This window comes from Muscardinus avellanarius (genome assembly GCF_963383645.1).
Source record: "Muscardinus avellanarius genome assembly, chromosome: 3".
In the NCBI taxonomy this organism is placed as follows: Eukaryota; Metazoa; Chordata; class Mammalia; order Rodentia; family Gliridae; genus Muscardinus; species Muscardinus avellanarius.
In genome coordinates this window covers 86,332,044-86,404,132 of record NC_137788.1, presented here as the reverse complement: position 1 = coordinate 86,404,132, position 72,089 = coordinate 86,332,044, and positions in this window count along the sequence as shown.

The following is a 72,089-nucleotide window of genomic DNA, read 5'->3' as shown; positions in this document are numbered from 1 at the left end:
CTAGAATTGATGCAACCCTGTGGGATGAGATGAAATGATAGCATATTATTAGGTTAAGGGATCATTGGCTATTCTATAATTTGTCCTTGACACCTGCATGTAGCAAGATCTCACATAACATTTCTAGACATGAAGTTTTTTTCAATATTTTCCTCATGATATATATTGGCAACCTAACCTCTGTCTGAGAGGTTTCAAGCATGTTATATTTTCAAAGCTTAAATATGAGAAATCTAAGTTTCCTTATCTGGCTTTATTGCCATCATATAATCAATCTCAGTTTTTTTAATTAGATTCTAAAGGCCACATAAACCTCATAATCTGATATACTCCATAAAAAACAGTATTTTCCCACAGTTTAGTCTCAACACAGAACCTGCTTATGTATTCCCCCTTCCTTAGTCAAAGTAAATTCTTACCCCCTGAAGCACAAACCTACTAATTTTTGCCCTAATTTGCCTAAGAATATGGAATACAATTCATCAGCACATGAAGGAATTGGGAGTTTATGTATTCAACCAAATATTCACTGATGAGTTAGTATTTCTAACTTCATAAATAAAATGTCCTATGGCTGTGTGTTAAAGCCAAAAGATGTGAGAAAATAAAAGTAATGTTAGGGACAAAGTGATTTTTCAATGCCAACATCACTTAATCACCACTGTCCATCAATAGTCCACACGATAATGCCATGCAACATTTAGCCTGACCCCCTTCTTTAATGTGTAATTACCATCAGGAATGAGACATACCTGTGTGAGTTAACAGTTTTAAGTTACCTCTATGTTATAATTTATGTTAATAGCATAATAGCATAACAATGATGGATAATGTGTACCAACATTTACAATTCAGTTGCATTGCATTTCAATTGCCATTCTCTTCCTATCTCTGATCAGCAGCAAAATCAAATTAGCAGTGCAACCATTAGTTACTGAATTATCCTAACATGTAGAGTCTTAACTTGGATACCTTTTCATTTTCAGAGCTGCTCTGTGATTCTAAGTGGAAGCAAACAGTAAAAAAAAAAAAAAAAAAAAAAAAATCAACCAAATCATGCCTATGTGCTAATAATAGTTTTGGGGTGGAGCAAAAGTAAAAATAATCAGGAGAGACATGGAACTGCAGACCAAGATTAGAGTCAGGAAAAAGAGGATGTTATTGATATGACTGCAGAGTGAAATAGATTGTGTGATATGGAGAGGACTGAAACTCATCTTCCTTTTGTATCCTAGCTACAGACTAAGGTAAGGTCTCAGAGGTGGGGTTTCAGCTGGTCCTCATTTGATTTTATTGTTTGAGGATCTCACTGGCTCAGTAGTAACTTGGATGCTTGCAATATCTCAAAACTTAGAAGAACCTGGGACTCTTTCCATTACTGTGAGGCACGGTTAGGCCTAATAGATACAAATTAAAATATTCTGTTCCAAGACATCCCTTGAAATGTCTGGTTTATTATCAAACCCATCACGCAATGCATTTTTTAAAAGTCTTAAAACTATGTATGAAGGTAAAAAAAATATGATGCACTTGGTGTTTTTGATAGGAAAGCACAGCACGTCTCCCCATTCTAGGTGCATTTCCAAATGCCAGAGTCGTAAAGGACACTATTCCTTTAAGGTAGAACCCTATCATCTTTTAGGGAGGTTGTAAAGCTGTTTCAGTCAGCATTCTCATTGCTGTGACCCAGTAAGCATGACTACAATAACTAAGAAGAAGAAAGACTTATTTGCTCACATTTCTGGAGATTTCAGGGGTTCAATAAATGTCAGGCCAGGTGAAGTCTATGGAGTGCAGGGCATGGTGTGGGGAGCAGAGAGAATGAAATGACTCTGCTCTCACATTATGGAGGCCAGAACAAAGAAGGAGAGCAAGAGGAGGATGAACCATATAAAACCCCCAAGACCAGAGCCCCAGGATCCCTCTTCAGCCAGTAAGCCTCACCTGCAACATGGCTGCCTTGTCTACAGGAAGTCTAGGGGAACATTCTAAATCCAAACTAAACCATAGTAGCATGTTATCAGTTCTGGAAATAACTGTTCTGTCATCACTATAAATGTCATGTCGATAGTCTGTATGCTCAATCCCCTTACATTTGCTAATGTCCTTATGTGCTCCCAGTATGTTACACATTCAGAATATTTTTATTGCAAAGGATAAAATTTAGAGTTACAATAGGCTCAGTATTTCCTTTCAAATTAAGAAATAATAAAGAAATTAAGTAATTATCATTACTAACAGGATGAGGCAACCTTTAAAAAATAAAGAGGTTAATGCATCAAATTAGAGGTTCCTTGCTTCTCTTCTGGATTCTACTGATAATGAATATTTTTCTTGCTGCTACTTCTATGTAAAAGCCATCTCTTCACATCTATGGCCACATTGGTTGTAAGCATTATCCCTGGAGTGGTAGGGCATGTGTCTGTTCCCCTTCCACCACTTATTAACTGTGTGGCACCTAGGAAAAACACTTAGCTTTACTGTGTTTTAATCTTCTCATCTGAAAATTAGGAAATAGTCACAGTACTTCATAGGAGTGCCATGATGATGGGATTGACATGTTAAAGCCCATAGAATATGCTTAGACAGAGTGTTCAACAAACACTAACTCATCTGTCCTTCTAGCAAAGAAATGCACAATATACACAGAGCAAGAATTCCAAACTAGAATTGTACTGAAAAGAGTTTCTGGGCAGCCTTGGGCCAGTCATTGCAGAAAGCCCCATGTCTATGGTAGAAAAGGAGCATCAATCAATCCCTCCTCTCTATTGCTGCACCGTATTCCAGTGTCACTTAGACTACAACCCAGAAACTGCTGGAAACTTTAATCAGAGATTTTTCTTCACATGAGGTAATAGAGTATTCTGAATTATCAAAGCGCCTAATCCAAAGTTACAAGTCTACAAATCCGAACTCTTTCATTCTCTAAAGAAACCTTAAGTCAGTGAGCTGATCTCATCATTGGTGATAAGCACAGTAAGGTATAAAATTAATACAATGTTATGCACGCGTCACACATGTTGAAAGCCCAGCATGTATTTTCATCATGTGCATAATAAACATGATCAGAGATTATGGAGTCCAGAGTAAATCCAAAAGCCAGTGAGGATCAATTTTTATACAGTCTAGGAAGTGCTGTGAGCCCTGCACGCGTTCTCCATTTATTGCTCTAATCAGCAGTCCAATGTGCACAAGACCAGATTCCAAATAAAGAATATTCCTCAGAGTGGGTCTGTGAGGCTACCTGAGAACTTGCTATCAGGAGAGAAGAGAAGTCTCAGGTTTTTAAATGCTTGCCTCTGAACTTCGGTGGTCATCGATTCTCAAACAAGAAAAAATTGGCATTTCTATTAATTCAAGACAAAGATTGTGATAATTGTCAAAAGGAGGCAGGCAACAGAGTGTGTTTTTCACTACGTTGCTCTCTGGGTGTAGAGCACAAGACAGGTTTGTGGAAAACAAACTGCATTTTAAAAAACAAGCATGGAAGCTCGAGGAGGTGCCCCGACCCTCGCCCCGCTGTTGCTGGTGGATCTCCACCAGCAACAAGAAAAATCCTGGGGCTCTGGTCTTGGGGGTTATATATGGTTCATCCTCCTCTTGCTCTCCTTCTTTGTTCTGGCCTCCATAATGTGAGAAAAGTAGCAGCAAGAAAAATATTCATCTCCACTCAGGAGCTGGTACAGGATGCTGCATAAATATGAGCCCTCGTGTTGTTAGGAATCACAGCTACCATGATATAATTAGTAACCCATTCTGAGTCCCATTCCCAGGTGGGAAGAGAAATCAAAGGGACAGGAAAAGAAAAATATTTCAGATTCAGAAACAATGCTTGTCATTGACAGGGTTTTGCTATGAGGAAGCTCTCAACAATCTCATCCTCCTGACACTGGCACGCAGCCAGCTGGCATTTCTGTGGGCTACACTGAGAATCAGTGAGGACTGTGTGGGTGGTTGTCAACATTAGAAACAAGAAAAATGTGGGGGGGGGGATAAGTTGGGAGCTATAACATCAACTTTCAGAGGCTTTTTATTTCTGCCCAGATGGTACAAAGATTCCTAGGTATTGGTACCTACACAATAGGCATCCCAGGATAATAATTATGACTTTTAACACTTACAAATTGCTTTTACATATACAGGCTTGACTGGAAGGTCAGGAATCTGCAGCCCAGAAACGGATGTGGTAGTGGACAGATAGACTAAATGTTTCATGCAACTTCAGGTTTTTATTTTAGTGTTAAATTTATTTAACTGATACAAAATTGCACATATTTATGGAGTACCTTGTGATGTTTTTGTACGCATATACACTGTATAATGTTTAAATCAGGATACACACATCTGTCTCCTCAAACATTTATCATTTCTTTAGGGTCAAACACATACAATCAGCTGGGTGTGGTGGCGCATGCTTGTAATCCCAGCATTCAGGAGGCTGAGACAGGAGGATCATGGTTCGCAGACAGCCTCAGCCACTACTTAGTGAGGCCCTCTGCAACTCAGTGAAACCCTGTTTCAAAATAAAGAATAAAAAAATTAGGGCTGGGGGTGTAGCTCAGAGGTAGAATGCCCCTGAATTCCATTCCCAGTGCCAAAAAAAAAACCACAAAAATACCGCATATAATCCTTTCTTTTAGCTTTTTGAAATGCACAGTACATTATCATTATCTATCACCCTACTGTGTGATAGCACCCATAACCTCTGGCTTTTCTCTAAATGTAATTTAGTGCCCTTGATCAACCTCTCCCATCCCTCTCACCCACAGCATCTTTCTGATATCTCCAGTGCTAAGGATCGATCCTAGGGCTTCGGGTATATTAAGAAGCAGCTATACCAGAGTTACATCTCCAGCCCCTCTGTGCTTTTCTTTTTAGGGCACCATAACATGTACTTTTGTGATATAGCAGATGACATGTTTTCCACTATCTCTTATGAGAATGAAATATACATAAATATCAGAAATATGATGGACTTTTAGCCTCTGAAATATTAAATGATGTATAGCCTTCAACAAACCCAGCTTTCAGTCAAAATACACCATCTATCATTGTGTAATTTACGATTGCTTGTATTGACTTATTTCATTTCTGACAGGTGACAAATGTAATACTGATATTTATAAGGCTGATATTGATGAAGCCACATTAAGTACAAAATTTCTTTTGGAATATTATCAAATTTAATTCATAAAACAACTATATGTAGCAGATACTCTTGCTGTTCTTCACTATTATTGTTCCCATTTTTGAGATTTAAAAAATTGAGGTAAAAGGGACTTTGATCACACAGTAATAAGTGATGCTACAAAATTCCACCCAGACTGTTTGACTTCAGGTCCTAGGCCCTAACACTATATGCATGGCTTCCTCTACCTTGATTCACACACATCTAAAGGCATGCAGAGAAATGAACTTGGTAACCCAGTACATACGAAATATTTTATATTAACAATATTAAATAATATTATCAATACTATTATAATTGATAACATTACTACTATCAATATTATCAACCATTCTCATACTTTGGCTTGGCTTGTAGAAAAGGGACTATATTTGTCTCAAGAACAAGCCAGACTCTGCAGAACCAGCAACTCAAAACAAGTCAGGTATGACAACGGACCTATGACACCTCAGTGGAGTGGGAATTTGTGTCAGGGATGAAGAGACTGGCTCAAATGCACCTGCTTGGAAAGACGGTACTCATCCCCAGTGACAGGAAAGAGCTTTGACTTCCACCATCCTATCTGAACCTGCCCCATGAGGATGGATGCCTGAGGCAGAGGTAAAGGTGGGGAGGACAGATGGAAGGGAAACCAGGTTGTATGCCATAGACGTTTCCTCATCATGAAGCACAAAATGGACACAAGGACAATAAAACCCCAGCAGACAGGTGGACGTTCAGGTCCAGTGTGCAAATATGTTATTTTTTGGATGATACGAAGATAGAGATAGCAAGAAGTAAGTGGCTTTCATAAGTGACTTTTGATCAGAGACAAAGAACCTTTAATGTCTTCTGTTCTTGTGCCTTTGAATTAAACCATGAGGCTAGACAATGATAAGCTTCCCTTTTTTTTTTTTTGTTATTGACTGGGATAACATGCAAGAATGGTATCCCTTTTTCTACTATGAAGCACATGAGACCGTGGATGAGTTTGCCTTGTCCCCCTCCTTATAGGTGACCAGGCATATATCTAGGAATTTTATACCCAGCACCAATACATACCCTCCAGTCATCTCCATCAACTCCAATGTTCCTTTTCACAAGGTTTTCATTAAGAAAGAAGGAGAGTCCGTTTAATTTTTGTCTTCCAGCCCCAGGTATCCATGAAGTGGTTACCACTCCAGCACAATTCTCTTTTCTGAATTTCAGGCTTACATACCTAAGAACATTCCTTCTGTGCACATTCTTTCCTGAGCACAGTGGTATACTCCTGCAATTCCAGTAGTTGAAAGGCTGATACAGGAGGACTGCAGGTTCGAGTCCAGCTTCAGCAACTTAGTGAGACCCTTAGCAACTTAGTGAGTGAGATTCTGTTTCAAAATAAACACAAAATTAATATGGCCTGAGTGGAACTTGATCTTTCTCCTTCAAAAAGTCCTCCTCCCACAATCTCACCATCTTTGTTATACATACAAACGCACATACATATACTTCCAGTTAATAGAATAGAATATAAATTTTAATCCATCTTGATAACTTGGATCCATTAGTTAACTTAATCTCTTTGGGTGGCTTGGTCTTTTTCTGTTCTTTTTCTTTTCTTCAGAAATTCAGGCTTCTCCTCTCCTTGCTACTTGTAAGAAGTGTCAGGGTATGAGGAAGAACATAGATAATATACCCAGTGTTATCCCTGGGAAATCAGAGTTTGCAAACCCATTTGGTGTCCTCTGCTGCAAAAGTTCTGGTCTTGTCTACTCTGTGAACTAGACTTGTAGAGGTAGAATGCTTCTGGCTCACATTTTTCTAAGAGATTTCTGGAGTTCATAATCTCAACTATTTAAATCAATTCCTGATGGGGTGTGTCCATACAGCACCTAAGGAGATTCGGCCTGAGCGACCTACGGCCTAAGGCAAAACTTTAAGTAAAGTGATTCAGCAGAAAAGGGGCAAAGATGGCGCCTGGAGGAAGCTAGGAAGGCGTGGTTTCCCCATTAATTATGGGTGGGGAGACTGAGCGGTTTTTCCCTTTCTACCTTTAAAGGAGCTTTCTGCACACATGAGTGGCTCATGTACTGACCTGGGATTGGCTGTAAACTACATGCTAGTGATCTTTATCCCGGATAGGCTAGGCTATTTCTCATGGAAATTCCCCTCGTGGCTTGGTGCTATACATAGGACTGCTTGGAGAGAAATAAATGAGATCTTGCTTGACTTGACTCCCGGCTCGTGGGTTTGTGTTCGAGTCGTCAGTACTCATCATCTCGCCAAGCCCTGCCAGCTGTTGGGCTGGATTCCCGACAAATTCCCATCGCGCACATTTTAGAATCCAGTGGATTCTATACCCCCTTACCAGAACAATTCCCCTAAGCCTTACCAAGGCCATGAGAAGGAGCAAGCCTCAGAGATGGGCAGACAGAGAAGGTCAATCTTCTTTCAATCTTAAAAGAAATGCTGGGGTTGGAGTGTAGCTCAGCATAGAGTCCCTCAATCCCCAGCACCAGAATAAACAGATAAAAAATAAAATAAAGTAACTTGCTTTAAGTCCTCTAGATTGGTTCTTGAAAATATAAGTGGGAGATGAGAGAACAAAGGCAAAGGAAACAAACAAAAATGTTTTATCTTGTAAGGAGCCTTGATTTCTAAATTAAACACCTCAATGCAAAGATCATATTTAGCTGATTAAAAGCCAAAGGACTCTCCTTTGCATTCATGCCTGACTGGTCTTTAACTCCCATGCCAGCGCCCAGCCTCAAGTGGGTTGTCACCTGGACTGACCACTGCCCAGCCATCCACGGCACTCACCCGAAGGCAGCATTCTCAAAACACATGGTGTACTGCAAGCTTCATCCACCCCTGTCTTCTTCCTCATCCTCAGAGCAGCATGGAAAAGAAAGGAGGGCACTTTCTCACTCACATTTTACAAATAGGGAAACTAAGATTCAAAGAGGTTAAGGAATATTGTTACAGCTACGTAAAAAATGTCCCCTAAAAAGCTCATTTATTAATATTCAGGGTGGATATTGTTGAGTCATGAGGGTTGTAATCCCCAAAAAAGGATAACTCCATTCTAATAGATGTACCTGGGTAGTACCTGGAAGGCTGGTAAGGTGTGGCTGGAGAAGGTGATCTCTGAGGGTGTGGCCTTGGGGGCTATATAAACGGCCCCTCCACCCACCCTGCCTACCTTTGCTTCCAGCCTGGATAATGTGAGCGCAACCCATGTGCTTTTCCTCTCTCCACTTGCTGCCGCCATGCCCCAAGATCTACTGTTCCTGGCCTCACAAGAACTGAATCCGAAGCCATAAGAAAATAAATCTGTTAGATTATAGCACAAGAATGTTGATGGATACAAACTATATAGATAGATAGATAGATAGATAGATATAGATATATAGATATGTATATATATATTCCTATATATTCTTATATTCCAAAGGAACATATTTATATATAACAAATATTTGCATATACATCTATACATTGCAAATATAATAGCCAGAATTCAGACTTAGGTCTGATTTTCTTGTGACCACTGCACTATGGCATAGTTTTTTGTTGTTGTTGTTGTTGTTTTGGGTTTTTTTTTTTTTTTTTTTTGGTGGTACTAGTGTTCCTGGAAGCCCTTATACCTCTGGGCTACACTCCCAGACCTATTTTATATTTTTATTTGGAGACAGGGTCTCTTAAGCCAGCATGGCTGGCTTCGAACCTGCGCAATCCTCCTGTTTCCGCCTCCCAAGCGTGGGGATTACAAGCGTGAGCCACACGCCCGGCTATGGCATAATTTTAAATACACCAATGAGCTATTTGTTTTCATTTTGAAAGTTCAAGGTAGTTCATCCTTCAAATTAGATAACTTGATCACACAACACAAAGTAAATTTAGGAAATATAGAAAAATAAGAGAAGAGTGGAGGGAAGAAAGGAGAGAGAAAGGGAGGGAGGGAAGAAGGCAGACAGGCAGGCAGGCAGGCAGGCAGTACATGATCCATACTACAATTTAAAGTTTTGACTTATACTACACTCAGGTTAAAATGAACGAACTTTACTGGAGATGATATAGAGTATGAGTTAAGGCAGCTCACTGGAGCCATATGGCTGGATTAACACATGCTTGTGCTCAAGAATCGTTAGCTTTGTAATAATTACCATTAATAGCTCTCTTTCAAATATCTGTCTCCATGAACTCACTACTTCCTTTAATAAGAAATAAATTTCATTCCTATTAATAAATGTAGCATAATCCATTTATTTAAAATGCCTTGAGTAACTATTTCTTTTTTAAATAGCCTTTTAGGTTCTACCAAAAAACTAACAATATAGAAAGAGTTAAATGATTATACCTAAACTATGATAATACATAAAACTGAGCAATAAACAAAACAAATAAATGCAAAAAGAGACAGAGAGAGCATAATAATTGCGTGGATAATAGGATCATGGGTAATATTTTTTTAAACTCAGATTTTATTACTCTTAAAGATATAATTACATGACAATTTCAAACATAAATAGTCACAGCAATCTCCACCCCCACCCCATTAAACACACAAACACATGGCAAATGCATGCTTCTTACTTAAATTCTGTCTTTTACTAAGTAATAAATTCCACAATGGTTTATTCATTTTTATGGCTCTAGCACTCAGCCCTGTACCGGGCAAATAGTAAATACTCAATAAACATTTGTTGAGCCTTTCTAAAATATTGACTAGAGTCTTAACCCAACTTTTAATATTTCTCAACACTGAAGAAAGTATACATACGTTCAATCTTTTGATGGTGACACCGATGACCACTAAAAGCTAACATTCATTGTGTACCAATCCCAGGTTAAGTTTCTATGCTAGCATTTAACATGTGCTAACTCGTTCGATCCCTCCAATAACCCCATGAGTTGGTGCTATTTTCTTTATTTTTATTTACTTACCATTTTTATAGTAAAGAAAAGGAGGCACAGAAAATTTGAGTTGCATATTAAGGTCACACAGACAATAATAAGTTGCAGAGTTGGAATTCCATTCTACTTGAACCACAAAATGAAGCTCTGTATAACAAGTTCTTTCACCTCTATGATCGATGCTTCAAGGCCTCAAGTGCCTTACATGTAATTCATACACAGAAGAAAGTAAGTTGTTAAGGATGGCTCTTCTCTGAGTTCTCTAAGATCCTTCTGTCCAGCATGGCAGCCACCCACCATACGTGGTGACTGAAGCTTGAAACATGGCTGGCCTGAATGGACATGCTATAAAAGCAAAATATACACCAGATTTGGAAAGTTTTGGAAAAATATCACAGAATGTGAAATACCTTGTTAACAATTTTTATATTGATCAGATATTAAAATGTCAATATTTTTGATATATTGGGCTATTTTACCAATCCAAAGAAAATACTTAGATTAGTTGACAGTATTGTAACCACATGGTTTCCTTCATTTTGCTAACATTACCATGGTTATGCAAGATGTTACCATTAAAAGAAGCTAGATAAAAGGTGTACTGAAATGTTATACTGCTTTTGTATTTTTATAAGTCTAAATTTATTTCAAGATAGAAAGTTAAAAAATTAGTTTCATTTCTGCTTTTTAAAATGTGGCTTTTAAAAAATTTAGAAGTGCCACAGATGCAGCTTTTGTTATATTTCTATTGGACAGGGCTGTAGGAGAACATCAAACCACAATAAGAATCCCAGTAACATCTATACAACTCAGCACTATCAATTGTAGTCCCATGTTTAGTTTACTTAATAAGCAATTTTATTGTTGAGAGCTAATTGGGCCATCAGTTAATGCAGCCCCATAACACCACTAAAACAAAGTGAGTAATGATTTGGATTCATAGGTCATCTAGTCAATCTATGATTCTAGGCAGAAATACAGTACAACTCTCCCTGGAAGACAGCCCTATTCCTCAAAACTTCCTGTGGATCTTTCCACCATCTCCCTTAGGAAACTGCTCTGATTTTTCACGGCAGTGAAGTCAAAAAAATTTTTCCTCTATTGCTTTAATAAGTAAATATGATGATGTATATGGGCTCTAATTCCTTTTATGCTCCCTGGGAAAGCAAAGTCAGCCAACTACAAAAACAAACCAAAACAAACAAACAAAACTCCAGTCTGAGAACAGAGACTATGCTTTATGTGTCCACTTGAAAATGCTGAGTCCCAGTGCTCACACTCAGAAAATTATGCTAAGCACAGTTAAGTTATAAGGAAATGAGAATGAAACTGCATTTTAAGAAATAACAGTCCCTCATTGACATGCTTGTGGAGACCAGAAAGAATAAAGTGAACAAAATTATTAACTCAGTTTGGATCACTGATCAGTTTCGACCACTGAATTAGGAGACCTGCATTCTAGTTCTGCTCTAACAAGTTGCCCAACATCCTGAATCCTCACCTGTTCAATGAGTAGGTAGGATTATATTTTTGAAATCACAATGATACCCTATTGGTAGGTCATGAAACCAATTTCATGGGTCAAAACCAGTTTACTTTAAAAGGAAACAAGACAAATAAATAACCTTCAGAGTTCAGTGCGTGTGTTAAGAATCAACATTGTTTCATGAATCTTTTGCTTTATAAATGTGTCCATACACATATTATAGAAAGATATATAAATGCAGTAATTCTGCTTTGTGTACTAGATTATGATATAAAATATTTCTAGTATTATAGATATCTCTAAAATTCATTTGAGAGAGACTATTTAAATGTTTAGGGTTCCATATACTTGAATATGTTCAAAATGAAAAATAAACCATACCCAAGCATTGCCTTTTTCTTTTTTTTTTTTTTTTTTGCAGTAATACGGATGGAACCCAGGAGCATTCTACCTCTGAGCTACACCCCAGCCCTATTTTTCATTCTTTATTTTGAAACAGAGTCTTACTGAGTTGCAAAAGGCCTCACTAAGTAGCTGAGGCTGTCCATGAACCACGATTCTCCTGTTTCAGCCTCCCGAATGCTGGGATTACAAGCATGTGCCACCAAAGCATGTTTTGTAATATCCAGTCTTCCTTGATCTCAATCAGAGCAGTTCTGGTGACATCTCTACAGCCTCTAAGGATGGCCACCACCAGTTTTCCTCTTCCCTGTGTATATGCTGTTCCTCCATCTTCTAAGAAGTGAAGTTATTTCACCTCCCTTGAACCATCCTGTTACTTGCTTTAGTCAGTACAATGTGTGGAAAAGGATGAGCGGGACAAGCTCTGGCCTTACTGCAGGAGAACTCTTGACTCCTCTTTCTCAGAAGCCAGGCACTGTGTCCCAGGTCAGATCATTCTGACAGTATGTTGTTAGGAAGCACAAGTTTACCACGTGAAGTGGTCACATGGAGAGAGAAGCCTGACCAACCCAGAGATGTTCCGTACACACCAGCTGAGGCTACTCATGAAAGTCAACAACCCATCTTATATGTTCCAACCCCAGAAGATGCCACATGGAGCAGAAGAACCACATTACTGAGCCCAAACTAGATGGTAGAATGATGAATAAGAACACATTTTGGATCATTTCATAGCAATCAGTTACCTAAACAAAGTCCATGAAGCTGTTGCAAGATTGCTCTTCATCCTGGGGGAGCTAAATGCCTCTTCACTTGCAACAGGACCTTAGTTTATTCTGGAGAGCTCATTTGACAGCACACAGTGTCGGTATTAACCTAGCATCTCTTGAGAACACTGGTGCATCATAGAAAATGCAATGCAAATTGCAACACTCAGGTGACAACATGGGTGCAGAGTAAGGCTGTTAGGATCTGAGAAAGTGTCTTATGTTCATGTAAATAAAGGGTTTCAAACATCTTGAGATTTTCCATGTTGTTAAATTTGCTGAAGTGTGGAAAGGAAGGAATATTCTGGAAGGTAAATGGAGGAGGAAAATCTGTGCTTTTTAGGCTTTCCTTCTGACACACAACTAACTGTATGGACAAAAGTGAAAACGGAAACATCACAAATTACTCGTGAGTGAGAGCCCTTTTATTTGTACCCAGGGCTGCCATTAGAGCCCAACACCACCTCAGCTTGATCCAATTACATCCCTGTGTACCTTATCACATGGCTTCCTCCGGTTCCTTTCCTGTCATAGGATGTGGAGCTCATTAAGGTCAGATCCGACAGGCTCGGTCACTGCTCAGCAAGAGCTGGTGGCTTCTCTTTATTTGGGTACAACCACAAGTTTTCTGGACTTATATTCAGTTGCGCAAAAGAGAAAGTGTCCTTTGCTGGTGAGATTATCATTTACTTTGCTGTTTATCCCACCCTAAAGAGGCATAAACAAAAATAAATGATAATACTGGCTCCTATTGAGAAAATGCAGCCCCTTCCCCATCAGTAAGCTTGATTTTTCTTTCCAAGTGACAAGGACTCAGTTCCTAGCTACCTTAACTCCATCTTTATAAGTTAGATGTGACCTTTGTACTGGCTCAAGGCATAGTCCATGTGGAAATTAAATGCACCCACATTTGAAATGAGGATGCCTTCTTCACTGGTATTTGTTTCCAACATATTTCAGTGACAAGGCCCAGTGGCTAAAGACATAGTCAGACTAGAGTTACACCAGCAGAGAAAGGATTGAAGTGATTCCCGGCTTACTCAGGCAAAAGGAGCAGAAGGAGAAAGGGGGTCCCCAGGGCCTGGTAGGTTCTGCCTGAATTATCCAGGTAATTGCTCAAAGCCCTTACCCTGACAATGGAGACTTGGACTGAACTGACACAAGCTGACAGGAGTTCCTTCAACTTATTTTTCCACATTCCATTATTAATAACAGAAATGAAAGAGTGTGGATTCCTGTCGAGATTTAGACAGAGGCCCCAGTTTCTATTATTGCGAGGTCTGATGAGTTATCTATAAAGTGCTATATAGTTACAATATAAAATGAATGGAAAGGAAAAATTCCCATCTGAGTATCAATTTTTTGGTAAAATTTGGAGAGCTGGAGGGTTCCAGGCTAGTCCTTATCCTTTCTTGTTTTTTTATGGGGTTTTCTTGTGGGGTTTGTTTTTTCTTTGTTTTTTTTTTTTTTGTTTTGTTTTGTTTTGTTTTTGTCTTTTGTTTTGTTTGCAGGCCTGGGCATGGAACCCAGGGGCATTTGACCTCCAAGATATACCTTCTGTCTTATTCTTTCTTCCTTCCTCCCTTCCTCCCTTTCTTTCTTTCTTTCTTTCTTTCTTACTTACTTACTTTCTTTCTTTCTTCTTGCAGGTATGGGGATGAAACCCAGGGACATTTGACCTCCAAGCTACATCCCCTGCCCTATTTTTTTATTCTTTATTTTGAAACAGGGTCTCATTAAGTTGTGGAGGGCCTCACTAAGTAGCTGAGGCTGTCCACGAACCACTATCTCAGCCTCCGGTCTCAGCCTCTGGAATGCTGGGATTACAAGCGTGCACCACCACACCCAGCCTTATCCATCCATCCATCCGTCCATCCATCCATCCTTCCTTCCTTCCTTCCTTTCTTTCTTTTTATTTTTTTATTTTTGGTGGTAATGGGGATGGAACCCAGGGGACTTCTACCTCAGGGCTACATTCCCAGACCTATTTTATATTTTTTAAATTTGGAAATAGGGTATCTTAAGTCAGCGGAGGCTGGCTTCGAACCTGCACAATCCTCCTGTCTCAGCCTCCCAAGCGCGGGGATTACAAACATGTGCCACCACATCCGGCTTTATCCTTTTTTTATTTAAATTGCCTTCCTCTCCTTAGATAATGTCACCCCATCCCTTAAAATTTAAATACTACAGAAAGAGCTGCCTTGTTCTAATCTTTTTTTTTTTTTTTTTTTTTTTTTTTTCGGCTCTGGGGATGGAACCCAGAAGGATTTAACCTCTGAGCTACACCCTCTGCCCTATTTTTTATTCTTTATTTTGAAACAGGGTCTCACTGAGTTGCAGAGGGCCTCACAAAGTAGCTGAGGCTGACTGCGAACCGTGATCCTCGGGTCACAGCCTCCCGAATGCTGGGATTACAAGCATTCGCCACCACGCCCAGCTTTTTTTTTTTTTTCTTTCTAATCTTGTTACTGCTGTTAGTACCCAGAATTAGCAGTTACTGAGTATTTTCTCTGTCAAGCACCATGCTCAAACATTTACAGACATGGTCTCATGAGTTTAAGCAGTACAATTTACGATGATCTCCCTTTCTCAGATTCTCAGATAAATAAACTGAAGCTATGTGAACTATCCAAGTTTTTACTTAGAAAGGACTAGAAACCAGACTCAGGGGCAGATATGTGTCTGGTACTCAAACTTCCAGTTAGGACATCTTGCTTCTCCATTGTGTTTACTGTTTCCTCTGCAGATTTGAAATTTAGCGTATGTTACTTTGAATCACTATTATGATGGCAGTGATGATTCCATTATTAAGTCCTGCTTCTTCCCTCCCTAAAGCCAGCCCTTATGGCTGGGGCCTGTCTTGTGTGGCCACATGCTGGGCTTTCCCAAATCCTTGTATGTTACATTATTACTGTGGCTGAGGGTTCACAGAAAGCCAGCATCACAATTAATATCCTGGCTAGAAGCATAAGTCAAGAGATTTAAAAGAGCATTTTTACTAATCAGGGTGTTAACCTGTTGTCCAGGTCTTTAAAAGGCTATAGAGCATGTTGTCTGTCCATGCCGTACCCAATTTATAGGGGATAATGAGATTCTCTGGCTTTCTCTCTAGAATATACTTTGAAGGGATATAGAGAACCTGAATATTAAATGCAGGTCAGATTCCTTTAACTCTGAAAATTGTACTTTGGAGGTCACCAGGCCAAAATCGAGGAGACCAGCCTAAAAAGCCTTTTGAGAGTAGGGATTTATTATTCGTGGGACAAAAGATAACGATCAAAAAACTTGTCCCTAACACTACTGGGGATCAGTCTCTCATCCTAAGGACTAGGTTTTTTTTTTTTTTTTCTCTTGTTTTTAGCTTTTGTCACATTGTTCTGTCATTTAGTGTCAAGTGGGGCAAGTTCTCTTTCCCTTTGTAACTAATCATCACTGACATGTAGTTAAAAATCTTTTACTCCAGAGAATCTGCCTGTGGTGTTTTAGGTCAACCTCACCCCATGTGAAAATACCATACATGGAGTCTTGAGTCTGGGATCTAAAAATACAAGCGTGTTGTATGCTGACACTTCATAGTGCACAAGGCTGAGTCATCATTCTCTGGCAAATGTGCTCTCCAGCGGGCCTATGGCAGCTCTGCCAATAACTTTGTTCAAAGTGTCCCTAGTTGCAGCAAATTAAAGTGAGTCTCCTGGACCCTCTCCCTCCTGCCCAGTCTTGGGAAGAACTTCAGTGTGGTGACTGGCCTCCCCTTAACCTTTTGAAGTAACTACCCAATGGTTCAAATCAAAGAACTTATGTAGCTTTTTGTTTCCTCCAACGTATTATTATCTTTTCTGTTTATCGTTGTCAAAAAAATGCTATTGATTTTTTTTATTTTTTGGTGGTACTGGGGTTCCTGGAAACCCTTCTACCTCCAGGCTACACTCCCAGACCTATTTTATATTTGTATTTGGAAACAGGGTCTCTTAAGCCAGAGAGGTTGGCTTCAGAGAGGATTTTCCTGTCTCCGCCTCCCAAGCACGGGGATTACAAGTGTGCACTACCACACCCTGCTTCTATTGATTTCTTAAAAGTCAGGTTTATTAAGATATAATTTATATATAGTAAAATGTTCCCTTGGATTTATACTGTTCAGTGAGTTGTGACAATGTTTGCAGCAATGTAACCACCACACCAAGGGACAGTCCCTCCACTGCAGACATTCACCTGTGTCCTCTGCCCTCATTCCTGTCCATAGCCACCGCCCATGGTAACATCTGACCCATTCTTAATTGTTCTTCTATAATCACACAGCATGTGGACTTTGGAGTCTTGCTTTATTCACTTATCACGATACGCTGGAAAGACACCTATGTTAAGGTCTGTATTAGTAGTTTATTCTTTTGTTTTTGTTGCTGGTAAGAATATACCTTTATACTCATTCATCTCTTGAAAGACATTTGGGTTGTTTTGTCAGTTATGAAAAAAGACACTGTAAACATATGTATATACTTTTTTATGACTCTAAAATTTTGCCCTCTTTGGGTAAATATGGGTTGCTAGATATATAGTGAGTACCTACTTATAAAAAAAACTGCCTATTTCCCAAAGAGTCGGTCCCATCTTGTCCTCCTAATCAGCAACATATCACAATCCTTGTCTTCCTGTATCTATCCCTGTATTTGGCACTATCAGTTTCTTGTTTACTTGTTTGCTTGCTTGCTTTTAACTATTGGGTTGGCATGAAGTGTGTTTCAGTCGGCATTCTCTTTCCTATAATCCCAAACACCTCACCACACAATTTAGAGAAAGGAAGATTTGTCTATCACCATTCGGGAGATTTCAGGGGTTTAGTCCATGTCAGGCCGGGTCACATTGGCGGAGCAAGGGCATGACAACCGGAAGCAGAGAGAGAAAGCAAGTGGAGGAGAGATCATATACAATTCCAAAGTCACACCCCCAGGAACCCCTCTTTAGCAACCAACCACCCCCCCCAGTATGGCTGCCTACTGTCTGTAAGGTCTAAAGAAACATTCTAAACTCAAACCATAACAAAGCGATATCTCATTAGGATTTTAATTTGCATTTTTTATAAAAACTAATGATGTTGTGCACCTTGTCATGTGCTTATTCACTATTTTTACCTCTTTTTTAATAGTTTTACTTCAACTCTCTGCACATGTTTTAGCTGAGAAATAGCTTTCCTAATATTGAATTCTGAACATTTTTTATATATTCCATATACAAGTCCTTGACAGTTAAGAGGCATTCAAATGGATAAAGTAACAGCTGGTGTTAATTACTGTAGGGCCAGAAAAATGTGATTTCTTTCCTCACCCATCAGGAGGGTCATGGCTGACATTCTTATAACAAAAGACAGGTTAACAAGAGAAGCATAACAAATTTATTTAATCAAAGTTGTGCACAACATGGGAGCATTCAGAAATGAAGACCCAAAGGCCCAGGGAACCCTGTCTATTTGTCTGCTTAGGTTGGGTGAAGAATGGACAGCTGGGCAGAAGTGTGATTGGAAAAAAGACCACGAAATAATAATATACTAAGGCAAAAAACTCAGCATATCCCGGGCTATTCAGATTTTTCTTGGCCTCTCTGCGTAGACTTCCTTCTTCCAGGGTATGCAGCAGGACCACTCTGCTCTGGGATGAGGGTCCTCAAGGGAAAAGGGAGAGTTTCCTCTCCAGGTTTTATAGCTGGCTTTGAGAGTAAGGGATTCTGGTTTCTATGACTCGCTTGGTAAGAGGAATTTTTATGACTTACTTAAAGTTAAAAATAGGGGTAAAAGACAGCAGGGCAGAAGAAAGTCAGAGACCTTGAAAATTCTGAGGCCCTTCCAGTGTCCTACAGTTTAAAGTAGTCAGCATGATAGATCACCATACTTTGGGGTATCATGCTCTGATTCCTCAAACTAAACCCCCTTTTTTTTTTCAGTAGAAGCCTGACACAAGCAGGGCTTAGACTTCTGAAGCTATGAGGTACAAAAACAATGATATGTAGGTGAGGGCTTGTAAGATACTGCTTCAACTTTAATCTTCAGGAGCTATCCGTTAATGAAAACAAACACATCCAGGCCTCAGAACCTAACGGTCTCCTCTCTCCAACTTATGTCCTGGTGATCTTATCCAGTGTGTGTCTTTAAAGGCTGTTTCTATGCAAACAATTTCCAAACTTACCTCTCCAGCTGATCTTAATTCTCAACTCCAGATTCACCTCTTTAACTACTGACTGGACATCTCTACCTACATCTCTCATACATTTATCACCTATCAACCCAAACCCCTGATCTTCCACCCCAAACCTTCTCATCACAAGTGATGGCAATTTGTTCCTATTAGTGACTCTGACCAAAAGCTGTGAAGTGACTTTTGATTCCTGTCTTTTTCTTGCACCCTATGGTAAATCTACCTGGAAGGTTGTTGACTCTCATTTGAACACATGTGGAGAATTAAATCACTTCTCAAAAGTTTCAGTGCACTGACTCTGATCCAAGACTCCCCCACCTCTTGCTTAGATATCATGATGTCTGCCAGAGAGGTCTCTGTCTTCTCTGCTTCTCTCTTCCCATCTCAAGCACAGGCTGGAGATCAACACAGTGATAAGAATAGCCAATAAAAACCATAAGTCAGGTCATGTTCTCATTGCTGAGAATTTCTTTGGCTATTCTGGGTCTTTTTTTTCTCCATATAAAAATCATGATGGATTTTTCTAGGTCTATGAAGAATGTCGTTGGAATTCTTGCAGTTTCTCCCCATTCAATATGATGCTGGCTTTAGGTTTATTGTATATTGCCTTAATGTTGTTGAGATACATTCCTTCTATTCCAGTTCTCTGCAGTGTTTTTAACATGAATGGGTGTTGGATTTTGTCAAATGCTTTTCCAAAATCTACTGATATGATCATATAGTTTTTGTTCTACATTCTATTTTTGAGGTGAATAACACGTATTGATTTTCATATGTTGAACCAGGCTTGCTTTTCAGGGATGAAACCAACCAACTTGGTCATTGTGTGCAATTCTTTCAATATGATTTTGAATGAATGTAGCTAGTATATTCCTTAGAATATTTGCAGCTATGTTCATCAAAAATATTGGTCCGTAATTTTCTTTTCTTGAGGTATCTTTATTTGGTTTTGGTATTAATATGATACTGGCCTTGTAGGAGTTTGGAAGAATTCCATCTCTTTCAATTTCCTGAAACAAGTTATGGAGAATTAGGATTAGTTCTTCTCTGAAAGTTTTGTAGAATTCTGCTACAAACACATCTGGGCCTGGGATTTTCTTTGATGGCAGAATTTTAATTTCTGTTCCTATTTCTTTGCTTGCTATTGGTTGGTTTAGGCTTGCTATTGGTTCAATTTAGGTAGGTTATATGTGCTTAGAAATCTATCAATTTCTTCCATGTTTTCCAGTCTATTGGAATATAAATTTTCAAAATAGTTTCTGATAATCCTTTGAATTTCCCCACTGTCTGTGGGGGTGTCTCATTTTCATTTCTGATTTTAATCATTTGAGTTGATTCTCTGTCTCTTTTGGTTAGGTTGGCCAGGGGGTTGTCAATCTTATTAATCTTTTCAAGAACCAGCTTTTTGTTTTGTTAATCCTTTGCATTGTTTGTGCATTCTCTATTTCATTTATTTCTGCTTTGATTTTAATTAATTCATTCTCTCTGCTGGCATTGGGATTAGACTATTGCTGTTTTTCTAGGTCCTTGAGATGTGTCATTAGGTTGTTTACTTGACAAATCTGTTTTTTTATGTGGCCACTCAATGCTATAAACTTTCCTCTTAACACTACCTTCAAATTGTCCCATAGATTTTGGTATGTTGTATCTCTATTTTCATTTAATTCCAGGAATTTCTTTATTTCTCTCCTTATCCACTCCTCATTCAGTAGTGTATCATTCAATCTTCATATATTTAAGTAGTTTTTTTTGGTCTTCCTGTTGTTGATTTCTACTTTCATTCCATTGTGATCTGAAAAGATGCAGATAATTATATCACCTCTTTTGAATTTTCTGGTGCTTGCTTTGTGGCTCAAGATGTGATCTGTTTTTGGAGAAGGTTCTATGGACTGCTGAGAAGAATGTGTGTTCTGATCTTCCTGGTTGAAATATTCGGTATATGTCTATTAGGTCCAGTTGGCTTATAGTTTTCTTTAGTTTTGAAGAGTCTTTACTCATCTTTTGCCTTGATTATCGATCTAGTAGCATGAGTGGTATGTTGGAGTATCCAAATATTTTATTTGGGCCTATTTGAGATCTGATGTCCTGAAGGGTTTGTTTTACAAATGTTGGCACACCCAAATTTGGGGCATAAACATTTACTATGATTATATATTTTTGGTGAATTGTTCCTTTTAATAAAAGAAAGTGTCCTGCTTTGTCTCTTCTGATGTGTTTTAGCTTAAAGTCTTTTTTGTTGGATATCAGTGTTGCTAACCCTGCCCGTTTTTTATCTCCATTAGCATGATATATCTTTTTCTATCCTTTCACTTTTAGTTTATGAATATCTTTGGCTGTAAGGTTAGTTTTGTACAAACAGCATATATTTGGTTTATGTTTTTTAATCCACATTGCCAGTCTATGTCTTTTTTTTTTTTTTTTTTTTTTTTTTGGTGGTACTAAAGATGGAATCCAGGGGCATTCTACCTCCAAACTGCAATCCCAGCCCTATTTTTTTTTATTCTTTATTTTGAAACAGTGTCTCGCTGAGTTGCAAAGGGCCTCACTAAGTAGCTGAGGCTGGCCTTTAACCACAATCCTCCTGTCTCAGCCTCCCAAATGCTGGGATTACAAGTGTGTGCCACCACACTAGCTAGTTTATGTCTTTTAATTGGTGAGTTAAGTCCTTTGGTGTGCAGGGCTATTACTGAGATATGATTTTTGTTTCCTGTCATTTTTTGTTCTATCTTCTGTTTGATATTATGTTATTTCTTTTTTGCTTAGCTGCCCCACTGATTGAATTCATCTCTGATTCTAAAATGTACTTCTTTTTTCTTCTTTATAATTTATTTAAGTATTTTCCCTCTTGCTGGTTTAGTATTTATGATTTTTTTGTGTGTGTATATGGTACTGGGGATGGAACCCAGGGGCATTCTACCTCCAAACTACACCCCCAGCCCTATTTTTATTCTTTATTTTGAAACAGGGTCTTACTGAGTTGCAAAGGGCCTCACTAAGTAGTAGCTGAGGCTATCCATGAACCACGATCCTCCTGTCTCATCCTCCCGAATGCTGGGATTACAAGCATGCACCACCATGCCCGGCTTCATGAATATTTTTATATTCTGCTTATCTTGAAACACTTCTGTTTCTTCATCATTTTTTGATAAGAACATTGCTGAATATAGCAGTTTTGGTTGGAAGTTGTTTTCTTCCAAGGTCTGGATTACATCATACCAGTCTCTCCTGGCATTCATGACTTGGGTTGTAAAGTCTGGAGTGATGTTTATTGTTTTTCCCCTGAATTTCACTCATTCTTTGTTCTCAGTGCTTTTCAGATTTTTTCCTTAGCCTCTATGTTGGTAAGAATTTAAGTATAATAAGGTAGTGTCTGATTGAGAATGTGAGATGGTTATATAGTAGGATTCTTGTATTTAATATAGAGTATTGAGATATGGAGATATGAAATAGCCTGAGTATAAAACAAGAAGATATAGTAAGGGGAAAAAAAGTTTTGAGATAGGATAAAAGAAGGAAGCTTGTCAAAGGAATGGGGAGGAAGCAAAGAAACATGCATATAAAAACAAAACAAGCGGCCGGGTGTGGTGGCACACACTTGTGTTCCCAGCATTTGGGAGGCTGAGACAGGAGGATGGGTTCCTCAGCCACTTAGGCCCTTTGGAACTCAGTGAGATCCTGTTTCAACAATTAAGAATAAAAATCCAACTGGGGGTGTAACTTGGAGGTAGAATATGGCTAGATTCAATCCCTAGCACCACTAAATAAATAAATAAATAAATAAATAAATAAATAAATAAACAAGCCAAAAACTAACAATTTTAAGAATAAATCAATGGCAAAAAAAATCAATCAGAAAAAAGTCAGTACTGCTAATTTACATATACAGTGCCTGTTCACTGTAGTAGATTCTGGAGTATGTTCTCTCAATATCACTCATTTTCTCCATAACCTATTGTTAGTTTTTGGACCCATTTTATGAGTTTTTGTGCCCTTGTGCCCTTCAATCACCTCTGACCACTTTTTGTTCAGATGTCAGGTTGGCAGTTTTCACAGTAAATTAGTTCCATATAGGTGCAGGGTTCTGTGCTCTCCAGCCCTAGGCTCCCTGCTCTCTGGCCCTGGGCTCTACACTTCTGGCCCTGGGCTTTGTTCCTTATAGCCCTGGGCTGGGCACTCTTTACTCTGGGCTCCACGTGCTCTCTGCCCTGGGCTCTGTGATTTCCAGCCCTGAGCTCTGTATTCTCTGGCCCTGTGCTCTGAGCTTTCTGGGCCTGGGCTCTGAACTTTCAGGCCCTTGGCTCTGCGCCTTCTGGCTCTGAGCTCTACACCCTCAAGACCCAGGCTCTGCATCTTCCTACCCACTTTGGTGGAGAGTGTCCAGTGTAATCTCGGAGCGATGCCCTGTGACCCTGTTCCAGAAAAGCGCCCTGGGAACTATGGGTTCTTCCTGTGTTTGTAGGTTCTATCCCAACTACCTCAGTGGTGAGCCACCAGGTCTTAGCTCACCAGGGTCCCCAAGGCTGCTCTGGGTGGTTGTCTGCCAAGAAACATAACGCAGTTACCTTGCTGTACCACGGGTGCTGGCTTCTGGTGAGCACATGGGCTTCTGGATCTTTTCCAACATCCCTGAAGCATGGTGCTGCTCACTTAGCATGTTGGAGCTCATGCTGGCTGTTTTAAAGAAAGAATAAAAAGTTTATCTTTGATACTTTTTAAAATAAAAAACCTCGGAGTGTATGACTGATCTGGTGTGGCGGCTGGCACCACCTCTGGAACTTTCTTTAAAATATTCTGTACACGCTTCTTTTTTTATCTTTCTTTGCTTTCTTCTTCTTCTTGGCCCATATCCGAGTAGGTGGCAAAGACCCAATGGCTTTGAGAGAAATACTGCCAGTGAAAATCCTGAAACTGTAAAGAGAATAGTGAATTTATAGGAGATGAATCAAGTTTGTCTGCCCTGGAAACCAGCCAGCATGATCGATATATAGATCTACTTGGCTTTATGCACTAAGTGTTTCTGAAAAGTTGTCTATAAAATAAATATTTGTATACGAAAATCATATATTCTCACTGCCTTCCTTTGTGATTTTAGAGAAGTGTCCACACACACCATGAAAAATGGACCAATATCACAAAACAACCCTGTTGAAGCCAATCCGGCACCTGAAGAGGATTCCGACTTTGTCAACACCACACGCACAAGTTCATCAAACGGACAACTGATCCATACAATCATTGATGCTCCTGTAAAAGCACAACTATGTCAAAATACACAATCAATTCTCTTTCAAATATTTAAACAGCCTTCATAGGCTTCAATGCTGGGTGTTTAATAAAACCCAGTGGAAATGAATGAAAGTACTTTCGGAAAAGTCACTGGGCATCGCCTGCTTGGCAGTTAACAGTTAAATGGCTACTACCCCTTTATCCACACACTCCACTAATCAATAAAAGTTTGCTAACCTTGATGAGTATCTAATTGATAAAAAGAGATTCTATGTCCCTTACCTGATAAGAACAATTACAGGGCCACTTGAGATAAGAGGAATCATCTTGCTCCTTCTATATAGCCCTGAAACTTTAAAGTGAGACATCAGATATATAAATCAGAATGGTGCCTCAGTATTTTAGCCATTTAGATGCCCTTCTGTGCAAATCAGAGGGAATTATTGACTGTCTCTTGTAAGAAAATGTACAAAGTAATACCAATCCAACAGTCACGCACAGAATTAAATATTAATTGACCACAATGTTATCTAATTTAACCTTCATCACTCATGAGCTAAGTATTATTTATACAAACTGACAGATTTAAGAACTTATACTTCAATGTTTTAGGTCACTTACTCAATGTTGAGAAGCTATTAAGATTTGAATTAAGATTTTTTTTAAGACAGTGTCTTTTTTCATGGGAGCAATTAACTTATGGTGGGCCCTCAAATAGATTTATGACTTAATGACAAATATATTGATTTGGAGATGGGTATTTGTCAAGTGAATGAATGAATATAAGTTCACAAATGTGCATGCATGTATATATCATATGTATGCAGATTTATGTCACCATTCGTTTTACTGACACTGTCACCTATTATAGCCAATGGGACAGAATGTGTCTTGAATAGAAAGTTATGACCCATCATCAATTATCAAAACTTTAAAAAATAGGCAAAATGTGATGACACACTCTTGTAATCTGAGTACTTGGAAGGCTAAGACAAGACGATCTCAGGTCATAATTCAGCCTCAGCAACTTAGTGAGGCTCTCAGCAACTAAGAGAGATCCTGTTTTAAAATAAAAAATAAAAAGAGCTGGGGATGTAGCTCAGAGGGATAATGCCTCTGGGTTTAATCCCAACACATACCAAAAAAAAAAAATTAAAGACACACAAACACATAAACACAACTAACTCTAAGATAAATTGAATTCAGAGGCTTCCTAGATATATATATATATATATATATATATATATATATATATATATTTTTTTTTTTTTTTTTTTAGTTTAAATAAGAGCTATTGGTTTTGGGAATTTTTCTTCAAGACAGGCTGTTCAGGCAGAAACACATACATCAGTACTTAACAATCATACTATTTCTGAAAAATAAAGCCATTGTAATTATAAATATGGGCAAACATTGACAAATTTTCTGATATAATGTGAGAAAATACTTACATTGTTACTAAAACATTTGAATTATTAATAGATCCGTTTCTAAGAGTGTTGACATTTGGGTTGATTTTGAATGGCCCTTAATGGAGTGAAAGTTTTTGCATTCTGCCTAGGTTGGCAGGCCAATTTACAGACAGGAGACTTAGACACACAAAAGCCATTATCAGCCAGGGCTGAGAATTCCCAGTGAGGGACCCTTTCCTTGCCACCACTGGTGGCAGCTACTGCTTCCAGTCTTCTCAGCTCAAGGACTCCCTACTGAGGTAAAGACCAAACCAAATGAAAGGAACACAACTCTTGAGACCAGGTATCTTTAGTTCCAATCCAATTTCTTAATTTTGTGTGTGTGTGTATGTGTGTGTGTGTGTGTGTGTGTGTGTGTGTGTGTGTTTTACTGGGGATTGAACCCAGGGGTATTCTATTCCTGAGATACACCCCCAGCCCATTTTATTTTTTATTTTGAAACTAAGTCTCATTAAGTTGCTGAGGGTCTTGTAAGTTGCTGAAGCTGTCTTGGAACCTGTGATCCTCCTGTCTCAGCCTCCCAAGTAGTGGAACTATAGGTGTGTGCTACCATACTGGCTTATTCTTCTATTTAACAAATACTTATTTACCCTAAACAGATTCTAGGCACTTTTTTAGGAGGTCTCAAAACAAAGGCCAAGAATTGTTAGCAGATGAATTAATACGCCCGCAGCCTTTCTCCCTACCCCCAACCTTTCTCAGTGGAGTCGGAGCAGAAAGGGTTTTATTTCAAAAACCACACCAGCAAACTGTGTGGATTAGTTTCTGGCCAAGATGAAGAAGGATTCTCTACATTTGTAGATCACTGACCAGGAAAGTATGAGAATGTGTGTCTACTCAGTCTTTGAATGGGGCAATGACATATTGGGAAGGTGAGCCCTGCCCATTCCCCTAGTCCCCTGGTTCAGACTGTCAAAAAACAGCTAGACACAAGACTCTGGCCCTACGGCTTTCTCTGGTTTCTAGCAGAAGTAACGCTTGTCAGAAATGCTGGAGGAGCTGACCCTCACGGCGTCGCACTCATTAGTAATGAAGGAGAGTAAATACCAACTTTCCCGACCCATGAGGTGGGTTGCTGCTGAGGTCAATTCTTCAGTCTCCCAGGAGGTGACGGGGGACTGAGCCCTTATAATCAGATGCACAAGTCCCGGCTTCCTTCCATTTCCTATCCCACTCATCCCTCCATTAGTATTTTCTAAAATCTACTTCCAAATAAACCAACTATGCTCAAGTCTTCATCTCAAAGGCTATTTCTGGAGGATCTGACCAAATACAAAGGCTCAGTGTCTCTAGCTATTTTTTTCCAAATATACAAGTACATGTGTAAAACTCCACTTTGCATATCCATGGCACACAGTCACATGGCACCCTGTAGCACAACCTCTACTGGCATTCTGAAAAATCGATCTGCAAGACGCCACCTCCCTGCAAGGTTCTATAGCCAGGGAGAAACGTGCAGACTGGGAAGAAGAGATTGAGATTTGGTACTGTCTGTGTTGATTAATATAAAGAAACTTTAGAATATAATCTAGACTTGGAGGGAAAATGTATGTCTTTTAATTTGTAAGGCCAGGATTAATTCTTGAAAAACAAGATTAATGCTATTTAATAAGGAGAAATGTAAACTTGTCTCAAAGATTAGGCAGTGTCTTACAAAGGAAAGCACTATAGACAGAAAGGGAACAGTGAGGGGAGAGGACAGTGCTTTCAGTAGAGACAACAGATTGTAGGGGAGAGGACAGTGTTTTCAGTAGAGCCAACAGATTGTAAGGGAGAGTTCTTCTTGTCAACAGGCAACACCCAACAGGATAGAAGGGGCAAAACCATGACAGGTAGGCAGTACCAAAAAATTTGCTCAACACAAGGAAGGATACAGGGACTCCATTATTATATTGAGTTTGAGGGAGTATTGGTGAAAATAAGAAAGGACAGCGGTGAGTTTGGAACACAGATGGTGTTATGATTTGATCTGGAATGTTCTCCAAATTCTCCTTTTGAAAGAATGGTTTTCAATGCAGTAAGTTTCAGAGGTGGGGCTTTTACACAATGAATGATTGGATCCTGAGGGCGCTGATTGCACCAGTGGGTTAGTTCATTGGTAATTGAGTTGGAGGAAGTAGGTCACTAGGAAGAATATTTCTCTTTCTCTCTCTCTCTCTCTCTCTCTCTCTCTCTCTCTCTCTCTCTCTCTTTCTCACCTCTCACCTCCCTCTCCCTCTCCCCTTTCACTCTTCTCTCTCTTCTTTCTCCTCTCTCTCCATTTATTTCTTCTTTTCTTCTCTCTCTCTCTCTCCCTTCCCCTCCCTCCCTCCTTCTCTCTCTCCTTCGCCAGGAGCAAAACAGCGTCCCTCTCCTCCCACACCCCTCCACCATGATGTCCTGCCTCATCTCAAACCCAGAACAATGGAGTCAGGGAATCATGAACTGAACCTCTGAAACTGAAACAACAACAATAAAAATCCTTTCCTCCTCCAAGTTGTTCTTGTCAGCTATTGGTCACAGCAATGAAAATCTCTAAAGGATGGGAGGAGAGAAGGGAAAATAGCAGCATCACTATTTCACACCCTCATTCCCTGACTCTGTGATTTGAGATTAATTTTATAGGCTCTTTCATAAAGAACCACTGAAAACATTCATTATGTCTGTTCCCCTAGGAGCCAGCAGAAGGAGATATCATAGTCAGCCACTCTGTGGACCAGTAGATAGAGGAGAGTTCACCCTCTGGTGACTACATGGCTTAGAAAACAACCTGCCCACTGGCCAGAGGAACCTGGCCACCCTGGAGGAAGGGAAGAACGTTGCCACCCACTCAGTTGGAGGATTTCAGGATGAGAACTTTTCCATCCACCTTCCTCTCTAACCTTCTCCAAAACATGTATAAACATTTCCATGAGCTGATTTTGAAGTAGGCTTGCATTTTCACTGAAAGAAGCATTTAAAGGTGATGGTGCGCTGTGGTTGTGAGCATGAGATGGGAAAAGAGAACAGACGGATGGCAAGGGATTCTTCTGTTCACTCATCCACACTCCTTCCTCCACCAGTTTGGTGGGCAGCAGTCTTGAACACAAAGAGAAGGAGAAGTGGGAAGCCAAAGGGTTTTATTCATGGGTGATGTGGTGAGTCCTGAGCCCTCATTTATGCAAATAAAAGTTTGCTCTGGATGGAGCCTAACACATTATTATTAGAATAGCCGGAAATCCGGTGACAAAGTACATGACAGATTTGGAGAGAAAATCTTTCCTGTCTCTACAACTGATGTCCAGCTCCAACCCACATTTTAGTGCATCTCAAACCCACTGCGAGGGTCACTATGAGATAGTCACTGTGCTGAGAAGACTTCTCTCACTAAGAAAAAAACATTGCCACCCTGGGAAGGCACCTCGCAGCAGACTTGAGGGATAAAATCCTAACTGAATATTTCGGAGGTTGGGTCTGTACATTTATTTAGAGAATCAAATGAGGAAAAGACTAGGATTCCCAGATGAGCAAGTTGGGGTTCTGCGATGATAAAGTCCAGGGAATAATGTTTATGTGCCATCATTTGCAAGACTTAGAACTTTTAGAGGATTTGAGTTGTGACAACTCCAGAAATGTGGAGCGTAAGTAGATGCAGCACGGCACACTGCTGACTCTACGTTAGTGAAGGTGATTCTGCAGAGCCCTTCTGGGGACAACTAATGTGGATGGAACAGATGCTAGAGTCTTTGAAACATTTTCTGACTCTCGGAGACCGGGAAGAATAAAATGTGTCTGCAAATGAAAAGGAGTCGAAGGATAACATCGGAAATGGGAGTCACATCCGTCTCACGCTTCCGGGTGTTTTGAAACTTACTATTAGCGAGGCGGCTTCACCAACTGTTCACTAGGAAAAATGCATAATTCTAGGAGCAAAGGGAAAGGGGAAAAATTAAATTCACCTTTTCCTGATTTCACCTGTCATTCTGGCTGTCGCTCAAACATCTGCCTAATTCCCAGAGGAAGGCTTTTGAGCTGCTTTACTCTGAACAGGAGTTCCCTGTCCATCTTTTGTTAGGCTCTGTGAAAATACACCAGCAAGGAAAAGTGGATGGAGAAAGTAAAATACTGTGAAAGGAAAAATAATGTGTTATGGTCCATCCAGAGTGAACCTCTGTTTTTTTAAGACAAGACTGATAACCGATCACAATAGTCCATTCTGTAAATCCCCAGGAATGAAAACCATCTCATTCTGTTGAACTGGATGTCCTTCCACCACAACCACCACCTCCATTCTTCCAGAAGACCACTGGAGGGGGGGACACTAGTGAAGTTTTGGTTGTTTTCATTGTTATTGTTGTAGTTGTTTTGTTTTTTGTTTTGTTTTGTCTTGTTTTTTGGTTTTGTTTTGTTGGGATATTTTCCCCAACTGGTGGTATATCCAGAAGGCCCTTGAAATTACCATCCCATCACAAACAACTGGCCCCTTTGCAGGGAGTTTTATGAAGTAGGAAACTTCTTATGGCAAAATTACTTCTTTTTTTTTTCTCTTTTGGTACTGGAGATTGAGCCCAGGGGCATTCTACCTCTAAACTACACCCCCATCTCTGCTTGTTTTTTATTTTGAAATAGGGCCACACTAAGTTGCTGGGGCTGTCCTCAAATCTGCAATTCTTCTGTCTCAACCTTCAAAGGATTACAGGCATATCCCACCATACCAGGCTGCAAAATCACTTTTTTTTTTTTTTTTTTTTTTTTTTTTGGTGGTACTGGGGTTCCTGGAAGCCCTTCTACCTCCGGGCTATACTCCCAGACCTATTTTTTTACATTTTACATTTTTTAATTTGGAAACAAGGTCTCTTAAGCCAGCAAGGCTGGCTTCAAACCAGCATGATCCTCCTGTCTCTGCCTCCCAAGCGTGGGGATTACAAGCATGCGCCACCACCCCGGGCAAAATCACTTCTTAATAAAAGGGAGATCAGAATATGACTCCCTTGGAGCAGCTCTGATGACCATAGTCATGTTCCACTGACATTATCTCCTTCATTCTCACTGATAAATAATGCCTGAAGGCCGTTACCAATATTATCTCCATTTTACAAATGGTAAAGAATCACACCAGGTGTTGGAGCCAGGCCTTAAACCTATTTTGTCTTAAACAGAAGCTGTTATAGGCCTCTCCATCCAATCCTTTAGGACACATTAGCTGCCAAGTAAATTGGGCGTGCCTCTGGAGACACAGGTTCATACAAGTGCTTGGACTGTACACGTCCTCACAAAATCCCTTTCAGTGACATCAGATACCAATCTTAATGGCTCAGCATGGCTCACACTGAGGTGGTCAACAGAAGGCAAGTTTAAGGGAACAATAGAGAATCAAAACTCAACAGACAGCCAGGCATGGTGGTGCACACTTGTAATCCCAGTACTTGGAAGGCTGAATCAGGAGGATTGCAGGTTCGTAGCCAGCCTCAGTGATGCCCTTGGAAATTTAGTGAGACTCTGTTTCAAAATAAAGAATAAAAAATAGGCTGGGGGTGTATCTCAGAGGTAAAATGCCCCTGGGTTTAATCCCCAGCACCACACACACACACACACACACACACACACACACACACACAAAGCTCAACAAGGCATGTCTTTTAGATTGATTCAAAGTCCTGAAACCCCCATTCCTTCCCACCCAGGGAGGATGGAGAGAAGTGTGAAATTGAGCACAGAAAAATACTGAAAAGGAAACATATTAGAAAAAGTAACTGGAAAATGGATGAACCAGAAGCATCCGATCTAGTATCAGCAGACACCTCCTGCACGTATTCTTGGACCCAGTCTTCATCCCAGCCATCTCTTAATTGCACAGGGAGAAATAAGACCTTCCTGCTGGGCCTCACCAGAATGCTGAAGGGTGAATGAAAAATTAGTTCAGGGTGTTCTTTTTATGCATCATTACAAATTATCATTGGTATCCTAAGCAGCAGCCATTCAAAAGAGCTCTACTCTGTCTCCATTCAGAGACTTCTTTCTGCTACTTTCTCAGTGGTTTTGATGAAATTGTTCTTCCATTTGTAAATAATAATAATAATAAATAAATAAATAAATAAATAAAACAGCAACTGGCTATAAAACTATTTGCTTGGGATTGTATTTGAAATGGCATAACTCTAGCAAGTTCCCACTCCCTAACTTACTTTTGAGTTGTTCTGTTCACCTTCCTGATATTCTCATGTCTTTCCTTGGTGTGTGTGTGTGTGTGTGTGTGTGTGTGTGTGTGTGTGTAAGCCACACTCTTAGCGCTATGACAGAACAAGTGGGTGCACCCCAGGGTGAATGCTAAATCAGTGACATGAAGGTGATTTAGAAGTCTAGAGGGTCATCCAGTATTATTAAGCTTAAAGCACAGCCCTGAGTTCCAAGAAAATAGAGCCAGCTGAAACTAGCATCCTCAAATTTAAAAAAAATCAAAAAGAATGTTGTATTTACAACTCCCATGTTAAAATAACTCAAAAAAAAGAGAAAGACATTTCCAGAGAGAAAATAATTTTTTTTTCCAGAGTCATTGCATAGGTGAATTCAGTGCTTTTCTGCAAAGCTCTGTGAAGGATGCTTTTTAACTCAATTTAGTCCCCACTTTAAATTCTGTTTCTTGGGGCAAGAAAGCTTTTTTTAGAGCGGAGCCAGGTAATAGTCAGCCTCCTGGATAGTCTGAAGCTTATGAAAGTCCTATGCTTGCCTTTCATCTCTCCATAAAACTGTACACTCTCTTGATTACCCCAAATTACAATGTTTGCTGCTACTCTCTTTAATCAGATTTGAGCAATTCTATTTAGTTAAAAAAAAAGAATCAAATGGCATTTCCCTTTCATAAGGTTTTTGCTCTTCATAAGAGGAGTGAATTCTGTTATCCTTCATTGCTCCCCATGAGAGATTTTTCTTTTAATGTTTTGAAGCCATGATTGTTGTGTATCAAGAGGCTCAGTTTTGGCCCCATGGTGGTGGATTGGATTACTTTGCTGATTTCTTACCTGCAGTGTAAGACTCCCATGTAGATTAGGACATGGTTTAAGAGGAATTATCTCCTTTTTTTAATAGATCACATACTGAGTCTCAAGCTCCAAATTCAACAGAAAATCAAGCTAATTGTTCATTTCTTTCAGGATATCCCTGAAGGATAATTGACCTCTACAGAGCAACTTCTTAGTAGGAAACTAAATAATTAAGTTGAAGGAAATATACTTCTTGTTCACAATTTCAGTTGTAAAGGGTTTTGTTTCCCTTTGTACGTATGATGAGATCATAATTCTAAATGCATTTATATAAAAGAAAATGCACCTTTTCCCCTTGCCTGTTTTGAATTAGTAATTTTTAGCAGGACAAACACACACACACACACACACACACACACACACACACACTAGTTATAGGTAAAACTTTATGTCTCAAGTTATTAAATGAAATATTCTTAACCAAATCAAATCTCTCCTTATTCAATTCTTCACCCATTGGGTTAATCCTTACACTAAAAGAATGATCCAAAAATATACCATATAGAAAGTTATACCATAAGATGCATTTAGATATTTTTCTCAATAGAGACATTTCTTCTGTATGATTTTAATCTACTGTGCCTAACTGCCTATGCTATAAATTTTCAGCAGTAATGATTCACACTCCTCAAACAATAAAGAGGATAGTGGCCCCAAAGTCCTAATTCAGTAAGAACACAGAGATCAACAGCTCCAGTGAGGTGGTTATCCAGTCTTCTCAAATTATGGACATAACAAAAAAAACTTAATATATGTGTCCCTGATACATTATGAATTGCTCTAGATTACAGAGGCCATAACATTCTCTAGAATAAATTTTAATTCAAATCAATGAAGTTGATGCAATTTTGGCTTCCTCCAAAAGGATCTCTGGCATGAACTATTTCATGGTGCTAGGGAACAGTGGAATACAGTTCCCCAGTGTGGCCAGAGGCACGGGAAAGCTCCCCTCAGAGAGGACAACTTTGCTAGCTCACTGCACATCCCCAAACACCCCCAAAGTCTCTAATTTGTAAATTGCTGAATCAGTTTGTGCACATTTGGAAAATTACTGCTTTCCTGCAATTTTCTGTAAGCTATTGCTAAATTGTTCTGTTGAATGTTAGTGAAAAATTATATTTTTAAACCACCTCTGAATCCTAAAAGCCCATGGCACAGTATTCTGTTTATGTGAGCAATTTAGCTTTATTAAGCAGCATGACACAGACTAAGTGAGCTAAGATAAGCCCGGTACAGTATGTACCCCAGAATCATCAGCCAGAGAAACTAATCAGTCTTCATCCTGATCCCTGTGAGCTGAATGGACACCTGGCAAAGAGGGAAAGGGTCCTCTTCTTGCTTCTCTTTAGATCTGACTCCCTATTTCACCCTAAATGTTATTAGAGGAATTTTTCTAGACAGTGAAAGTTTGGAGAACAACACTTTCCAGAAAGCCCTTATTACCGACCTTCTCTATTCAACCTTTTAACAAACCACCAATTACAGAGTTTGCTTTGTTCATTTAAGGTAATAAGGTTCCAGTCCCCCAAAGAGTTCTGGTCCTCTCTACTCAGAGGGCAGAATTTGTTCATTCAAATGAAATAAGGTAACCAGCCATCACTTCAAAGGTGAGAAAGAATACACACATGTAGAGTCATCTGCTCATATACAGGGGGGTGTTGGGAATCATTACTGAAATCCATTAGTGGTACATGCCTTCCTGACTCAGCCTGACTGAAAATTTTAGAAAGACTGAATTAAAAGAAAACTTGCAGAAATGCAGCGAATCCTCACGCAAGGTGCCACGGTGCTTCTCTGTGAGGAACAATGTTCCCACTGAGCGGTTTGTTTCACTATAAATCTTTAGATGCTCAGCCTTCTCTGAGGTTGTTGTATGAATTCAGACACACCATTCTAGAAACTAAATTAGCCTGCATTTCCTGGGAAGCCGAATGCAGCCAGACTAATGGCAGAGCGAGTGTAATTGGTTCCCAACACGTGTCACTGTGTATACTCCTCAAGCCCTAGAAAAGATGCATTATGGGACTAATTTTTAAATGTTAATGGATATTGGACATTTGCCAGACACCCAGCTGTGCTCAAAACACTGAGATGGTAAATAGCTCTTGATCTGTTTAGAAACAAATGATGATGGTTTTGAGAATTCCACAGGACCGATGGTGTGGCAACCAGCTTAGACTGGGAGACTGACCCCATTAACGGTGTTGAAGGGAAATGTTCTCATTTTTGCCATCAAAATTAAGGAGCCAGGGCATCGTGTTAAGGCTTAAATTATTTTTGATTAATATTAAGGAAAGTCTGGTCCCTCACACCTATTAACCTTACCTGTGGTAGCGCAGCTCTTTGACAAGTGATTGGGGTTTGTCTGTTTTCCCTGAGAGCAGGTCAAAATGAGAATGTCTTCATCAATTAGCTTGGGTGTAAGAGCCGCATCCGGGATGACCTGCTCACCTGTGCTTACAAAGAGAACCTCACTCTCCTGCCACGCACCAGCCACGGGGCGGACGGAACGGCAACAGGTTTCTTTTCGCTTGATCTGCTGTCCTTAGCATCTTAATTAAGAGTCAAGGAAGGAAGCATTCTCTGTAAATTCTTCCTCTAAAAGGTCTTACTAATTGTGTGCACTTGGCCAGTCAAGCCTATGAAAATGGCTGCTTCTTCTCTTCTTTTTAAATATTGGCAATGAGCTGCTTTTGATGAAGATGACATTGTGGAAGAGAGTGTCATTTTTAACATAATTTTTAACATAAACAGGAGAGAGGAATGGAAGCCGGGCACTGTAGCCTACTGTTCCTCTGGCAGGAGACACAACAGGGTGGTGTATTCGGCACCTCACATGCCATCTGAGGCTATCAGCATGGTTTAAATATTTCATCAGCCGAGGAGAATGTGAACACGAGCCGCGCAGGTCTGACATCGTGTCTGGAGCTGTGTGAGAGGCACCCGGGAGCTCTGGTTTGTTGGCAGTTCAACCCCTCGCAATTGGTGTAGGGTGAAAGCAAGAGAAAATGACAAGAGACAGGGAAAAAAAAGTGTTGCTGTTGGAAGCCAGCTACCCAGCTACCGTGAAAGTAAGAAACCTGGGTTGTTGGGCTTTTTTTTTTAAAGACTTTTGGGAATGATGCTGGCCCATTAGAAAAGAACGGGAAGAGCCAGGGGTAGTGGCGCACGCTTGTAATCCCTGCGCTTGGGAGGCGGAGACAGGAAGATCATGCAGGTTCGAAGCCAGATGCGCTGGCTTAAGAGACCCTGTTTCCAAAAATTTAAAAAAGTATAAAATAGGTCTGGGAGTGTACCCCGGAGGTAGAAGTGCTTCCAGGAACCCCAGTACCACCAAAGAAGAAGGAAGAGGAGGAGGAGGAAGAAAAGAACAAGGAGAGATTTCGCCAGGTGACTTCACTTTTGAAAATTTGGTGGAGGGTCCTCCCAGGCAGCCGCCTCCCTTTTCCACCTGATGCTCTGTACACATTAGCCGTAGGGACTTGAGCTCTAGACCTGGGCCACCCTTCACATGCAATTTGGACCCCTCTCCCCCCAAAATTGCCTCCATATCTGAAAAACACACATTCAAATCCTGGCTCTGCATTTTACCAAAACAGTGTGTATTGAGGCAAATCCCAGTCCCTATATTCTGTTTATTTCACTCTAAATTGGATTAAGATTAAGGGCTGTGAAAGTACCTATGGCATAATAGAGTATAAATATATAACAATAAGCAAAGCATCCTTTCATATAACAAGATATTATTTATTACTTAGTAAAATTATAAGAATATACTTACCAGAGGAATATTCATCTTTTAAAGTATGTTCCTTTTAGTTTTTTTCTTATCAAAGTTCTTTAGGGGGTGAAAAGTAGAACACGATTCACAGGTCTCTCCCAGGCCTTTTGATCTTCCTTGTCTCACAATCAGACTGTTACGGGGAGAACTTAGGACAAAGGCCCCAAAAAGCACTTTAAAAAAAGATGAGAATTACCTTTCGGCAATCTCAGTTTTCCTAAATCATCAGAGACTGGATGTTCGATTTCCTTACTTGCTAAAATAGAGATTTAAGAGACTCAAACACATTGTAAAGTGAACTTTCTTCACTTTTCAGGCTGAAGCTAAAATTTGAGATGTCCCGCAACTGGGTCTGAAAAAAAAAAAAATCGATGATCCCATGTGAAACTATTTTTAAACCACAGATTCAAATGTTACTTCTTAAAGAGCTCTACTGAGATGTACTTCACATGTCAAGTACAGAATTCAGTGACTTTCTGTGTATGCATAGATACGTACAACCTTTGACACAGTAAATTTTAGTTTTTGACACAGTAAATTGTTATCACTTGAAAAGAAACTCTGGGTCCTTTGTGTATCACTCTCCAACTCCTAGACCCTCCCTCAAGTCCTAAGCAACCACTAATCTATATTTTCTTATGATTTACCTATTCTGTATTTTCATATGAATAAAATCATACAATATATATGGTCTTCTATGACTGGTTTCTCTCAGTGTGATGTCTTAAAATTCATACATGTTGTAACATGTATCAATACATCATGTTTTTTCCTCAACTAACTGAAATTCCATTTATTTTCTTTACCTGACCACTAGTTGATGTGCATTTGGGTCGTTTCCCCCTTTTGAATATTATGCACAATACTGCTATAAGCAGTTGTATACAAGTGTCTCTGTGAACACAGAGAAAGATTTCTTTTCTCTCGCATATGTGAAAAGAAATGGAATGGCTGGATATATGGTTTTTATAAGTTTATTCATTTGAGGAACCGCTAGACTGTTTTCCAAAGCACATGCACCATTTACATTCCCACCAACAGTTTAAGAAAGTTCTTATTTCCCCACATCTGGGCCAGCACATCTCATTTTCTGATGTTTTGATTATATCCATCCTAACAAATGACAAGTGGTATCTCATCATTTTAATTTGCATTTCTCTGGTAACAATGCTGCACATTTTTTTCTGTGCCTATTGATTATATCTTAACTTTAAACATTATGGTAAGGTGACATCTAAGAGTAGATTTTAGAATCCAACGATTAACTACAATATTGTATAAGTGAATAGCCACAAAATAAAAAGCTTATCAAGACCATTCAAAATTGTAGATACTTAGCTGCAAAACCGAATAGATTGATACAGAAGTAAACGCATGTAAAAACAACAGTATAGGCTAATTCTCTACCAAACCTACTCTCAGCTCTTGCAGTCAGATAAAAGGGGGGGGGGGTCTCACTAGGTTGCTGAGAGTCTCACTAAGTTGGTGAGGCTGGTCTAGAACCTGTGATCCTCTTGTGTTAGCCTCCCAAATATTGATAGTTCAGGCATGCGCAACCAGGCCTGCTTATCATCAGAAAGACTTTAATGACAAGGAAAAAAATCTAGTCCTCTTCTTTTCTCTTCTAAGCACACAATATGAGGTCTAGTTGGGACCTTTGGCAACATATCCTTTCTTTGTAAGAAAACTGAGGCCTGCGAGATTAAGCAACTGTTTTCAGCCATTTGGTCACAAAACCCCTGGAGCCTTGTTACCACCTCTCACTCCTCCCCCACATGCATGCTCGAGTACCACTTGATAGCATCTTGCCAAAACATCTTGAAATCCTCTGATCCACCAGGTCTGATCACAGCCCCCTTCCCTCTCTATATGCTAGCCCTGGGCCCAAAACCCTGAAGCATGATTACTTGAAGCATTTAGAAACATATTTTTGTTTAGTCATACTCTGCTTTTCAAGGAAACTCATGTCCAGGATGATACAAATAAAAATTAATTATCTAAGCACATAAAATCATAGAATCATGGACTGGAGTGGCTCCGTTCAGATCATCTTCAAACTCTCCTCTGAAAGCAGGCAGCCCTGACCATGTTCTCTGCCAGATGGGTATCTTCCTTATTCTGAGTACTTTCTTTATCAAGAGCATGTTACTTGAAGATGCAGGAAAAGTCTATTACTAAGCTCTTTCTTGTACTGAACAAAATATGACCCCAGTCCTTCCTATTGATTCGAGTCTTGTTTCAAGGAACAACCATAAAAACTCAAGTTCCTTTCTGTTTTAAAAATCAGAAATTCAGCCTGAATTTGCAGCCACCAAATTTCATTTCCCCTTCCCCAAGGTTTCCCTAGATATTCTCTGAATTTGCATTCATGCTTCTTTTATATTTTGTTCATCAGAATGCTAGTATCCTCAGGATAGAGACTTTGTCCACCTCGCTTAACACTCCACCATTTCTTGTACTACCTAGAGTTCAAGAAATATTTGTTACATGAATATATGTTGACTGATTGAATCTCAACTCCCTTCCAAAGACATGCAGGAATTTGTAATTTCTTGTATATAAAGTTGTATTATTTGTTCCAGAGAAGGTTCAGTTCGTGTCAAATACAATAACATCATTTCCCCTCTGTAGAAACTTAGAAAACTAATTTCTTCTCCTAATGCCTCTGTGTTTGGAACTCTTTATATTAGGAAGGAGGGGTACCTTGTTTGGAAGGGTTGTAATGAACTCACAGCAAAAGGATTTTATAAATATAAGTATACCCTGATAACAATCTGGTTAACCTTATAGAGGCTATGTTACCAATTCCACATATACTTTTTCAAGTACATTGTCACATAAAAAAGCAAATGTCTGTCTGACTTAAAGAACTTTTAAATGCTCTAGTGATGTCAGGGTATCTAGCTGAAACAGTTATGATCTAGGTCCACATCTCTCTCTGTCTCTGAAAATGGATATTCTAAAGAAGACTTGTGGGAAAGAGGAAGCCCCACTAGTATACAATTGCACTCAAGATTCACCCATATCATAATCAGAAGCATGGGCGATGGATACCATGTTTTTGAAACTGTAATCCTTCATTAGGGAATAGGCTTCTCTGTTCAAATATCAGGGACCTCTGAGAAGGAGTGCTGGTCACCCAGGAGGAGGAAGTATAATAACAGCCCGCCTTGCCAGCACTGAGGAAGGGCAAGACACAAAAGTAAAGGGACCTGTGTGAATTATGTCCACACACCACACCCTCTCCTCTCTCCTGCTGCTCACAGACTCCCTTCCTAAGGGGGATGATAGTTTAAAACACACCATTATAGGGGACTCTGAAACACTAGGTTTAGTGCCAGTGTGCCTCTCCAGGCTACAGTTTCCTTGTACATCCCCAGCCTTTGAGACCAAGCCAAGTCCCCATGGTGCAGGACAGAGGGGCACAGGCACAGCCCTGGGAAGGACCTGATGGATGAGCCAGAAAGGGAAATGAGACTGTGTAAAGGAAAGGGTGCAGATACTTTGTTAACTGCCAATTCTAAGGATCCAAGAGAGGGGAACTTACAAAACTAAACTAAACTAAACTCTCAGATCAACTATAAAACATTACCTTTTCCCAGCATGGCTATGTGTGATTTGAATATGTTTGGGACCCCAGTACTAATCTATCTAATCTACAGGCTTTGGTGGATGGAGAAACCACATCAGAAGAAGTGGGTAAAATCAACCTGTCACCTCAGCTGTCAGCCTTTACCCAGGGAGCTGAGTCCTGAGACTCCCCCAGCTTCTCTGTGACTCCCTACACTGTAAAAGTGTTTTCAGCATCTTGCTGCTCAAGTCTTTCTTCCATATCAGAGTAAATCCAAGAGATCAGACCAGTGGGCTGAACCAGAAAGATCCTGAAGATCTACAGAGTAGAGGTGAGTGAGGCCTGTGGAGACAAAAGGATGCAGGTTTTTTCTGAGTTTGATGTTCAAAGTAGAACAAGAAATGTAGGCAAGAAATATCCTGCAGTGCTCCTTCAGGTCCACCCTAACACCTCACTACTCCTCGGCCCTCAAATGGGAATTCCAGTTCACCAAAACCACGTGACCTAGTTTGGTGTTGGATCTGTGGTTGATTTTGAATGTGAAAGCCTTGAACCAACTGACAAAAGTTTCTATCATTTTCTCCTCCCTTTGCTGAATAAACAGACACAGGGCGGAGTGTCTAAGAGAAAAGTACACACTGTCGCTGTTTGTTTTAGAAAAGTAATTTCCTCTATCGGTTCATTCCCATCAATTTTATCAATTCACTTAAGCCGCCTAATCCAAATGCTATGGTGCATACTGAAGCAGAAATGGTAGGATATTTCAAATCTCTTCTTGTCTTCCCTATGACTGCACTAAAAACCCAGGCAAGGCTGGCTCTAGACGTAACTCCTGTTCATAGCTCTGGGGTTGGGAATCGTGAGTCTATCATGTTACTGAGCTGTATGGAAAGGGATAAGGCCCATGTTCAGCCCTTCTAGCTGTCTGTACTCATTATGTGATGTGATGTCTCGCCCAGAATGTACAGCAATATGTCACACAGGGGTTGCTAACAGGAAAACACATGAAGGTTTCCTATATGCTGCTAGAATTGGTAAATATCCCCAATATTTTTTAAAAAAAAAAGCTAGGTAAACTCAGAAAATATAGGATCTAGTTTCTTGACAGATTGATACCCAAAGCAGGTTTCACGGATATACTAATTTTGACAAATCCATCTTTGGAAATTTTTTTTTTTATTTACAGAACTCATTGCTCCCTCTTCTTAATGTAATGAGATTTCATAATGAAGTCCAAATACAATCTGGTAGAGGAAGAGGGCATGTAACACTGATTCTAATAAGCCTGACTAAAATCAATAATGTTGTTAGTTTCCCTGAAACCAGACTGCATTGGCTCACAAAGCCGTGTTCTGCCTAAAGCACAATATTAGGGGTTTATGTTTTATCAGGCAAATTTCTTCCATAGGGGGAAGAAGATAGAAACTTAAAGAAATTAGGACATGTTGTTAAACGTGTCTTTAGGCGCCAAATGACCACAAATTTGTTTGCTTTTCTCTTTTAATCAGTTCTTGGTTTCTGTGGAAATAGCTTGATGGCAGCGTTGCTACTGCTCATTTCTCTGTGCCTCTTTCTTCCGTGTCCTTATTACTCTCTCCCCTCCTGCTTTCAGGCATCATGTGAGTAGGGAGCTGCTGGCAAGCCTGCTTTGAGGAGGGCACAGGGACAGCGCCATACCCCAGATCATTGCTGATGCCTGAGGTCCCAGAAATATGGGCATTCTCTCCCACAAAGGCATTGTCTGCCTAAAATGCAAACACCTGTGGTAGAACCAGGGAGGCTTAAAATGAAATAGGTAAGTTTTGATTGAGGAAAGTAAAAGGAGAGGCCTGGAGGCCCACACATTGCTCCAAACTAAGTTGGCAGAGAGTCTTAAACATTCACAAAGAACCTGCAGGCAGCAGGGCAGCTGAATGGTCACGGAGAAATACCTAGAGGGCGGAGAGTAGGGAAAGAGGCTGGTGAGAGTTTTATCAGTCCTTATGGCAGCAATAGGGGGCATTTCCTTTCTGTCAAGTGGGGGTCTGATACTTTGTGCCTAGCTCACTAAAACTCTGTAGGGTAGAAACTGTCACCATCCTCACTCCACAAAGACCAGAATCACAACTGTGGTTAAGAACAACCCTAGCTGAGTAGGGTGGCTCAAGCTTGCAATCCCAATACTTGGGAGACTTAGACAGGAGGATGACAGATTAAAGACCAGCCCCAAGAATTCAGCAAGGCACTCAGGTACTTAGTAAGACCCTGTTTCAAAGTAGAAAATAAAATAGGACCAGAGGTTCAACTCAGAGGTAGAATACCTCTGAGTTCAAATTCTGGAACACACACACACACACACACACACACACACACATACACACACACAACCCTGGAAGAAAATCCTCTAGGCTGTATCTCTGGTCTTCCTCCCTGTGTAGAATGTTTAGCCTAGATAGCTCACCTGCTCTTCTGTTAATGGTCACCTCCGTACTATCAACTTCCAAATTCAAACCTCTCTTCCGAACCTAAGCTTCAGAACTTCTGCAGGAAAAAGCAGCAACAAACTGATAATGCTTGCTGTCAAGTCCATGAAGCCTGAATTCCTGGGAAGACTTAAAGACAAGCTAAATCCAGCCTAAATAACAACAATACTGAGTCATAAGGGGGACTGCATAGCTGTGCAGGTCTTTGTTGGCCACATTGAGCACACATATCGGCTGATTCTTTGTTTAGACAGATCCCTCAAACTTTGCACCTTAGATCCGCCTGAATAGATATACCACCCTTTGCCACTCAAGGCTAACTCTCAGAATCACTGTCACACTGCTTAGGGGTCCAGTCCTAAGCAATTGACCCCAAATTTGCAGGGACACTTCATTCTAATCCCACCACATGGCACGGTTGTAGATGTCTGAAAAACTCTATATTGATAAAATTTGAGTAGAACTTCTCCATAAGAGTTATAACTCTTCCCCTTGAGTTTAGCCCACCTTTCAAGGGCCAGCTAGAATCTTGTTGTTTATTTGTTTACAAGACTCCCCATAGACCTTATTTTGTATATGTACCACCAACATCAGTAGCTAACCTTTTACATGTTCTTGACATGTTTCTCCAAATATACTGTAAGAATCTTGACAAAAATCATAGCATCTACCCGGGTGTGGTGGCACACGCTTGTAATCTCACCATCTGGGAGGCTAAGACAGGAGGATCCTGGTTCGAGGACAGCCTCAGCTACTTAGTGAGGCCCTTTGTAACACAGTGAGACCCTGTTTCAAATTAAAGAACAAAAAATAAGGCTGGGGGTGTAGCTCGGATGTAGAATGCCCCCTAGGTTCCATCCCCAGTACTGCAAAAAAAAAAAAAAAATCACAGCATCTTACATATTTTGGAGCAGATAGATGCAGTCTCTGTGGAGGGGCTCAAAAAGTATAGATTAGATGGCTGATTGATTACTGAGTAGGGCCATGATACTGAATCAACAGAATGAGTTCACCAATTACGATTTCCTGTAACTCTGTTGATGTTGTACAGACTTAAACAGATCAGAAAAGCTATCTGAGTCCTGGACATTGTCCTGAACCAGAACAGTTGAGTCTGGTTCAAATTCAATTAAACTTAATGCAGGAAAATGCCAGAAACAGAACAAAGCCAAATAGCCTGAGGGAGCTCCATTTTAATTTCATTTTTAAGTCTAAAATCAAATCAGCTGATGCTGATTGAGTGCCTACTGTGTACAAAAAGGTATGTACAAATAAATAGATACCTGAGAGAGCTCTCTTCTATTAACCCATACATCTTTCAGAGAAGAACACTGGCCTTAGAAAAATGGGCACCATGTTGCACAAATGCCTCAAAGTCCCCCCAAAAAATTATCTAAACTTTCTAAGCCTCAGGAGTTTTTTGATTTATCTGTTTTATGATGCACGTGTACCTAAAAGGCAGGAGCAATAATCATCTTGCTTCCATGTGGAGTCTCAGATGAAACTCACAGGTAAAATAGTTCAATTTTGCTTTTTTGTGTGTGTGCGTGGGTTCTGGGGATTGAATCCAGGTGCATTCTATCTCCACACTACACCCCTATTCATTTCTTATTTTATTTTGAAACCGGGTCTCACTAAGTTTTTGAGGGTCTCGCTGAGTGGTGGCGGTTGGCAGCAATCCTGTCATCCTCCTGTCTCATCTTCCCAAGTACCAGGATTCCAGGCATGTCCCATCATGTCCAGCAAAACAGTTCAGTTTTGATGGACCAGACTTACTTAATTTTTGCTTCTTCCTATGCTGGGTAGATTCTGTGCTGTGGACAATGTGACTTTGACCCCTGGATCTGTGGCAGCCAACTTGTGACCTTGAAGACATCAGCTGAGGACGAGGCCCAAGTGCTGTGAGAACTGCGGGGGATCAGTCCTGAGGACATCATCACCTTTTGTTCCACCCTGCCCCGAAGCTTCCTGTGTGAGATGATAATATCATCCTTTGTGGTTAAGGCATTTTGATCTGCCCCTCGCTGCCTTAATGTCTTCTGCCAAAGAGTAAAAAAGAAAAAAAGAAAATTCTCCGATCTAGAGTATTCATCTTCTCCTGTCTTGACCTAAAAAGTATCATACCAATTAAGTATGCAGAATTTTAAAATGGAAGGTAATAACAATTATAGATTTCTCAGAGGGATGGTGGAGGATCAGAGAAACAAATATGCCAAAACACTAGAGAAGTATTGGTAGCTTGCTTGGTGGCCTTCCTTCTCACAGCCCAGCCTTGCTCCTTTGGCCTCTGGCCAGCTGCATACCCTCCCCCAGGACTGCCTGTCCTCAGAGCCAGGGTATCAGGAAGTCCCTTCAGAGGTAGGCCTGCATGCTGAGAGCTCCTGCTGTCAGTTACACAGGCTAGGGAGGAAACAGCAGCTTAGCTTCTTCACTCACAGTTTTGGAACTCTGGAGCTAGTCACCCTGTTTATGTAACAGATGCTAAAAAGAAAAGAGATGTCAGCTTGGGAAGCAGAAACCCATACTAACCAACTCTGAAGTGAGAACTCTAATGAAAGCCAAAAATAACAAAGTTCTCTTCTCTGTGACAAGAAAGGGGTATTAAAAATGCAAGCAACCAGAAACAGTCCATTCAAAATGGCATAAATCTTCCTGTGACGTTTTCCAAATTCCGGAATGCAACTTTTTCTACACACGTCTGGGCATGATTGTGATGGGAAACAAAATGGACACTATCAACCAGTGGTAAAATAATACCGATGGCATTGCAATTGATTGGCTAATGTTGCATTCTATATTTTCAGCAGAAGTCATACAAGGTATGGTTTCAGGTAAAAGATGCCATTGCAATGCTATGAAATTTATATTCGTGCTTTTATTTATTTTTAATCATCACATATATTTATAAGGTTTAGGTCCCAGAAAAAAAGATCAGAACCCAAAGTTAAATGTGTGTATATGTTTTTACATGGAGATATAGATAAAATTTAAAATGAAGCACCCTGGAAGTTTTTTCCTTTCAATAAGAATTTATTTACCATTTCTATTTAGATAACTATCATTTAATATAATCTTTATAGACTACTAGTATATGAAAATATTACAAGAAACTTTTTCCTGTCAGTGATCTGGAGATATTGCTATTGGTTTTTAATGACAAATTTACTCAGGCAATAGTAAGAATATAGAGAGTTCTATTTTTTCATCTCTTGCACATTCTGGTTCTTCATGATTAAAAAAAGACAACTTTTTTTCAGCTAAATTTTGAAAATGAAATCTTGGCAATATGTCTAAGATATTTGTTATTATCTAAGGAATTGCATTCTAACACACAACAGGCTGCCAAATTAATGTAATTATTTGAATATATATCTGATGGTTACTACATGCATCTAAATGTGTAAAAGACATGGCTACATAAAATTTTCTGAGCTTACTTGTGAAATCAAGATTTTTTTCAACTTTTACTGGGTGTCCTCAGTAAAATGCTCGTATGGGACAGCTGAATCTCTGGTCTTAAACATTCTGAAGCAGCTCTTCTATCCTCCAAAAACGCTAGGTGTTTCGAATTGCTGTCTCTCTGCTTTGGAGTCCTGATTTAATGAGCAGAAATGTCCGAGTGAGAAAATTCAGGAAAGTTCATCTTATTAAGGAGTGTGTAAAGGTCTGTGTGGATTTGTTTTAATAGACCCATTCTGGACATTGAAAGAGTGTTTTGAATTGTATATTCATATTTTCAAGGAAGCTAGAGGAATTGGAAATGTTCACTGGAGTAAAGAAAAAAGATTATGTCATGATAATAGCAACAACAAAAATGAGAACTGGTGCTTCTGATTACTGTGGTTTGTGCTGTACAGTATTGAAAATATGGTTATTCATCATATGGGAAATACCATGATGCGTTGACTGGTGTGCATTAGTTACTAGTGCCCTCTGCTGGACAGAATGAGCATTTCACATCCCAGGAGCTATCTCCCTTATTACCAGGAATATGGATGGATCTCTATTTCTTCTATTTCACATGCTATTGCTATCGAACACACAACACACATCATTTCCCTGAAGAAGAAAGATGTATTTCTGAGCTGAAGACAAGATGCAGAGATTCACCCCTACTGTGTGATTCTACTTTAAACAATGGGTTGTAAATCCTATAACCTCTGATAGAACTCCTTCTTATTCTTCCTGACTTCTTTCTTCTTTCAAAAAACTCTATCATTTAACTCTTTACATTTCCATTTCTGTGGGCTCTCTTCTCTATGCCTTATTCTTTCTCATTTCAGACATATTATCTAAAAAATTTCTTCCCCAAATCACATAGTTTATATATGTTTCCGTCATAAAATGCACCAAGTTAGTGCTATTTCACATGTAGGCAGTGGCCATGACATCGCTCACCTCAGAAGGCTCCAGTTTATCATAAATGATCAGTTACCAAGAGTGGGAAATCAAAGCTCTGGGAACATGAAAGACCTCCCCTGGTGTCAGGTCCTTGAAGGCCAGTCTGGACCAGCGGTCCAGCAGTGGGAGACACAGCAGTGGAGGTGTGCAGAGGATCGTGTGAACAGTTCACTGTGATTCACACCCCCTGAGTTTGATTGTTGAATGGAAGGTTCAAACATATTTCCTCAACTCAAAGTAAAACTACCCTGAAAACATAAATTGACCCATTTGGATTTCAAGCTTGACCCAAATGTACAAAAAGGGGTTCACAACTTCAGGGAATCTGTTCAACCTTTGAGTTTGTGAAGAAACCCAGAAGAGCGGCCCTTTATAGTTATCAAAAGTCTGCCTGTCACCTCATCAATGGGATGTGCTGTTAGTAAAAGGTGCTCCCCTACATGGAGGGCCACCAACACACTGTGCCTTAGAAGTCCCCAAATGTTCTACTATGGCACCAACTCTTTTTTTTAGGCTAAATTTATACTCTTTCCTGTTAAACTGTGATGAGAAAAGTACCCGTTCCTTCAGTGAAACAAATAGCTATTCCTGAAAACCAAATATTGAAAGGCAATCTAATGATTTGTATAGAGAAATTGAATCTAGCCAGATAGTACATCACCGACCAATTCATAATAATAATTTCAAAACTTTGCAACAACGACACTAGAATAGTCCAGATTTTGCTTTGTGCTTCTCTTAAATCTATTTCAAAATGTTTGAAAAATGGTCTCTGGTTCTGCAGTGTCTACTAACTGGTCTCATATAAGCAAGCATCAACACCTTCAGTATCATTTGCTTTCTATAAATAGCTAACATGCCCAAAGCCTCTCAAACATCACTGGCTTTGTTCCGGGAGGTTTGTTTCTCCTCTGTGTAGGAAAAGAATTTTTTTAATGTGCAGGCAATCCTCATACCATTGTTCAATTTCTCATACCTGGATCTCTTCTTGCCTTTTGTCACAACCAATATTGCTTTAATATGCAGAAACCAGACAAAAATGTCAAAAGAAGAAGAAGGTACCAGCAGAGATTTACTATAAATTGAGGTATTTCATATCTATAGTAAAAGAAAAACTTTAATTTAAAAAATGCCAGAAATAGTTCAGTCAGTATGAAAATAAAGATGTCATGACTAAATAGGAATTTTCCGTCCCTTCGCTGTCAATAATTAATAGATTATTTACACTGGCACACTCACATCCCCAGCTTTCAGGATTCCATTTACACTTTGATCCTTTGCTCAGCAGCAAATTTAACATCAGTGTGACCTTCTTCTGCCCAACACCACCCGCCCATCAGACAGAGAGAGCGCATCATCTGATATGTGCATTTATTAAGGCAGTGAGCTCCAAATATTGGAAAAATGACAAATGCCAGTGTTTCCCATAATAAACTGGAAGAGAAACAGATTGTTCTCAAGGAAAAATCAATTAGCTAGCCCTCTCTACAATGTTGTTCTTAGGAGACAAAACATTTGCATCCTATGGTAAAGTATGGCTCTTAAAGGATGGTTTCGGATTAAAATCCTGCAGAATTGATAGCAAGTTCTCAACCATTCTGGTGGATGATTCTAGGCATAGAGGAAAAATCCCAATGCAAAAGAGACACAGTGTTTTGCTTAACTGCTTTGTAAACAATGTTTCAAAATAACTGAAATGCCATCAGCAATATGGTCCTAGAGAACCCTGGACTACAATAAATTACACATTTATTGAAGAACATATTTTAAAAGCAAAAATGAGGATTTGTGAAAAAAATGATGTCCAAAAACATATTATGAAAGTTCACATTTCATATTAAAGGGAAAAAAGAAAAAAATCAGCATGAAACCACTGAATCTTAAAAAATATGTAGTAATCAATGTGATAATATTTGGTGAAGATGCATGAGACTGTTAGTGTGGAAAATCATTCTGAAGCTGATTTGTCCTTTGATATTGCTTCGAGTTTGCATATTAAAAGATTTTGAACTAGGCCACAATGATGTGGGGCTCCAATATGCAGTAAAGATATAAAGAACAATGAAAAATACACACTGTAGCTGCTAGGTAAACAAGATGTCAAATATTATTTGTGGATTTCCTTACTAGAAAACGCTTGTGCAGATAATGTGTCAACATTTGCATTAATGATAGCACTATTAATAATGAAACTGTGCAGGATGAAGCGCTCAGTACCATGCTTCAACTGGGAATGTATGTGTGTGTGGAAGGAGGGTTATCACACCTCTAAAAACAAAGGCTTCAACATTATAAATATATTACAGGTACATCCTTCATCGAGAGTAAGCAGATACCATCCTTTCTCCCTGTGGCCTCTTGTTAGGCCTTATTCATTCTGACTCACAAAAGGAACCAGTTTTTTTTTTTTTTTTAAGGTTATATGAGGTTGAAGTGACTCCTATACTTCTTTTGTGTCGATTTTGAAATTCTAAGCTCTTTTCAGCTGCTCCCCATTAAGACTAGTCGGCGGGCTAAAGCTGCTCTCACATCCCTTGAAAAGCTCTATAGAGAGACAGACTTTTCTCCAGCCAGTGGAGACTTGGTTTTATTGTTGCTACTTCATGCTATAACATCTAGCCAACAGTTAGGATAATAATGATAGCTAGAATTTGTGGCGGGCTTCTATTTCAATGCAAGTATTTTTATGGCTATGATTATTAAATCATGAAAACCTAAGTCTTGAAAGGAATTCGAGTTCTCTGGCCCATTTACCACATAGGGGTTCACTCTCCTGTGATATGATACTCAAAAGCTGAACGTGGATCTTACCTAGGAAATGAAGGGTTAGAACCAACCATCTCCAAGGCCCCTTTTATCACTATGATGCTCTCTTTCTGTGAATCTTCTCATGAAAACTTTCAAACAAGACACCTCCAAAAAGAACTTTGAGAAATGTATTGGACGTTTTAATAGACACTGATGGAAAGTTTTTTCACTAATCTACTGTCTTTCCCTAGTTCAGAATTACAAATGCTCCTCAGTTTATCACAGGGTTACATTCTGATTAACTTCTTGCCAGTTGAAAATGTCACAAGTCAGAAATGCATTTAAGAGATGGGTAGTGCATGTCTTTAATCCTAGGATTTGGGAGGCTAAGACCTCAAATCACAGATTTGAGGCCAGCCTTGACAACTTAAAAAGACCCTCAGCAACTCAGTGAGACACTGTTTCAAAATAAAATAATACATAGAGTGTAGGTAAGTGGTAGAATGTTCCTGGGTTCAATCCCCAATATCTAAGAAAAATGTATTTATTTAATATGCCTCATTGAACATCATAGCTTAGTAACAGTCCCTAAGGCCACAGGCCGAGGAGCACACTCCAGCCACACCCTACTCTTGAGGTTATAGTTCAGTAAACCCATTACCATGGATTCATCCACTGATTAAATTACAACCCTTATGACTTAATTACATGAACTCTTAACTTTAATACATGAGCTCTTCAGAAGACATTACATATCTAATCATGATACAAAGCTACATGTGGATGTCTAAAATGTTTCAAATGAAAAAAAGGGGGAGGTGGTTTCTAGCTAGGTGGAATTGGGATACTAGCACCTGACCTTCTTTACTTTTCTCTCCAAAACTGTACACTCACCCTCTTTTCAGACTATGAGTCGCACAAGGCCACAGAGTTGTTCCAGTCCAGGCTTATTTCTACTGAGGGAACACATTATTGCTGATTGAGGTAGGTGTTCAGCATCCCGACGGATTATGTCCTGCATGTAACACCACAGCATAGCAATTTCCTTTGCAAAATTCTTTGGCAGGAAACATTGACAAATGCTAACTTTGTCCCTTTCAGGGACATATTGGACCATATGAAAGATTCTTCACAATATCACTTCAAATATACTTAGAGAACTAGTGGTGGCAGGTAAATAACAAAGCATGAATGAAGTTTGAAGCTTAGGGGGACTTTTCACCACAAGTTTCCATCCATATGGCAGTAATCTCAGTGGGGAAATTGCCACTGCGATTTTAAAAGGACACCAACTGCTATCTCTCTGGAAGATATTCTTTGCCTTGGAGGCAGAAAGATGAATGGCTAGTAATATTCTTTCTTATTAACCTGTTTCGCAACACAAAATTATCTTTTTATCAGCGATCTGTGTATCATCCAGGATTTTACCCTCATGCAAGGAACCCTAGTGTTTCGAGATGACGACAGATAAATAGAAGAAACATATTGCATAAAGTTGATTTATTACCAGGCAACCCTACAATATTTAGACAACTAAAATAAACCTAAGAAGCGTGCTGCTTGTGACACGGGCCAACGGAAAGGTAGGGAGTTTCCACCAGAAGTGAATTTTCAGCTCGAGCTTTGACCTCTGAAGAAATGAGATTTGTAATGTAAATGCTAATAGGCCCTCTCTGTGGCAGCCCGAGCACGCCACTATGAAAACACAGAATAACAAGCATCTTTCAGCTTCTTCAGTGTAGTTTTAATTACTGCAGAGCAGCCTTCTCCTGCTTGCCGGTCCTCCCTCTGTCAACACTCCACTCAGCCTGGATTCTCAGAGGATTATGTGTTCACAGTATAAGCTCACTCTTTAAGAAGCCTTTGTTTTGGAAGATTTTCTTAAATCTCTGTTTTCTGCTGGATGAGGATAATGCTCTCCGACCATTTCCTATTTGCTCTTTCTTTCAATTCTACGCAGAAATTTCCTGTTAGAAAAATAACTACCAAAGAAAGCTCACATCCGTGTCCTAGAGCGCCTCAATGTTAGGGTTGAGTTTGGGGCATCCAGAAAGTCGGGCGCTGCTCCTTTCACATTAACTGCCTAAGTGTCTGCTGCTGCTTTTGTTAGTTTACTTCTTCCCCTGTAAAGTCTTTTCCCCAAACTTTCCCTTCTCTGTATCAATTTTTCTCCAGGTACCCACTAAGTACCCACTAAGATGAGAAATGCAGAACTGAGGGTCCAAAGGAGTCCTTCAGGATATCTTCAGGGTCAAAATTATTTTTATAAGACTATTATTTGCTTTCTCATTATGTTGACCATTTGTACCGATTGTGCAAAAGTAAAGGTGGTAGAAAGGACTTCTGGTGCCTTTGTAAACTCCAGGCAATAGGTTTACTCTACAGGACAATCACTGTGATCTTCAACTGCTACAGATAGTTATTTATAAATCCCAGTTGTACTTAGGCATATACTTGATGAAACAGTAAAAATTGTTGTTAATTCCATCAAATCTTTCCTTCTGAGTACAGTGCCTAGTAACTTTGGTGATGAAATGGAGAATAGACAGGAAGTGTTCTTGCTGCCTGTAGAGGCATGAGCTTTGTCTCAAGGGAAAGCATTTGTGCAGTTGTTAGAATTGGGAGCTGAGCAAGCTTCTTTGTGTTTCACAGAGTAGCTTTAACTCCAAAGTAGAACTAACAAACTATGAGTAATCAATCTTGTATATTTGGGAGTCATTTTCTCTAAGATAAATGAAATGAATCTCTACCACTTCATAAAAAAAACTACTGATGATTTTGTCACCATTTATAAAATTACAGATCTCAAGTGAAAAACCATAATTTTGGAAAGCCCATATCCACATAATGAATTTAATAGCTCCCTATAGTTAGTCCTTTTCATGAAATTGATAGTGAAATTAATGGATGAAATTTTTATATTATATTATGAATTGTGTTGACACTTGAAAGATCTACAGAACTTAGTGAATGTATACTTCCAAATGGCTACTGTAAAATGTTACAAAGTCCATGCAAGAGTAAGAAATCCATTGACAATGCAAAGGAGACCGATGGGTTTTAACGTGACAGAGCATTAAAAGTTCATTAGCATGGTTTCAACTTAGACACTGCAAGTTACCTTTAAGAAGCAACTGCTTGCCAAGTTTTGGCAGAGTATCATAGAAATTTACCCACAGTGACTTTACGAGACTATTAAAGTCATCTCACTTTTCTACCACACAGCTATGTGGGACCCAGTTTTCTGGAGATGCTTCCACCACAATGAAATCCCAACAGACAAAGTAGAAGCAGATTTGTAAATTCAGCTCCTTCTAGTGAGTCAGAAGTTAAAGAAATTTACAAAAATTCACACTCCTGTCGCTAATATTTTTTATTTTAAAAAATGTAGTTATGTTTTATAATGACATTCTTAACCTATAATTGGATCTGTTATTGAAATTTTTGAACTCATAAATATTGTTAAGTTTCTCCGTTTTAATTTCTAATACAATAAGCACAGATCGATATGTGTGTAAATAAAAGTCAGGGAAATCTTCAAAAACTTTGAAATTGCACAAAGATGCTGAGATCCAAAAGTGTGAGAACCACTAGTCTATACTTAATCACTGCCTTGTATACTAATAGGTTTATTATGTGTTCAACTTGTCTTTCTTTAGAACAGGGGTCCTTAATAAGCAGCCTTGAGTAGATACTAGAGCATAAAAATCTTAAAAACCCTGGTACTGAAGAAAGAAAAAAGAAAGAAAGAAAGAAAGAAAGAAAGAAAGAAAGAAAGAAAGAAAGAAAGAAAGAAAGAAAGAAAGATAGATAGATGCCGGGCGTGGTGGCGCACGCTTGTAATCCCAGTGCCTGGGAGGCTGAGACAGGAGGATCATGCAGGTTCGAAGCCAGCCTCAGCTACTTAGTGAGGCTCTCAGCAACTTAGTGAGACCCTGTTTCCAAATAAAATACAAAAAAAACAGGTCTGGGAGTATAGCCCAGAAGTAGAAAGCCTCTGTGTTCCACTCCCCAGTACAGAAAGAAAGAAAGAAAGAAAGAAAGAAAGAAAGAAAGAGGGGAAGGAAGGAAGGAAGGAAGGAAGGAAGGAAGGGAGGGAGGGTAGATTGATCTATATGTTCTTCCTATGTACAGAACTCCAGGCAAGGAGCAGGAGGCGGGGGTAAGGAAAGAACAAGGTCCACAAGTCAGGACACCAGTCCTGGGCACTCTCCTCTCCTCCCTCCATTCCTCCAATGGGCTCAGTATCTTTCCTGCTGCTTTTCTGATTCTCTCTCTAGATGCTCCACTCCCCCCAACCACCGCAGCTCAGTCTTGCGTCATGTTGATCTCCCCTGCTAGACTGGGAGCCCCAGGAAAGCACAAACTATGCTGACTCATTTTTGCATTTACCAGTGCTTAGGATATAAGAAATGCTCGATTATTGTCATTTTTCAGGCAGTGAGTTTCGTCCCAAAAAAGGACATAAAATTTATTTTTTATACAAATTATATGGTACAGAGGTGGAGAGCATAAACTTTGGATTCCAAATCCCTGGACTGGAAGTCAAGGTTCTGCAACTTAATAACTTACTGACAAGTTCTTTATCTGCAAATAGGAAAACTAGTGATGTCCACCTCATAGTATTGTTATGAGACAATAGTTGTGAGTTTAGGCAAGGTAATTCTTGTATGCTAGGACAGTGTCCATACATAGGTAGGGCTCTGCAGGGAAAGAGAGAAAGTTATCCATGTCTGACTACACACCAGGTTGCTGGAGAGGGGGCAGAATTTGAGAGAAGCACATTTTATTCCAGTATCACTTTAATTATCATTAACAATCTTACACTTGTTTGAGGATAAATTTATAGAAGTCAATATCAAGGTAGCAATCAGGGGTTCATCAACTTTTCATTTTATACCCAGTTAATCTCTGATAACTTTTCTGTTTGAGACATGCAAGGCACTGCACAGTATTAAATGTTATGCACAAATAGGTGCCTAATGGAGGGTGTGAGGATGTTGCAGCAGTCCAACTTCTTTCATTTTCCTGATTATAACTGCATTTGCATAATGTATGAATTCAAACATTATTGCTGTTAAATAATGCATAAATATTCTCCCATGCTGAAATATGTCTATTTCCTCTTCATAAATTCTGTTGAGTGTATCGTTCGGTTGTTGTTCCATTTAAAATGTACTTGGAGATCTGCATACATCAGAACCATGGCTGGGAAGAATGTCACAGCCAGAAGAGTGAGCACTCCCACAACTGTAAATGAAGCGCAGGTTATTAAATGTGTCAGGTCGCTTCTTCTTTGCAGTGTATTATCTTCAGAATCCAACCATTAGCATTTTGTGGGGAGGGGGTGGGTGTTTTGTTTTGCAGTGCTAGGTATTGAACCCAGGGGGATTCTACCTTGGAGCTATGCCCCCAGCCCTATTTTTTATTCTCTATTTTGAAACAAGGTCTCACTAAGTTTCAGAGGTCCTCACTAAGTAGCTAAGGCTGTCCTGTTCCTGCGATCCTCCTGTCTCAACTTCCCAACCACTGGGATTACAAGATGTGCGATCCCTCCCAGACATTTAGCATTTCAGAAATGGAAAATATTTCTTTGGTTACCTGATAATCAAAGGGGATCTGCATGTCTAAGAAAAATTTCCAGAAAATTCTCAGAAAAAAGTATTTCCTTGTTTTGTTTATCCGAGGCTATATATAAGTATGAACATAATCATCTACTTTAGAGATTTTCTTGCACATGAGGAAATACTATCTAAATTATTAGGGGCAATGATAATTGGTATGAATTCCCACTTCAACTTTATAGCTTTAAATATTCCATTTAATGGGTTCTCAATTATTCTTTTATAGAAACCACAGCTGCTTCTTTGTTTTATAAAATATATGTTAAAACAAAATATGATTATTTATTTCTAAGTTTATTGTCTCCTTTTTTTTCCCTAAGAGATGACTTGCCTTTCACTTGCAAAAAAAGAAAATAAAAAAGATAGAGTCTAGGACTTAATGTGGAATCTAATGTAGTATAGGTTCTCTTGTCTTAGTCTATTTTCAAATTGCTGCAAGTATTAAAAAAAACACACCAATTGACCAAAACAGATCATATTTTTAAAATGGTGCTATATTTTATGATTCACCATCATGATGCCAAAAGATGTCTTTCCTTGGACTATGGTTGCTGTAATGCTACACACTCACCATCACACACACACACACACACACACACACACACACACACACACGAAGAGAGACTATTTTCTCCATCAAATGGATTTTCTGTCATTTCCTGTTTGCTACTGCTGATAAAATGGCATGGTGCATTCGAATGTCTAATAAAAAAGAATGTGCCTTTAAAGAATGCATTTTTAATTCTGATCATTTTATTATAAGCCAAAGATAGCTCTGAACTGCATCACATGGACTTCAAAACCTTAAACAGGGAGACTTCCGGGAAGATGGCGACCGAGAAAAGCGGGGCTTAAGAGCCCCGCTAACAACCAATCTCCATTACCACAAAATCAGCGCCTTTCATAGCCAGAAAACACCATCACCAGAGAAACAAAAAAATCACCAGGCTCCAGAGAGAAAGCGGACTGAGAACAGAGCTCAGAGCCACAGAGGAGATACACCGGCCTCACGCCCGAGGACGCAGCAGCAGCGCCATACTGCCGGCGGCAGCGGCGAATTCACCGGACGGCTACAGCAAGCCGAGGTGAGCCGCTGTGGAACAGCCAGGCGGGATCTTTCGGTGCAGGGAACATCTAAAGCTCCCAGGGGCTGAGCTCAGCACACGCTGCAGGGACTCAGAGTGGAACTCAAAACCAGAGAAGAAAAAATACGCCAGCCTCACAGCCAAGGGCGTGACAGCGGCACCATATTACCATCGGTGGCAGCAGTGAATTCACCGAGTCCAGTACAGCTACATCTGCGAACTCGAGAACAGTGAGTCCAATTGCGGGCCACAGAGGAGAAATCCCAGTACTGTACTCCCTGGGACTTGACCCAGTGGGGGAGTGGTGGTGGCAGAGATATCACACCATAGGAGAACGTGCAACCTGGCACCCCCCATAGTCGAAAGCAGCCTCTATCGACTCCCTGGGTCGGAGACTCTGTGATACAACCCAGTAAAGGAGTAGTGGGGTCAGAGATACTACAGACTCGAGATCCAGAGCACCTTAAGCGAAGTCATAGTGACCCAAGGGAAGAACCCAGAGAAGGCACAAACTTCCGAAATCATGGGAAAGAGGAATAACACTGGAGCAATTAATGCCCACAACCCTACAACATCAGAACCTGATAAAACAGAAAATCAGAGATTTCTAGAAGATCAAATCAGGAAAATAACTGTAGAAATAATAGAGGTGCTTCGAAAAGAATTCAGAGAGAGCCAAAAAGAGATAAAGGAAGCAATTAATGAAGTAAAGGCCTCAATTCAAAGCATGAACAACCGATTAGACCATATGGAGAACAAAATCTCGCTCTTAGAAGATGATCATTCCAAAAATGAACGCATAGTTTCTAATCTAGAAAAAAATATCCGACAGCAGGAATCTGACATTGAAGAAATATGGGCCCATTTTAAGAGAGCTAACCTAAGAATAATTGGAATAGAGGAGGGAAAAGAAAGTGAAACCAAAGGGATCAACAATCTCTTCAAGGAAGTAATAGCAGAAAATTTTCCAAACATAGAGCAAGAGGTTGATACACAGGTCCAGGAAACTTATAGAACTCCCTTTAGACAGGATCGGAGAAGAGGATCCCCATGCCACATAATTGTCAAAATGACCAATGTGGAAGCCAAGCAGAGAATCTTAAAGGCAACAAAAACAAAGGACCAAGTGACATTCAGAGGCAAACCCATTAGAATCACTCCAGACTTCCCAAACCAAGTCATGAGAGCCAGAAGGACTTGGAGTAACATATTCCAAACTCTGAAAGAAAACAACTTCCAGCCAAAAATTTCCTACCCAGCAAAACTTTCTATCAAATTAGATGGAGAAATAAGAAGCTTCCATGACAAACAGAAACTGAAGGAATTTATGTCTTCAAAACCAGCGCTAGAAAAAATACTCAAAGAGATTAACTACAAAGAAGAAATAGGTAACACACACCAGAACCAGAGAACCAAGATTTTCCATCCAACAGACAACTAAGATTGGTTATCTGTGGAGATTCATTATTTAAGTTAGTCTTTTACTTATCTCTAAATTGTATTGTTTGCCTTTATTGTTGTTAATTTTTAGGATGTCTAGTTGGAATATTAATATACCTTCAGATATAGCATTTGGAAATATTTTATCCCATTCTATTAGTAACTTTTAACTCTGTTTACATTGTCTTTGGATATACAGTATTTTTTTTATTTTTTAGGGAGTTTGTATACTCTTCTGTTGCCTGTGCTATTGAAATCATATCCAAGAAATCACTGCCAATTTCAATGTTGTGAGGTTTTATGACCCAGATTTTCTTCTAAAAGTTTATAGTCTTAAGATTTATATTTAGGTCTTTTATCTATTTTGAGTTAATGTTTGTATATGGGATTAGGTAAGGGTTCAATTTTATTCTTTTCCATGTAAGTATTATTTTTCAACAATATTTAGTTAAAAGATTATTATTTCCACCACCAAATGTTTGTGGAAACCTTGTCAAAAATAACTTGACAATATAGGGAAGAATTTAGCTCTAGGCTTTTATTTAACTCCAATGGTTTATATATCTGCCTTTAGAATAGTACTACACTGTTTCAATTATTGTAGCTTTATATGGTTTGAAATCAGAAAATATATATCTTCTAGCTTTGTTCTTTTTTAAGATCGTTTTGGGTATCTAGAGTCCATATTCCATATTAGGATAGATTTTTTTCTGAAAAATAAATATATAAATATATGATAGTTTCACCTAAAAAAATAGAAAAAATATTCTCTGGTAAGAAAGAAAGCAAAAAGAAATATTGAAATGTTATCTTTAAGTCATCAAAAGCTTGGTATCAGACAAATGAAACTGTTATGTGAAATTATCATTTTTAATTTTGGACAAATTGCTATAATACTAGATGTCAACCACTAAGCCAAGCATGGGAAGGAGGGTTGGGGAGAGAATGGGGTGGGGATCGGGTAGGGGCTGACTGGGCGATGTGTGCATGTATGTCTACAAAAGTTTGTATTCTTCTATGATGTATGAATACAGTGCACCAATAAAAAAAAAGATAGAAAACAAAACAAAACAAAACAAAAAAATCCTTAAACGGGAAATACACAATATTTCTATTTGAAAATTGGATACACCTGTTTAATAAACAAAATAAAATGAACTGTGACACTGCATGTCGGTTTCACACATAGAGTACCCAAACAAATATTTACAAAAGAAATCAATTTCATATACAACAAGGCTATTCATTAAATCTCTTCCACTTTGCCCAGATTGTATGCAATGGAGCCATCAACGCGTGCAGTAAGAACTACACAGCCCCAGCCTGGCCACTTCAAATTCAGAGTACAAATTTTCAGCATGAAAACTTGAACCAAATTTTCTTCTTTCTCAACCTCTTTAATGAGTAATTCTAAAGCTCCATGGAGCAATTGATTTAAAAAAAAATCAATCTGAGGCAGACACTGGGTGTGAGCTCCAAGGGCATCATTCCTTGGAGAGATCTTGGCTACAGTTTGGACGCTCTGGGCTCTCATGTTTCTTCACAGTTTATGCCCAGAGGATATGATTTCTACCTAAATCTTAGAAAGCATAGGGAGTTGCCTAAGGCAACATGCCCAAACATGATATAATCTTCAATGTAAAAAACTGTTTATAAGTGCTTCAATCCAAATTCTGGATATTTTAATCCAATCACAGTTCTTTTCCACAGTCTTAAAGTAAGTAATAAAGGAAATTTGAAAAGTTACTCAACAGAGGAAAAGCAACAGAGACTGCAAGAACAAAGCTGGCTCTGAGTTGCACCCTACCCTGGGCCCTCTGAAGGTTATAAACTCTGCTCCCAGTTCCAGAGGAAGAGCCGACCAGGGATCCATCTCCACCTCAGCTCCTCAGGCTGGCAAAAGACTTCTGCCTAGGAATTTTGGTGTTTTCTTTTAATCACCTACCAAAAACTAGATTCCATAAACCAAATGGCATGAGATTCTTGATAGCATGCTTGTTTGGATTGAAGAATTTTAGACAATATAAATAAAGATGAAAATCACACTGTATCTGTGAGAATGCTTATAGCAATCCTGGAAACTTGTACAGGTTTTATAAATCCTCTATGTTGGATGTTTCCAGAACCTTCAAACTGCTTCATCTCTTTACATCTTGAGAGCTTTTGCCTCTATCTGCATTCAATCTGATGTCTTTTTCTTTACCTATATAGTCATTCAACCCAAAGAGCTTTTTAAAGCAATAAAAAGATATTAAATGTCCTCAAGTTGCCAGAAAACCACCCAGTATGTGAAGTCTGCTGATTGCAAAGAGACTCTCTGAGGTCTGAATATCGTGCCAACCCTCTTGGCATGATCACTGATACTAACAAGTCTTCCCAACCCAAGGTCTTAGGGAGATCAAAGCCCCAGTGACACCTGCCCCAAGGAGGGGGTCCCTCCTCTGGCCAGTTTGACAGGTCCTATCTCCAGCCCTTACTCATTGGTGTAGGCTGCTTCTCTAAGTTGGAGACAAAGGAGCATTTAATCAGAAAATGTATTAACTAATTGGTGAATCCTATTATAAAAATCCCCCTAATTACTCTGTGGTGTCAAGAAAAAGGGCCTGTCAAGAGAATATCAGTGCCACAACGGTGAGGACAGAAAGCAACACTTGAAGTCCTCCTCCCCTGGGCCTTCTCTTTGATTTCTGCCTTTAATACTGATAAGAAGTGACAGTAGTTGGATAAAACAATCAAAACTTGAGTTGAAGAGCTTATAAACCTTCTGACACTTCAATAAACCAAAAGCCGATATGAAACCAGCAAAACGGTTTTATTTTAACTCCGGCCAGCCACACGCCTCAGATATGACATGCGTTTGAGGCGCTCCGAGCTATCTCCTTGATATAATATTTTACTAACTCTCATTTCACATCTTTTAAATAAGAAATAAATGCTAAATTCTACCAAGAGAAATAAAATCTTTTATAATCTTTTAGACAGTTGTTGTCATCCCTCAGGAGAGCTTTATGCCTGCTGCTAAATGTCTACAAATCAATATTTAATATTTTGAAACATGAAGTCTTAATTATCTATCTTTCCTTTAAGCGTGAAACCCACACTGAGTGAAAATAAAACCATTTGTTGGCTGATAGATTGATTGCCACTTATTAGCACTTTTTTGATCTGCAGGTCAGATTACAGGGCTTTATTCCAAACACATACTATACCTTATTGCTTGTGCCTGGATGTATCAATGAAGGGGATGGGGTTCAGCAACTCAGGGATGTGGGAGATCTTTTTCACTTTAGTTCACTGGGCTAACACTGATGAATTAAAAGAGAAAGAAATGATCTTCAAGTCATAACCATTGCTTATACTCCAGACAGACTTCTTACTCTTAGGTCCAATAACAATTCAAATTCTAATGCCATTTGTACAAGCTAGAACATAAAACAGAACTATGTACATATCGCTCCCTACCAAAGAGGAAAAGGGAAATTGTATGGTCATGCTCAAGAGTGTTGTATCATAGAAGTCCACTTAAGAATGGGAAAAAAAAAAAACCCACAGGCTTCTGTGGACCTTTAACCTGCCTCACTTGATGGGAAGCCTTAGCCACAGAGAGGAGCTTAATCCTGAGCTTGGAGGCCATTTGCTCTTGGGAGCAGAGAGATCATAAAGAGGTTGTTAAAAACTAGGTTTCTCAGCCAGGCGTGGTGGCTCACGCTTGTAATCCCAGTATTAGGGAGGTTGAAACAGAAGGATCACAGGTTCACAGCCGGTCTCAGCTACTTAGTGAGGCCCTGCACAACTTAGTGAGACCCTGTTTCAAAATAAGGAATAAAAAATAGACCTGAGGGTGGAGCTCGCAAATAGAATACCCCTGGATTAAATCCCCAGTACTAAAGAAAAAAAGAAAGAAAGAAAGAAAGAAAGAAAGAAAGAAAGAGAGAGAGAGAAAGAAAAGAAAAACTGGATTCTCTGGATGTGTTCATCCTGAATAAGAGTGGGAGCCTCTTAAAATGTTCTTGAACTTATGAATGGGACTTTACTGGGGGTGGGAGGGAAGGAACTTTGTAATAATATAATTAAGGATCTCAGAATGATATCATCCTGGATTACTTAATTGAGCCCTTCATCCAATGGCCCTGAAAAAAATGAGTGTCCACAGAAGAGATAGAGACACACAGAGAAAGGAGGAGAAGGCCATGGGAGATGAAGGCCGAGAATGGAGCTTTGCTGCCACCAGCAAAAGACACCTGCAGCCAAGGGAAGAGGCGAGGATTCCCCCAGAGCCCTCACAGGGAGCACGGCCCAGCTGCTCCTTAATTTTAAGCTGACACCTTAATTTTGGCCCTTGGCCTCCACAACAGTGAGACAATAAATTCTATTGTTATAAGCCATGAAATTCATGGGCACTTTTTATGGCAACCCTAGGAAACTAATATGCATGGCACAAGCACAAGGCAACATAATGGGAAGCTGGTGAGTTAGCTAGACTTTGACAAATTGACTGTATGGATTGGTCCTAAATTCATGGGCTTGGACTTCCAGAAGTGTTTAAAGGCTTTCCTCAAATTGCTTCCTCCTTTTTCGTTACCATTAACACTTTATCCATTTAAGTCCAGTACTCATCTAGGGCTGTGGAGTAATGGGATTGTATAGCTTTGGGTTTGTATATTAGCTTTGCCATTTAACCTTAATCATCACTTAATCACCCTGAGCTTGAGTTCTGAGCTGAGTCGCATTACTCATAATAAGGAGCTAATAATACCTCCTTATAGGTTTGTGAGATTACAGACACATTTGTAAAGTATTTAATATGGTGCCTGAAATACCATAGGTGCCCAATAGAGTAGCAATTATTACTTTGCCAGGTATTTGGGGGACTAAATAACAACATGCAAATCTCCTGACACTAAAGAAACCTTTAATAAATGTTACTACAGCTATTATCACTATCTATTTTTGTTCCCTGAAATGCCTGTCATCCCAGCTTGGTAATTGCAGGCAAACATGCTTGGTACCTGCCCTTGCACTAAGGCCAAAATCCCAAACATCTCACATAATCCACCAGCCCTCCTTAATCTGGTTTGAGCCCAGTGCACTAATATCCTGTTCCACATTCTCTTGTTTATCCTGCTCCAGTGCCCCACCCATCCCACTGCCCACCATGAGTAAATTATGAGGCTTGGTACACTGGGAGAGAAGCAGATTAGAATAGGGAAGTTCATGCCCTGAAAAATGGAAAATCCAATATATTTACCCAATTTATTGCCATCCCAATAAATTATAGAAGTGAAAAGAGGAAAGAGCCTAGAAATCCTGTGGATAGATGCCTCGCCTTTCTGCTTTGGGGTTCCATTAGCTGGTTAGGGCTCCCCCAAAAACCACAGTCTGGTGTCTTAATCAACAAAAACTGATTTCCACACAGTTCTGGAGACTGTGTTGAAGGGTGATAATCTCTCCTAGAAATAAATATCATAGGGTGGTGATCTCTCATTCGTGGTCCTTGCTTCCTGAAAGATTTCAAACTGAAAGCATAAGTAGATGAATATAACAGGTGTAGTTAGGGAAGTGGGAGTGCAGCTTAAAAAAAGGCAGTAAGCCGGGCGTGGTGGCGCACGCTTGTAATCCCCGCGCTTGGGAGGCGGAGACAGGAGGATCGCGCAGGTTCGAAGCCAGCCGTGCTGGCGTAAGAGACCCTGTTTCAAAAATATAAAATAGGACTGGGAGTGTAGCCCGGAGGAAGAAGGGCTTCCAGGAACCCCAGTACCACCAAAAAAAAAAAAAAAAAAAAAAAAAAAAAAAAAAGAAAAGGCAGTGATAAAAGGGTATGTTTCAGAGAAAGGATCTAGCTAGACTGCTCCATTTCTAGAAGTGGGAAACACAGCAAGCTCTCCACCTGGTGGGATTATTTACTCCGGAAACCTTTCGCCTCGTGTATGTGCATTTGTAGGAGGAAACTCTTTTCTCACCACAGTTTAGGCTGCCTGGAATGTTTCTACCCTGTTGGAAGCTTTCCACCAGATGCCCAAGTGAAACCCTGGGGGGAGGAAGAGGATCCAAAATGGCAGTTACAGCTGGGTAGTGAATCATCTTATCTCATCTCATGAGGGCTGGTTGGATTCTCTGTCCCATTACTTTCTCTGCCCAGCTCATCACTAATTTAACTACCTAACAACTGGAAGTGCAAGATGGCAGTATCAACAGATTTCCTTTTTTCTGAGGCTCTTTTCCTTGACTTGCAGATGGCTACCTTCTCACTGTGTCTTGATGAGGTAAGTTGTCCAGGTGCACAAACTATGATGTCTCTCTCCACATGCAAATTTCCTCTTCTTGCAAGGACACCAGCCATATTTAATTAGCTCAGCCCCTTGTATGATCTCATTTGCCCTTAGTTGCCCTATCTCCAAACAGTCACATTCTGAGGTATTAGGGTTTGAGACTTTGGTATATGAATTTGGAGAACACAATTAAATCCAAAATAGGGATAGGATTTTGAGGGTAGAGGTGATAAACTGATATCTAGGGAGGTCTAACGGAGTCTAATTATAGCAGGTGGAAGATAAAAGGGCAGTGGTGTGTATTCTCATGCATCAACCAGGAAGGCTGCGGGTATTCCAGTCAGTCTTGTGTTCTGTGGACACAGCAGTATAACCACAGTTTTAAAATGCAGCTAACGAGGAGAAAGAGGTTCTCCTGGCTCCACAGATCCCACAAAAGGTGCACAGGGATTTCTGAGTACCCCAGTAAGCACTCTTGGTATTGCTGGGTGCAGTGGACCAGCAGAGACCCAACATTAGCTCAAAAAAGACTACATAATTGAAAGTAAGCCAGGTGTGGTCACACACGCCTATAGTTCCAGTACACTGGAGACAGAGAATAGACACAGGTTCAAGACCAATGCATTACCATAGCAAGACCCTGTTTCAAAATAAAAATTAAAATATGGCTAGGGATATAGCTCAGAAGTAGAATATCCCTAGGTTCAATCCTCAATAACTAATACATACACACAAGAAGTAAGGAAGGAAGGAAAGAAAGAAGAAAGAAAGAAAGGAAGAAAGAAAGAAAGAAAGAAAGGAAGAAAGAAAGAAAGAAAGAAAGAAAGAAAGAAAGAAAGAAAAGAAGGAAGGGAGGGAGGGAGGGAGGGAGGGAGGGAGGGAGGGAGGAAAAAAGGGAGAAAAAACAACAAATGATTTAATCATGAACTCCAGATGTCGCTCAACATTCCAAAAATTCAAACAGGACCAGTTGTGCCTCATCAGCTAAGAACAATGATATTTAAAAGTCACCATGTGAATGCTCACTTTTTTCCTTCCCATGATCTCAAGGCCACTACAACCAGATGTCACCATATAAAAAATGGTGAAAATTATAAAGACTAAGAATTTTTCTAAGAAACTGAATCATCTAAAAAACAACATTTGAACTAGCCCTCTCAATTTACCAAAGATTTAAAACATAGAAACTGTCAAATGCTTGAGATTGAAATAGATTAGATGAAATACTGTTCACTGGCAAGTTTATATTTTCCTGCCACCCAGCAGGAAGATAATCTTTAGGAAGAATAGACAAGCAGTAGAAAAAGAAGCTATTTTTTCTCTACTCAAGAATGGTAGTATGCATTATAGATGGATATTCTTCTAACTATAAACTACAAAAAGGCAGCCTCAGCTATTGGGTGTGTTCAGCCCAGAATAGATACTAATAAATGACTTTTTTAAATGAATGCTATCATCAAGCCTAAAGAAATTTCTCTTCACCTTTAAAACGCTACTGATGCTTGATCCATCATAGTATTCTTCACAATTTTTCAACTCTCATCATTTCAAATAATGGCATTCAACAAATCTCTACCCTTACAAAATAGTGGTGGATGTGAAAATCTTACCACCAATTCCAAATTTATCCAACCACGAAATCTTGTGCCATCTCCAGTTAGGACCCTAGAATAGATTTCACATTGATTTCTACTCATCTAGCTCACTCAGCTCATTTGTCTAGCTTATCTTTTGCAATTTCAAATCAAGAACTATTAGCTTCAATGAAGACATGTTTTTTGTTTTTGTTTTTGCTTTTGTTTTGCTGTCTTCCTAACCAGAGTCTAAGTTGGGTCAAGCTCTTTGTCACACCCAGTGGATTGCCTTCCTCCTCTCATCAATTCTTTTGTCTCTATACACCTAAAAGCCCCAAATTCCAGCATCTCTGATGCCTCTATTCACATTAATCTCCTTTTTTAATTTATTTATTTTACTTATTTATTTTGGTGGTACTGGGGTTCCTGGAAGCCCTTCTACCTCTGGGCTACACTCCCAGACCTATTTTATACTCTTTTATTTTTGGAAACAGGGTCTCTTTAGCCAGCGTGGCTGGCTTTGAACCTGCGCGATCCTCCTGTCTCTACCTCCCAAGCATGGGGATTACATGCGTGTGCCACCACGCCCGGCTTTTAATCTCCTTTTTTAAAACTCCTTTTACATTTTCTGTATTGCATGTTGTACAAGTTACAGTTTTTCCATTCTAGTAACTCATCATTTAACATTTAGTCTTATCTGTATGTGATACACATATAATACTGATATAATTCTACTGATACACATACATGTGTGCAGCTTGTCCTTCTAATAATAATACTCTCCATAAAAGTAGTTCACTTCCTTGACATTCATTAATTTTTTATCCCATAGCTCAGAACATGAGAGTAGGCCCTAACAATGCTTTCTGATTGATCTTAGATCAGACATGTCTTTATTGTCTAGGAAACATGCCAACAGAAACAGGAAAACATGAATTGTATTTGCTTAATTTTTTAATCAATTTTCCATCTTTATTATTTTATGAGTTATTTTCATTTAAGCAAATAGGAGAATTTTCCAATGCCAGCCCATCTGTTCTTCCTCTTCACTTTGAAGTGGTCGTCAGGCTAAATTGGTACCATCTTTCATTCTGTGGCAAGGCCTCATGTTGTTGCAGGCATGCAATTCCAATTTCATTGCCCTATTGAGCCAAAGGCAAAGAGAGGCAACAAGAGATAAATCCCTTCAAAAACTCAATAAGTTTAATAATAGCTAACAGACACAGAATACTACCCACCACAGAAATGCTTAATTGCTCTTTGTCATTACGCTGGCTTTAATAATAAAGGCTCTTCAAGAAAGTCCCTTCCCCTTTACTGGGAGACTGAATAACTGCACTGGGAGGGGCTTCCAATATCCACAATCCAAAATATCCACACACTCAGCAATCACTGCACAAAAAGTAACAGAAAGGAGGAGGAAGCCTGTCTACTTACAGGGTTCTCTAGGGAAGGTCTCTTCACAGTCATTCTGAGTAATACACAATGGTGTTTCAAACCCTTCATCTGGGCCAGTTTCTATGTCCTCCAAATCACTCCTGCTTCATTCGGAATGCAATTTATCTTAAGCTGTCCTCTATGGGGACCAAAAAACAAATTAATCATATAAATGTGGGCCTAAACGTAATAGAATAGGAACCCATTGCCTCTCTCAGGGATGTTCAATGTATTCTTACATTTCATTTACAATACTTAAGGAAAAACTACAAGTGAATTTTATAGAGAAGACTCACTTTTGCTGTGGTCATTACAGTAGATTTCTTTTAGAAATCTCTTTTGGCCCCCTAAGAAATCTACTAACTAAACATCAGGACAGTACATGATTTTCACCACATTGAAATGTGGAGAAAGAACTCAAGACGACTAAGGAATACACTGATGTGAATATAAAATGCTAGAGTTTCATTTGTGTTTAGCAACTAATCCACTTCCATTAACTTTCTCTTGCCTTGTTATTTCCTCATGCAAATTCAAGGATTGCTCACAGCGGTATTCTTACGGATTTTGAGAAAACTGGGCAAGTATGTAGGACAAAGACAAAGCCACAAATAGAGGAAAACGTTGCTTCAGGTGCCCGTCTTTCCTCTTCTATCACTTGTTAAAATATAAATTAAGGCACAATAAGATTTTATGTTTATTTATTTATGCATGTATTTATTTTTTATTTATTTATTGGTACTGGGGATTCGATTTGGGGACATTCTATCTCCAAACCACACTCCAGTCCTCAGTTTACTTTTTGCTTTGAAACAGCCTTACTAGGTTGCTGAGAGTCTGTCCCACTATGTTGCTGAGGCCGTCCTGGAACCTGCCATCCTCCTGTCTCAGCCTCACAAGTACTGAGATTATAGGTGTGTGCTACATTAAGGTTTTAGAGTGTACTTGGGATGTCAGAAAATCATCAATCAGGCAGCTACAGACTGCGGGAAGTTTTGAATGCCACTGAAAGGACAGGAGGGAATGGCTTTAATAGGGTGACATGGAATGAGGCAAAGCCAATATTTCGTTGGTTAAAGTGGAGCCATTGCCTTATTTAGATTCCAATAGAAAATTCCTAGTTTGAGTTAGCAGGCTATTTCCAACTGGTTATGCTTCCATAGTGGAAAGACCCTCTTTAGGAGTTCATTAGTGAGTTTTGTTATTGTTGTCATTTTGTTTTGTTTATAGGACTAGGGATTGAACCCAGGGACATTCTACCTCTGAGCTACACCACCAACCCTGTTTTTTTATTCTTTATTTTTTATTTTTATTTATTTTTGTGGTACAGGGGATGGGACCCAGGAGCCTTCTTTCTCTGAGCTATACCCTATTTTTTTTTAACAAAGCCTCACTAAGTTGTGAAGGGCCTCACTAAGTGGCTGAAGGTGGCCTTGAACCTGAGATCCTGTTGTCTCAGCCTCCTAAGTACTAGAATTACAAGCATGTGCCACCATGCCTGGCAGCTCATTGGTGGTTTTTATTGGCCTAGAATATAAACATTCATACTGTGCTAATTTTCAGTTTGCTTACCTAGAAATCAGTGCACTAGAGCTGTCCCAGTCTAATGATCTCCTATATCTTTAACACACATCAGTCTCTACCCAGTGTTCCCCTACTCCTTTGGAGTGAAATTCCTCTACTCTTTTTAAGTGAAATTAAGAGTTTGAAGCCGAAATAAAGTGACTGGCTTTAGTACCATTTAGAATTATTTTGAAAATTATTTGTATGACTCCTCAAGCCTGCACTATGAAATAGCTGCTCACCTTAGCCCAGTTTTACCAATGAGGAAGATGTAGCCCAAAGTGGGTCAGTGACTCCAGATTTCTTTCTTCTCTTTGGCTTTTGGTAGATACAGGCCTGGGAGTACTTTAGTCTTGCTTCAGCAATTCCACACTCAAAACTGATTTGCAGAAACTGAGGGAGAGATGCAAGGTCATATCCAACAAAGAGGAAGTCTAGAGAAAGGCCCCTTGTCCCCTCACCCACATTGCCTTTCAGCATCATGGCCACGGTGATCAACCAACAGAATCTTGTAAACTACTCAACTGGTCAATTTGTCAACTCTCTGCAGTGGGACAGGAATGTCAATCCATAGAATTATAGAAGGTTTGGACTGGGAGGCATCACAGGGAACACACAATTGGATCTTCTCATTCTACAGATGGAAAAAATAAAAACAAGGAATATGAAGCTTAAATGAATTCCCACATTGCAGACTCAGTTCGTGTCAGAGCCAGGTCTTGAACATGAATGCAGGTCTTTGGACATGACTCAGGAGGCAGGATCCTACTTTATAACAACTGTAAGTGAGTGTCTAGCTAGAGCACATGCTTATCAAGTGTGAGGCCCTAGGTTTAATCCCCAGAGCCACAACCACGACGACAACAACTTGTATCAAAACGGTAGTAGCTCTGGCCTTGATTTGTCATGACACACACCCGCTCTCCATTGACACCAAAATGTTCAACGCTTCAACCTACTCAGGCTTTCCACTTCTTCCTGGGCTGAGTTGATCAAGCAAAACATCACAACATCCTATTTTTCCAGATGCTTAATTCATTGTGGATGCATTTGTGTTTTTTCTATAGATAGTCACTACATTTTTAACTTTAAAAAAAAAAAATCACTAGGACATCTGGGCGTGGTGGCGCACACTTGTAATCCCCGCACTTGGGAGTTGGGAGGCGGAGACAGGAGGATCGCGCATGTTCGAAGCCAGCCGCTCTGACTTAAGAGACCCTGTTTCCAAATAAAATATAAAAATAGGTCTGGGAGTGTAGCCCGGAGGTAAAAGGGCTTCCAGCAACCCCAGTACCATTAAAAAAAAAAAAAAATCACTAGGATATCAATCCCTAAAGGAGGCTCTGTGTCTACTTTTTTCCTTCGGGTTTTATTACTTTTTTCCTCACTCTATAATGTACCCTAGTTCTCAAGTGAACCCATCAAACTCTTTGAGTACACCTTTCATGGGAAGATTCTCCTTTTATGAATATGAGACAGGAGTCTTTTTTTGATAATAAGGTGCAGGTCTTTATGATGAGTGGAACTATTTGTATCCAAAGACTTTATTACCAGTGAAATATCTTGTCACATTCTATAAACTAGTTTAAAAATAAAAGGATAATGCCTCAATATTCTGGCCTGCTGTAGAACTGCATGTTTATGCTCTCCCATAAAAATTCACATGTTTAAACCTAATATGAATATGATGATATTTTGAAGCCTTTCGGGCCTTTGGGAGTCAATTAGAGATTAAGGGGATTAATGCCCTAGTAAAACTGACCCCTTCTGCCAAGTGAGGTTACAGCAAGAAGATGACCTTCTATGAACCAGGAATTTGGCTTTCATCAGACATTAAATCTGCCGGTGTTTTGATCTTGGAGTTCCCAGCCCCAGAACTTTGATACATAAATTTCTGTTGTTTATAAACTACCCAGTCTGTGGTAGTTTGTTGTACCAGGCCAGTCAGAATAAGGTACAACCCAAGTATCCAAGACAGAGGATTGTCCCAGAGGCCTCTCACACTAGTGAATCCCAGTCATTATATTCACTGTATATGGACGCTGTGGAGGTGCTCTAGGCGTGAGGCTCCACATTGGGCCCACAGCCACCAGCGCCACCAACTCTTCAGTATCCCAAGCCCACAGGCTCTCTCATAATCTGTTGTGTGTGTGTGTGTGTGTGTGTATGTGGTACTGGGGATGGAACCCAAGGACATTCTACCTTCGAGCTACATCTAGTCCTATTTTTTATTCTTTATTTTAAAACAGGATCTCACTGAGTTGCAAAGGGCCTCACTAAGTAGCCAAGGCTGTCTGCCAACCACCATACCCCTGTCTCAGCCTCCCAAATGCTGGTATTACAAGTGTGTGCCACTACAACTAGCATTCTTTTAAACAAAACACAATTCTGCTTTAATCAGCAGAGAAATTTGGGGCTCTGCAATTGCTTAAGGCCATTTTCTGCCAAATTGCACTAATAATTTCTTTGACTCCTTCTATGGGAACAGCTCCCAAATGAACACCAACTTACTTAAATGTCAAGGATTTGGACCACCCAGGAATGGTGTGGTACATGCCTGTAATAGCAGTATTTGGGAGGCTGAGACAGGAGAATCACAGGTTTGAAGACAGTCTCAGTAACTATTAATGAGAGCCTCTGAAAGTTAGCAAGATCCTGTTTCTAAATAAATAAATAAATAAATAAATAAATAAATAAATAAATAAATAAATAAAGGTTGGGGTCTAGCTCAGAGGTAGAATGACCCTGGGTTCAATCCTTAGTATCAAAGAAAAAAAATCTCAAAGGTTTAAGCTGCATTTCAAAAATGGGAAATGGGTACAGAAAAATGACAATACGGTGATTCTAAGAGCAGTGAAGACATGCCCTAGTCAATTCTGATGCTATAAAGAAAATAAACAACAATCATAAACACATAATCATTAAAAGTAGAATACCTCTCAGCCGAGCGTAATGGCACACCTCATAAACCTCGCTCTTGGGAGGCGGAGACAGGAAGATCGTACAGGTTCGAAGCCAGCCTCGCTGGCTTAAGAGACCCTGTTTCCAAATAAAAATATAAAATAGGCCTGGGAGTATAGCCCGGAGGTAGAAGGGTTTCTAGGAACCCCAGTACCACCAAAAAAAAAAAGTAGAATACCTCTCTTAATTAAAATTGTCTTTAAAATGTAATTTGATCTTTTATAAAATCATCCCAAGTCCTTTTCCAGCACAACCTAATTCTCCTTTTCCCACTAAGGCCTCCAACTTTTTTCATACCCAACTCCTCACTTTTTTTTCTTTTCCATCTTTTCTGTCTTGCATATACCTATTAATCCATGAAGCCCTGGTTCAGATTCACCTTTTCTGAGTTCCCTAGGAAGTTTTCCCTCTATACACATCAGTATATATTGATCCATAACTTGATTATCTCTTCCTACCAGGAGTCAGCTGTTGGTCATGTTTACCTGCTTCTCCAGATCCAGCACCTGGCTAGGCAAATGATAGAACATCAATAAATATTTAACAAAAATATAAATCAATGGCGAAATAAATT